This window comes from Passer montanus, unplaced genomic scaffold (assembly GCF_014805655.1).
Source record: "Passer montanus isolate IOZ18808 unplaced genomic scaffold, ASM1480565v1 scaffold49, whole genome shotgun sequence".
NCBI classification, from domain to species: Eukaryota; Metazoa; Chordata; class Aves; order Passeriformes; family Passeridae; genus Passer; species Passer montanus.
The window spans coordinates 6,310,052-6,380,157 of record NW_024369818.1 but is presented as its reverse complement, the minus strand read 5'-3'; the positions used below and the strand labels follow the sequence as shown (position 1 = coordinate 6,380,157).

The following is a 70,106-nucleotide window of genomic DNA, read 5'->3' as shown; positions in this document are numbered from 1 at the left end:
CACCTTTCTTTCAGGTTGTCAAGACAATTGGTTTGCGAGAGGTCTGGTTTTTTGGACTTCAGTATCAAGACACCAAGGGTTTCTCAACATGGCTAAAATTGAACAAAAAGGTATGTTTTTCCCAAAATTTTGCTTGTCCTTGTTCCCTTCTGAGAGTGCAGGGGCAAATTCAGTCTTCATACTTCTGCCAGGGATCTGTTCTTGCCTACCCATACAGCTCAAGTACTGCAAGATCAGTGAGCTGGTGTGGTGTCCAGGCATTCCCTCCCCTGGCTATGAGGAATTGAGGGATCTGGCCTGGTCCTGCATCTAGCTCTGTTTACCAGGCCAGATTTGTTACCCTTCCTGGTGAAATGCTGATGTTGTGCTCAAGTGAGCATCTTGGCTGGGGAGAAACCTGGAAAGTAACTTTGCTACCACTGGTCATAAGTACTGGCTTGTGTGAGTCCAGTGGGGAGAAGCGATGAGGTATTTAGCAGTAAGTAATTGAAAAGCCTTGCTTTTCTGCACACTTTCCTGCATTAGAAAGGATTTTTTTTTTATTTTTTTTTTAGTGCATGCTTGTCTTCCTGTTTGTAAACTGCTCCCTTTCACTTGTGTATAGGCTATAAAATCTGCTAACTCTGTTCCAGGTAACAGCACAGGATGTACGTAAAGAAAGCCCCCTGCTTTTCAAATTCCGTGCCAAGTTCTACCCAGAAGATGTGGCAGAAGAGCTGATCCAGGACATCACACAGCGCCTCTTCTTCCTCCAAGTGAAGGAGGCAATTCTGAACGATGACATTTACTGTCCCCCAGAAACAGCTGTCCTTCTGGCTTCTTATGCCGTCCAGTCCAAATACGGAGACTTCAACAAAGATGTGCACAAGTCTGGCTACCTTGCTAGTGATAAACTGCTCCCACAAAGGCAAGTGAAGCTGGGTAGTCTTAGCCATTCTCTTTCTTAAAGGGTTTGTGATTTTTAACTTTTCTTTTTTTTTTTTTAATGTAGGGGGTGTTTTGATTGCAATGCTCAGAATAAAATATAGCTTTGTGCTACTTTGAGCATTTAGATTAATATTCAATTAAGCTCTTTAACCTTAAACTTCCTATTGCTACTCTGAAACTCTAATCAGAAGTAGTGAGAGAATCTCCAAACAAAATACACTACAAGAAGAAGAAACTGAATAAAATTTGTCATTTATTGGAAGTCTGACTACTGACTATTGTCTCTATCTAGCCTTTTAATGAAGCTGTATTTCTTGGAATATATTTGTGGGGGAACTCTGATGCCAGTGGAGCATTTAATGAAGCATTATTATAGAGTGATGTGATTGTGTGTGTGCATGTATGTATTGCTCAGTTTGAAACATCTCATGTATACTCTTTCTAGGGTTTTGGAGCAGCACAAGCTTAACAAGGACCAGTGGGAGGAGAGGATCCAGGTGTGGCATGAGGAACATCGAGGAATGATTAGGTAACCAATGTAGTGTGAAACTGCTGTATTTAAAGTAGTGTTAGTGTGTAATGTATGAATGCATAAAAAAATAAAATCTGTGCCTTGCTTCAGGATAAGTTAGCATTCTTCAGGTTATTTTGCTCGGAGTAACTAGGTTTATTTGCCTCTGCTGGTCCATGTCCGCTGACTGTTCATGTCCAAAACGTGACTGAGTTTGCAGAGTTTGTAATTATCACTAGGGTGATGCTTAGAACCTTTGCCAGCTTGTTGCTGCTCTGTCCACATGGGAAGATAGCACCTTCTTGCTCTAACGACTTAAAGACTCAAAAGAGAATATCTGCTTTCTTTTTACACGTTGCAGAGAAGATGCTGTCTTGGAGTACCTGAAAATTGCACAGGATCTGGAAATGTACGGTGTGAACTACTTCAGCATTAAGAACAAGAAAGGCTCTGAGCTCTGGCTAGGTGTAGATGCTCTTGGACTCAACATTTATGAGCAGAATGATAGGTAATAAACCCCTCTCTCTTCATTATTGCCTTCAGCTCCTTACCAATATAGAGTTTTTCAAAATCAATCGTTCCTGGAATTCAAATCTTTAAATAAACTCCAGAATTTCTGTATCATTCTTGTGTTTTTGACATTGCCAAAATAATCCATAAAATGTGCTTTTTGGACCAACAAATACAAGAAATTGGCAAATCTTTTCAAGATAGTTTCACTTTATCCCTAGTCTTCCTGCTATAGATGCATTCTCCAGTTCTGATTTTCATTTAAAAAATCAAAAAAGGGGGATTGAAAAACTGCCTTTTATATTTCATTTGCATGACTAATTTTGTCTTCTGATTTCAACTTCCATAAGAGCACTGAAATATGAGGGTGGATTTGATATAATTTTGAGCTTTATATTCTAAGCCAAGAATTTGGAATGATTTTGGGCTCTCATTTCTTTTTGCTTCCCATTTTTGCAGGCTAACACCGAAAATTGGATTCCCCTGGAGTGAGATCAGAAATATCTCATTCAATGACAAGAAATTTGTTATTAAGCCTATTGACAAGAAAGCACCAGTAAGAAGCAAAATTCATATTAAGCTATTAAATTTTCAGCTTCTTAGCTGAACAATTTCTGTGGGTTTGGTTTTGGGGACTTTTTGGGGCTTTTTGGTTTTGGGACGTTTTTTGCACAGAATCTTTTCATCAATAGCATGAATGCTGATGTAAGCAGGGAGACCTGTTCAGGGCAGTCAAGTGATAGTTATGATTTTTTTTCTGGCTAAGAAGGTAAAAATTTAGTATAAGCTTAAGCTTTTAACATCAGTGGCAGGGAGTAGCTCTTTGCTTAGGGTTTCTGATTCTCCTAAGACTGTTCAGATTTTCTGATAATACAGTTAGGGATCTGAGGTACCTAAGGCATGGATGCTGCCTTTGCAACCTGTTGCCTTTAATAGTGTGTGGGATGATCTTTTGCAGGTTTTCACCTTATTTAAAGCAGAAGCTTTAGGTCATTTTGTAGGGTAGGCTGGAAATCTTTTCCTTGCAAATTTATATTGAATGTAATTGCTTTAATCTTTAAGGCCTAATAATTTCTGGTGCTAGCCAGTACCTTCTGTTCTTTTGGTCATTCTTTCAAGCAGCATTGTTCCATTGCTGCTTGAAAGCATTTCCCTGCTGCTGTTGCTCCTTTCAAACAGAACAAAGTTATTTATCCATGGATTGTAACATTTAACACCCTTGCTGTTATAAACCAAGACATTGCATTCATTGTGGCTGGCCAGGCTATTATACAGATTATTGAAGTGGGAAGGAAGGTGGGGAAGCCAGGGACTCTGTGTGCCTGGTAAAGCAGCCCTGCTGGGGTTTGTAATGAAATGGTGATGCAAGATGCTCTGTGCTGGTGCTAGGGGTGTGTTACAGTGAAACCCAGAGCACTGGAGTGACACGTTGGGTGCTCCTGCCCTGGGTGTGCTTGTCAGGTTGAAATCCATTCCAGAAATAAGTGTTTAACTGCCACCACCAATCAATTAAACATTATCAACAAAAGCTGGCTGGCAACTCTAAAAAGCTCGGGGTCTTAGGAGCATAGTGCATACACAAGGGGCTTCTTATGCTGAAAGAACAGGTCTAATGCTGCCTTTTTCTTGTCCCAAGGACTTTGTGTTCTATGCCCCTCGGTTACGGATCAACAAACGAATCCTGGCCCTCTGCATGGGCAACCACGAGCTCTACATGCGCCGACGTAAACCAGACACCATTGAGGTGCAGCAGATGAAGGCACAGGCTCGGGAAGAGAAACACCAGAAACAGATGGAGAGGTTGGTAGGGCTCTGAGTAACTGGGTGGGACTAGTCACTGCATGAGTGGCATCATGTGCTAGATAAATGGCTGCAACACCTTAATCTGCTTGAGCCAAAAATAAAGCAGGTTGCTTTCTGCTTCAGTGTGTTTATTGGGTTGATAGTAATGGTACTCATCACAAATGTGACTTCCCATTACTTTCTTGAACTTAAGAACTTGTCATTGAGATTAATGCCAGCAGAGCTTATATTTTTGCACTTCTATAAAGGAGTACATCTGGAGTAAAGCTCATTATCTGAGTGCTGTAGGGCACATCTTGTGTGTGCTCTTTTTGTGTGTTTACTAGGAAGTGCTCCAAGTTGGTTTGAAATTACATTGTGACTTCCTTCCATCAGAGCCCTGCTGGAGAATGAGAAGAAGAAGAGGGAGTTGGCAGAGAAGGAGAAGGAGAAGATTGAGCGTGAGAAGGAGGAGCTGATGGAGAGACTCAAGCAAATTGAGGAGCAAACCAAGAAAGCTCAGCAAGGTAATAGGAAATCTTTCAGTGTTTCCTTTGATGATGAATAATCTGAGTGAGAAGGGTTCAAATAGTAAAGCTATGAGCATCTCTAAGTAATTTGTCTCTCCAGTGTTGTGTGCTGGTGTTAGAGCCCTGGTTTAGCCTCCTGAAGCTGAATGTAAGCCCTCTTCATGCAGTTGCTGAAAAAAGATATGCATTAGAGAAATAGGTAACAGCCAAGATGTGTCTCTTAGCAGTAAAAGAACTTTGCCATTGTTCCTGTGCTGGCTGGAAGCTTTATCCCAGCATATCTATAGAGGAAGGAGTCAAAAAGTGTAGCAGGGGTCACACCAGCCATTGCTGTGGTGATTTATTATCTAATTCTCAGCTAGAGTTCGTGTGGTGTTGCCCAAGCAAAATACTGAATACTTCTCTGCCCTTAGGCATGTAATTTTGAGATGGGTGCTTCCCCACAAATCCATTGGGGGTGGGCCTGACTTTTACAGCTTCAGGTAAAATGTAAAGGAGAGGACAGGGAACAGTTGCTTGCATCCCTCCTTTACCTGTCTCTCTAAAGAGAGAGGTATCCAGACAGACTTTCCTCTTCTACTGCCATTCTTTACTTGATCTGACTTGAAATGTGCTCCCCTATTTTCAGAATTGGAAGAACAGACCCGCAGAGCTCTGGAGCTGGAACAGGAGAGAAAACGAGCTCAGGAGGAAGCAGAGAAACTGGCTAAGGAACGTAGAGAAGCAGAAGAGGCTAAGGAGGCCCTATTGAGAGCATCCCATGATCAACAAAAGACCCAGGAACAGTTGGTAAGTGGGTGAACTGAAAATCAAGTAGGGAAAATGGTGAAAGGGGAAGCATCTAAGTTTTTGAAGCAAACCAGGCCATTAATATAGTGAGGAAACACTATATACATAGGTTCTTTAATTTTTATCCTTAAGTAGATGAAAATATACATAAATACAAGTGTATTTGTACAGTAGATTTGTATTGCTTTTTGCCTTTTTTTGTATGTGTTAATTATTAAGTGTTGCTTTCCCTGGTTTGGATTCAAAGAATTAAGTTTTTTAGCTCTGTTTTGGGGAGAAGGAAAAAGAACCAACTCAACAACCAAACAGAACCCCAACCCACAATGAAACACAAAACTTTTTTTGGCTTCCTTTCCTCTTTCATCATGGAGGTATTGGTGGAGCTGAAGTTAACAGGAAGGCTTTCTTCTCACTGAAAAGATGTGTTTTTACTCAGGACTTGAACTAAATGCTTGGTTTAGCAAGTACCTTGGGTTTTGTTTCCACTCAAAGCCTTTCTTCTGCAGGCTGCTGAGATGGCAGAACTCACAGCTCGGATCACACAGCTGGAGCTGGCCAGGCAGAAGAAGGAGAGCGAGGCACAGGAGTGGCAGTATAAGGTAAAGCAGAAGCTGAGCAAATGGCATACTTTTTGTGGAATTGCTCTTTGATCTGGGATGTCATCCAAACTACTGTACTGGATTCCATGCTAGACTCAATGCTTGCAAGCTTGAGGCTGTTGTAAATACACAGCTTTGGTTTTCTCCATGGAACTGGTGACTTATTCTAACTCCATGTAGCAATTTTTGAGTAATTAAACCTGTAGCCCATTTTCCATTAACAGTAACCACTCTTCAAATCTCTGAAGTGTTATCCAGCAGAAAATTTTGCAAATGATTGTGGCTGAGTAGCTTTGGAATACACTCCTTCAGAGATGAATGTTTCCTGTAACGAGCACCAAGTGGTGCTTCTGTGAGAAGCCTCAGGCACTCAGGATTGTACTGACTGACTCACTGTGGCATATCCTACTGCAGGCACAGAGGGTGCAGGAGGACCTAGAGAAGACCAAAGAGGAGCTGAAGACTGCCATGAGCACCCCTCATGTCACTGAGCCCATGCACGCTGAGAACGAGCACGATGACGAGCAGGATGAGAATGCAGCAGAAGCCAGCGCTGAGCTACGGTCAGAGGCCACCATCAAGGACCGCAGTGAGGAGGAGCGCACCACTGAGGCAGAGAAGAATGAGAGGGTCCAGAAACACTTGAAGGTAAGAAGCTGGCAGCAGAGTGTGTGTGTTTGTGGGTGCTGCTTCTACTTTTCTCAACATTTCTTGCAGCTGGAAGGTATTGCTGTTATGTAAAAAAGGACGGGAGAACACAGAGAAGGGAGATGATCATGATCTTGCCAGATAGCTGCTTAACAGTTGAGTAGAGAGGCAGATCTTGTCTCCTGGCACTTGAATTCCATTTTACTGGAAGCAGTGAAGTATTTTGAAGCAGTGCCAACCAGTAGTGTCTGTCAGATGCAGTGTGCTTTCTGTGAGTATTGCCAACCACCTGACAGCTGCTCACAGCCCTGGCTGCAAGGAATTGAAGAACTTTGTCTGATTCCTATCCAGCAGCTGTCTCTAACTGTCAAGTCTGGGTTGTATTGCAAAACTCTGCATTGCAAAACCCTGGAGAACCCACTGGGGCTCAGCACAGAGACAGCACTACTGCACCATGTTCCTATCCAGCAGCTGTCTCTAACTGTCAAGTCTGGGTTGTATTGCAAAACTCTGCATTGCAAAACCCTGGAGTAGCCCACTGGGGCTCAGCACAGAGGCAGCACTACTGCACCATCTTCTTGTGAGGAACTCCAGTGTTCTGGTGTTCAATTCCAAGCATTTAGTTGTGCTGCCTGACTTGCACCAGGCTTTGCTCATTCTGTGTTGTACTGTGGTGGTTACACAGAGAGGGCTAGAGGTGCCTTTATCTTTTGCAGCAAGTTCCTTTTCTGAGGGAAAGCTAGTAATTCCTCAAATTCTGCAAGATGCTCCTCATGCCTTCAGAGATCCCTCCATATGGCCATTCTTTTAAAATACAGACGTTGAGACAATCTTTCTCAACTGTGCTAGATGAAGATAAATAGGTGCCAGATTGCCTGATGTTTTATACCTTCAAATGTTAGGGAGAAACATTAACAACTTCTACATAATCATAGATCCAAAGATCTGTTTAGGCTGGAGGGGCCTCCATGAGATCATGTGATCCCACTTCCTTGCTGAAGCAAGGTCAGCTAGAGTAGGTTGCCCAGAAGAATACACTGGGGCTTGCCTGTTTCCTGTCTCTATAGATACCGGATCCTTAGGAGGATCAGCAGGAAATCTTGCCCAGCTTTGAGTCTCTGGCATGTACTAACCTGCTGCTGTTTCTCCTCCTCCAAAGGCTCTTTCCTCGGAGCTGGCAAACGCTCGGGATGAAACCAAGAAGACAGCCAACGACATGATCCATGCTGAGAACATGCGCCTGGGCCGAGACAAGTACAAGACCCTGCGCCAGATCCGGCAGGGGAACACCAAGCAGCGCATTGATGAGTTCGAGTCCATGTAAACCCTGCCCTGCACCTGCTGCCCTGCACTCTCTTCTCCCCTCTCCCCATCCTCTCCCGTCATCACTCATAATCGTGCTATGCTGGAACCACTACAGAAGAGTGACCATGGTCTTATTTATCAAGTTTTGGGCAAATGCTGGAGTTACGTGACAGAAGAAGGAATAGTAATAATGTCTGCCTGGGGTGGCTTGGGGAAGCAAATGTGTATTAGGGCAAATCTGAAGTTGTTTGGCTTGGGGTAAAGTCTTAGTGTGTTGGGTTTGCCCATTGAGGTGGCTGTGTTGCTGTCTTCTCCCGTTGTGTGGGGAGACCAGCAGATACTTGTACTGCATTAAATAGTCAAGAGCTGGCAGTCTGACACTCTGCCTTCCTACTAACCTGTGCAAGCTTCAGGATTAAGCTTAGTAGCCAGGGTCTGAATTTCTGACTTAACCCAGAGTCTGAATCATGTAGCTAAAAGGGGAGATTGGAGCTTAGGAAGAAGAATTGAAGGTAAAATATGGACTTTCTCTCTAAAAGACCAAAGCTTTTGTCCTACAAAAATAAGCAGACCAAACAGATTCTGTGGTGTTCCTGCTGGTGTTACATTTTGTTGTTTAATGATGGAGCTTTGAATTTCCTAATCATGAGGAGGCCTTTGGAATATTTCCACTGATACAGTGTGGTTTGAAGCCTCAAATTCCCTGCTTTCCAGAGGTTTTGTCTCTGGTCAATGGCTTTGTTCATTATCATTTGTCTGACTTCAATGTAACCAGCGAGGCAGAGATAGCTAAAGTACAATGCCTTCCTTTTTGGTTTTGCCAATGAAAACATAAAGTGGGAGGTAGAAATGTAAAAGACTAAAAATTATTGTAGCTGTATTTTCCCTTGCTGAACAGATACTTTTCTAGTTACGTGAACAAGATTTCAGGTTTTTCCATAAGAGGCCTTTTTAGCACATAGTTGTTGGTGCCTTATGACTGTGTATAGATCTACTGTAGCTCAGATTCCTTTAGTTTAAACTAGATGCAATCATAAAAAGTGATCAGCAGCTGGGGACCAAAAACTGCTCTCATATCTGGGTCATGTACAAGACTGCATCTGTCTTCCTGGCTTCAAGCAGCATTTGAGGGGAGAGGATCCTGAGATACTTGTCCAATTGCTTTCTTAATCCTCACTAGCACTCTGCCACATCCCTGGCTCAAGTGCTTTTCCTTCCCCAGAAGGATGCTTGGCCTTTTGTAGCTTTGAGAACAGAAGGCTTTCTCTTAGAAATGGGATACAAATGGTTGTGAGACTGGTCCTGAGAGCTGCTTGTGCCAGTTTTTGTAATAACCATCACCTCCTGTCATCCAAGCTGCCCATGCTGTAGCTACCCAGAGTCCTCCCTGCCATTTCTGTGGAGGAAATAGCCATGTATGCTCAGGGTTGAATTGGATGTTGCCTTGATCCCTCATAAAAGGAACTGTTAACCTTCAGGAGAGTCATCTTAAAAATGGGTTCCACCTAAACTCCTTCTTTGTTTTGCCCTCCTTGGATTAGCCTGTCCCTGTAGGAAGTCATTAGGTTAGCCTGGGATTTATTTTCTTGCCTAGCATAATTCAATTTTGTGACCTGCTCAGTTCTGTTGATTCTCCTTTTGTATGATGTTACTGGTAATGGTGATAGAAGAAAAACATCTGAAAACTGGAGCATTTTCAGCTCCCTGGTGTATGAAAAAGGGCAAAGGGAGACTGTGCCAAAAAAGAAATGTTCATGATAGTGTTAACAAACTGCAGTATTTCCCCAAGAATTCCTTGGGTGGCTGGAAACTTCACCAGTTCTGTGTTACTTTATTTTTTGAAAGCAATGCAAGTCTGTGTGGAGATTCATACAAATGCCAGCCAACCTCTGTTAGAAGCAACATGCCAACCTATGCTCTTAAACCTCCAGGTGTGTCATGTGGGAGCCCCCTTTTCTCCCCTGGACACAGAGTGCTTTTGGGGGGGCACATGGCAAGCTTTTTGCTGGCCAAGAAAAATATGCCTCAGTACCATGAAAGTCACAAATGAAAGATTGGAGTTCAATTTGTCAGAATGTATTTGCATATTTCTGTACTGAAGGTGATTGGCATTGGCTCTGTGCAAGTCTCGTTACTGGGGAACAGACAACCTTTAAACTTCTGTTTTGGTGCTTTAAAGCTGGTTCTCAGCACTTCTGCTCTGTCCACGGCAACTATTGATGCATTTGAGGGGAGAAAAATCCTATCTAATATTTTAATAATTTCCTAACAAGCTGATGTATGGTGCCTGGAATACGTGTTCAAATAATAAACCAGTAATTTTCTGCTTTGATGGGTCACACAACACTGCTGAGCTCTCATGTATTATGATGTTGGCATGACTTCTGTTTATATGGTTTTTTTAAACGTTCTAATTCCACATGGTCCAATAAAGGAATAGAACGGCTTGTGCCAGTGAGTCCACCTAACTCTTTGTAGTTGTTTCAGCCCTGCCTTCTTTTTAACCAGTATTATATTTCAGTGGTATCTAATGATATTTGATTTCAATATTTCTAGCTATGCACAATTAGAAAATATTAGTCAAGGGATGGAGGGTATGTTTATGGTCTTCCTTCCCTTGGAAATGTATACTGTATTATAAAGATGATATTTTGCAAGAAAACTAATGTAAGAAGCTTTCAGTATTATGGTGAGATTTGTAGACACATTTTTTATTTGTTAGAATACAGTGAGTTGTTCTTCCTCTTCATGTTCCAGTTTAATTGGATAACTACTCCTCTTGGGGGTGGGGGGAAGGGAAGTACTTTATCACATGTTGCCTGGCTTATTTTTTCTTGTTTTATTTTTTTGTTGCTGTAAATTATGTTGAAGGTTTTTGACCAGTCGTTTTTACTGGATTATAATAAAACATCAATTACTTAAGGTTGTGGAGTAATTAATGGGTCCATGTGCTTATCTGCAGAGAGAACCTTGATTAAGATATGTTTTTCTTGTTCAGAGGAGTTGTTAAATCCATACCTTGTTCTTCCTGAAGTGCCAATAAAGTTCAGAGAAATTCAGCAGATTGCGTCTGGCTGGTTACTTAAGGTTTGCTTTAAGTCCAGTGCTGTGTCCTGCAGCTGGGCAGATCTGCCTTGTGGTGCCCAGAGGTCAGCCTGGGAGTTTTCTCACAAATAAAGAGATCTTTCTTGCACTCTGAAAGGGAACAGCTTCAGTCACAGCCCTTTCCCCTCCCCAGCTGTCCAGCTGGAGCCAGAACTGGAATTGACACTTCTTTGTGGAGGCTCTGAGTACAAATGTTAACTTGCAAATGGACTGGCCAGAGGGAGGGGATGGAGCTGCTGTGGGTGAGCTCCTGCTGTGCCCAGCCCTGGCCTGAGTGCATCCAGGGGAGCCTGGGGAGGCTGCCTGGGCCTTGGTGCTGCTGCCTGCATGGACACCCTGCCAAGTCTGTGCTGCCATCAGCCTCTTCTGGGCATTTGGGCACAATTTGCTTCACAGCTGCCTTGCTGTGGCTGTCTCTGCCTGTTTCCCAGTGTCTCGGGATGGGTTCCAGCAATGGAGGAGTGGCTGTGCCACCCTTCTGCTAATGAACTGTGTGATTTTTATTTGCAGCTGCTTTCTTGGTGGTTGTGAAGAGGGGCCTCACAGAACCTCTGCCTAATCATTGCTGCACTGCAGAATAAAATGGAGATTTCATTGGAACATGTTAGTGCTCAGAAATCTGGTGCTGGGGAAGAGACCTGGACTTTTCTATAAGCAAAACATGAAATGTGGAGCAATAGAGGCTTCTGCAATCCCCACCAGGCATGGCTTGGATTCAGTTTCTACAGGTGAGTCTTTTTTTCTTTGGTTCCTTCCTGCCAGGATTCAAAAAGCCTGAGCACTGGAGGAATTGCATGCCTCCTTTAATGCTACAGCAGCCTTCAGTTCAAGGTTGCACTGGTCTGGAAAGTTGATCCTGTTCTTGCTGTTTCTAGTGCCCTTGCTTCTCCATGGACATTACCTTAGAGGCTTGAGGCTTAGTAATCCTCCATGTAGGTTTATCTATCTTCAGTTTGTCTTTGAAGAAATGGAAGTGTAAAGCATTAAAGGCTGAAGACTACTTCTGTACAGGACCATGTTAAAAAAAATCCACACCACTCTATTCTTCTAGTTTGTTGTAAGGCATTCTGTAGTTTAGGATCACAAATTTGCATTTAACCTCTAATTTTTGCAGACAGCTTCTGTTGGATTTGCTAGTCTGTCTGGGAAGTTTCAGATCCAGTTTAGGCTATATCTACATATGTTAGGGGCCCAGATGCTTTTGTCTGTGGGACAGGGGCAGACTAGAGCATAAAAGGCTCTCAGAAGGCTGGGGGACTAGAAACACTGTCTTTTGGCAGGTTCTGCAATGTTACTTTATTAAGCAGTGCAATTTTTTAAGAACTCTAAAGTCAAAATAACTCTGTAGAGTAAAATATTCATTGAGTTCAGTCTGTGTGGTAGACTCTTGTATTTGGCCTGAGATGCACTGACTCCAAGCAGGACAAAGTAACTGCAGAAAATAAGAGTGATTGCTTTCTCCTTCTCTTTGCTCTTTCTAAAGCAGGGATTGCAAGGTCATGGTCTCCAAATTCTGATTTGTTTTGATGCAGACAAGCCCTGTAGGGATTTCTCTAGGTAGATGAACAGCTTATTAATTTCTTGCTCAGGATAATATCTTTGGAGGGAAGCACAAGCATTTTTCCAGCATCCTAAGCTTGGTAATGTACAGGGTAAGGTATGATCATTGTAGGCACTCGTATGGCAGCTGCTGGAGCACCTAGAAAGACAGACTGCAATGAGAAAGCAGAGAGCACCCAAGGCATGGCTTGTTTGCCCTGTACCATCAGCATGACTGCTCTCTTCCCTGCCAGCTTGGCAGCTGTACATAACTCAATCTTGGCTGTAAAATTTAAATGTCTTATACCAAGGCATATAATCTCAGAGCATGTGACAACTGGCAGAGAACAGAATTCCTCTGTCACTGATGTCAACCCCTAACTGCTGCATACCATATGCAAATTGAGGCCACATGCGATGTTAATGTCTCCCTTGCAGAAAAATTACCTCTGTAAGAAAAATGCCCCATCCCTGGAAATGTTCAAGGCCAAGTTGGATGAGGCCCTGAGGAATCTGGTCTGATGGGTGGCATCTTTGCCCGTGGTCAGGGGATTGGAACAAGATGATCTTTATCCCTTCCAACCCAAAGCATTCTGTAAAAAAAGGTCTGGGCCTCAATGTATGAAATGCTAGGCTGAGGCTGGTTTTTGTCTTGCAGGTTTGCAGTTCTAAGTGCAGTTTGTAGGCAAGGGAGCAGGTCCCTGTGTCTGAACAATGCCTAAATGAGTATCTAGCTCCAGGTGATGGGACTGGAAACATTAGTAGCAATTCCAAGATGGAGATTTTCAGGACAGGTGTCAGGATGAGTGGTATAGTGAAAAGTGGAAGAAAGAATGAGGAGATATTAGAGAAAAAGTAGTGCTGAAACTGCAAAACGTAATACTGGATGCTTGTGGAAGGGACTGTATATTCAGGTTCTGGTCAGAATGTACTTGCTTAGAGCCAGTGTTAATACACATATTTCTGGTGAGCAGAGCTAATTTAAAAATTACAAGCCCCCATGTTTGCTATAGCCTGTGGCTGTGCATCATCCTTTAACTAAATGCAGGCTGGGGTTGGTCTGGAGTCAACAAGTTTGACTGAAGGGGGTGTGAAATAAGCTGCTCTTGAGCAGGGAGGTTATGGTGAAGGCTGTCTACACCCCACATGCAGCAGTATTGCGCTCCCATCCATCTTTGAAGCATCCTTGACTGGATGCTTGAAGGAGAAGCATGTGCAAGTGAAGGTCTTGGCTGGGGCACTGTGACTTCTTAGTGGCCTTCACCCAGCCAGGCAGCAGCTGCATTGTCAGACGTGGCTGCTGTCCAGAAGCCCTGTTGTGAACTCATTGTGCTTTCTGTTGCAGTGCCAACCCATCTCTGATTGCATCTCTGCCCTCCTGCTTCCAGTGGTGACAATATGGATCTTGCTCCTTTTGTTTGTGTCATTCTCAGGAGGTTACTGAACATATAGGGAATGTTAGAAGGGGCAAACAGCCTTGTTTGAGAGATGTAGAAATTGAGGCACATTTATATTCTCCCCAAGCCCCAGCCTCTGAGGCAGTATCTGTGACTTGAGCTCACTTGGTTGTGCACTTTGTCCCAGATCTGTGCTCAGTGCATCTCTTGTGAGGCAGCAGAAGCACTCTGTCTGGGCTTGTGGGCTTGCAAAAAGTCAAACCAGTACAAGTTGTTCTGTTTGCTTTTATTAGCAACTTGCTCTGGAACAGGAAAGGTGCTTAATGGATTTTTAAAATGACAATGGGAAAGGTGAATTTTAGTTTTGTTCAGTGCTTTTTAGTTCTGTGTCAGCAAGCAGCCCATGTCTACTTCCCTACAGGAGTATTTGTGAGGCAGTGGACTTGGTAGGAGGGGAGGGGTAAGCTGCTCTGGCTTTTCCAATTAATGAAGGCTGCCTTCTGGAAATGTTCATTATTCCTGGGTCTGTGTGCCTGCAGCTCTGACCACAGTCCCTGAGATTTCTCCCATGGGACCAGCACGAGCTTGCCTCTCTCTACACCTGAACAACACGGGCAGTGACTGAGCCAGGGCAGCTCTGCCTGCTGGCAGGAAACTCTGACCCTGGTCAGAGCAGCTGGGTTTGGTATCTCAAAAATCCAAGTATGCTTCTTGCTGTGGAGGGCTGCAAAGGTGTTGTGTAGCTTCTGGCTGGGTCAGGGCAGTGCTGATTTCAGTGTTCACTGCCTTGTGCAGAAGTTGGGGCTGAGGTGGAGTTGAGGCAGCTCACGGGTGTTTTGGGTATTTGCATGAGAGTGCCTAGACCAGGGGGGAGGGAGGAGCACATTGGTGTGTGCTACAGAAGATATTGGACAATGTATTTCAAGCTAGAAAACCACTTCCTTACCAGCATGTGCCAACACATGACTGGTGTGCCACTGCACTGACAGAGTGTGGCCTGCTGGCAAGAAACCAGGGAGGTGGGGGCAACGTTTCTGTGTGCACTGCTGGAGGCTGGTTCCTGCCAAACCATGCTTGAAACAGAGCTAAGGGTTCTCTTCTGCTCTGTCTGGCCTTATTATAAAATATGTGCTGACCTGTGAAACAAAATTTTGAGTTTGTTTTTTTTTTTTCCTTTCCAAAAGCAATGATATTTTTTCTTCATTGGTTTAGTTGGTTGTTTGGTTTGGGTTTTTTATTGCCTTTTTTTTTTTTTGTGGGAAGGGTGGTTATTTGCAAAGCTTTCTATTTTTGTGCCCTTGGCTAAATGAACAATGACTTACTCTAGAAAGGAGATAGGGCAGAAGAACATTCTCAACATTTCAAAGATCTTAAAACAGACTGTAAGGGCCTGATTCTTTCCTGCCCCAGCAGAATTGTTTTGCTTTCACCAGGGAGTAGTCATCCCCTTTGCTGCCCCTCAAAGTCTCCCTGATTCCCCCTCTGCACTGGCCTCTCTTCCATCAGGTGACATTGACCTGTCACTTGCTGTGCTCCGAGTTCCTGCCAGGGAGAGGAGTCAGTGCCAGGCAAACACACAAATGTCCTTGCTGTGGAAGCTGCTGTGCATATATATCTAATGTATCTCTCTCAGCTCAAGGTTTGCTGGCGAGATAAGATGCTTTGTGGTTTGTATGTGCTGTGGCCCCTCTCCTTGCGGCTCTCATGGCCAGCCTTGCTTTCTTTCCATGGAAATGGCTGAGAGACAGAACTGGGCTGTCTGCTGCATCTCTGTAGTGCCTGAAAAGCCAAGGCAGAACTGGCCAGAGTCTCTCAGCTGCAGAAACTGCACAGAGTAGTTTTAAGTTTGGGGGTGAAATGGAGATAAAGAATTTGGCTTTGAAGTCTGAAGCATTTGGGGCAGCTTGTAGGAGAGAAAAAACCACCTGGAAAAGTTGACCTGAGAATTTTTTTTTGTTTAAATTCTTTATGCATTGCCCATGAATTTATCTCCACTGGAGCTGTCTGAGAGGTATGTTTGAATGCTTGAACACTTGCCTTTGAACTGAAGAATACATTTCCCTCCTGGCCTATGGAAAATACTTGCATTCTTTAATGTCTTTGATATTTTTCTCAGAAAGCCTAAGCATCTCTTTCCAACCCTTCCAACCTGAAAGCTTTGGGTGGAAAATTTTCATTTTGGGGCAAAAAGCCAAAATTTTCTGGTCATCTTCAGAACTATGAATCCAGTGCTCTGTGTGTCTCTGTGTTGAGGCAGACATTTTCTATCTTATGCTGTGATTTTTCCCCTGTACAAATTGCTTAGAGAGTCCAGTATCAACATTTTTTTTTTGCTTATACTGGCTACCAATATGTTATTGCATTAAAAAAACTTGATTAAACAGACATCCTACTAAATAGTGAGCTGTAAATTTGGTGGGAGGAACCATTTATGCTCTAGAGGTGAGAGCTGTTCCCTAGGTCCACAGAAACCAGGAACTGAAACTGTTATTGCTGTTGTATTTTTGGCCCTCAAATTCATATTGAGAATATGAATAGAGGAGGGTAGACTAAAACAGTGACCGTATTTCTGGGAATAAGTTAAGAGTTCTCTTCTGCAAGGCTTCATAGCTTAGTAGTGTGGATTATCAGTTAGCATAAATGAATGATAGTTATCTGCTCCTTTATGGTACTTTTCAGCAGAGAGTTTAGCAAATGAGCAGCTAAGTGTGGCTGCTTCTCACCACCATCATGTGAAGTAAGTGAATATTCACATTTTAGAGACGGGAGCCTGGTGTATTAGGTAAGGCAATGACGTGGCTGGATGCCATCTTGTCAAGAGCAGAATTCATGTGTCTTGCTTTCACTCCATTGCTGTAGGAACTGTGTGCCCCTCTCCTTGAGGCAGCAGTCATCAACACTCCTGGCTCTCTGCTCTTCCAGCACTCAACTTGCAACTTCTTCTATGATTATACATCACAATTAATATTTCTCCTGAAATTTGATTTAGTTCTGGCTCCTAAAATGGAAGTCTGTAAAGAGAACAAAGTGAGCATTGCTCGGAAACTGGCATGTGGAGGTGATGTTTCACATGTTCCTGTGCTTCCACCAATTCCCATGCCCTGCTGGGCTGGACTGCAGCAAGATCCAAGCACAATCCCTTTGTCCATCCTTCCTTCCTGCTTCCCCTCCCTCCTCCCTCCCTCCACCCCCAGGGAGGCTGTCCTACTATGTTATTTTTTTTTCCTTCCCCCCATCCTCCCCAGCTGTATGTATAAGTCCCTAACCGAGCTGTCCTTGCATCAGAGGCCAGCTCAGGGGACAGGGAGCAGGGCCCAGCAGCAGGATGGCTCAGGGCCTCTTGGGGCTCATGCGGAGCCGACTGAGCACCAGCAGAACCCACCTCGTCCTCCTCTGTGGTGTGACTGGGCAGCACAGCCCAGCCAGCTGGTGGGCAGAGAGAGGCTTCAGCTCCACGCTCCAGGACGCCCCTGGGGAGCCCAGGTGGGTCAAACGCTGCCTTGCTGCATCCAAAGGGATGGGCAGGCACCTCTGCCTTGCCCCGTGGCAGGAAGAGGAGAGAGGCCAGCAAAGCCATGGCCTGTGGGAGGTGGGGGACAGGACCACCACCCTGGGGAGCAGGTGCTGATGGGGAGGAAGGTGGGGGCAGCCTGAGAGGTGCTGCTTCCCATCCCTGGAGCCTGGGGACCTGTCAGAGGTGTTAGCCCTGCCTCCACAGCTGGTGGCTGGCAACCAGGTGGTGAAGGCGACAGAGAGGCACAAGAGTCCTTTGGTCCATTTCCCCAGCAGGAACTACTGCAGACTCCCTGCCAGCCTTTCCTCTCTCTGCTTCAGAGACAGTTCAGGAAGAGAAGGTAAAATAAATGTAATTTGTGGATTTGCTAGACTAGTATGATCTGGGTCAGACTGTAATCTGCTAGGCATTGAGAGAGGGATCCCACCATCACAGAAAATACAATAAACTATTTTGCTATCTGACCTTAGAGAAAAGTCATAGTGATAACCCTGCTTGGTGGGATTTATGAAGACTCATTATCAATGGGATTTCTTTCTAATTGGTTTGTTGCTTATGAAATTATCTCTGGCAGTACTTGTAGGCATCTTGCTGGTTTGTATGGCCTTGGAGAGTATCTTTTAGGGAAAACATTGACAGGGGGAAGATCTGCTTTCTTGAAACCTCCCTCACCACTTTCCTGTGTCACAAAGGGTTTGAGATTTCATTTTTTAAAAGGAAATAATCAGTTGCCATACACTGAATTTGCAGTGTTGAGTTTATCACATCCTGGTAAGATCTTTCCAAACCTCTGACCATTATCCAGCTGAAAAATCAATTCAGTTGAAGCACTAAGTGGCATTCTATCACTTTACCATTTCTATTGTGTAACAAATTATTTCACCCATAAAGATAAACCAAACATTGCCTAGAAACATGGCTATTTGCCATAAAAATGGAATAACTCTGATCCATCAAAAATGAGGATTGTTTTGTTTTGACATTTGAGGGCTAGTCTTTAAATTGCGTATTTAGAAATATCTGCAGGTGTCTTTATGAAGGAATCTGGTGTATGTTGTCAACCTGATGAAAGAGAAGCTTCTGCCACTGGAGAATGCCCTGGGCTTTGGGATGATGGGCCCTTGGGTAGAGCCACACTCAGAGTTACAGGACAAAAGGCCCAACCACTTCCAGAGTGCTGCCTTTTTTCAGCACAGGAGCTGGGACCTTTGGGTAACTAGGACCTTCTATATCTAAGTGAGCATTTGGTATGTACACTAAGAAAAAAAAAAACAATGTTTGCTCATGTGCTTCCTCTAGCAAATATAACAGTCTCAGGATATACTTGTCTTGGTGAGAAATCCTGAACACTGCTGTCAGGGTAGGATCCTTCTCCAGATTGGTGTGAGAGCCTGGTCAGGAGGAGATGAACTGGATGCTGTTTCCTATTCATTTGTAGATGCCCTTTCTGCAAGTTATCATTAAGAGAAGCTGATGGTCATGTTCCTAACTCTTGGCCAGATTAAATCTTGCAGGCTGTCAAAATAACTAGCAGATTTTCCTGAGCGTGGATCACATCAGCTCAGAGGAAGTTACTCAGCCCAGTAGCTCTGTAAAAGCTGGGGCTGGGCATGTCTCACCACAAGAAGGTTCCCTGTGATGGAGTTAAGGAAAGGCGTGGGCACTTCATGGAAGAAAAAGCAGCAGAAAAGGAACAATCATCAAGTATCCCCTTGGGAAGGGAAGAGGAAGCAAAACATGAACGACAACAGCCCTTCTTGCTGGATTAGTATCTGATCCTCAGACTTTGCTTGTAATTGCATCCCTCTACCCGGGATTAAGAGCCCAGGCCTGGGACTTGCAAATGCTCTGCCTGCCTGCACATGCTCTCTCTGCCAGCCAGCCCCAGCAGGGGCAGCATGTGAAGAGCACCTGCACTTGTTTGTGCACAGATAGACATTTTGTGAGCTGTTTGATAAAGTGGGAAATATTTTGGGGTAATTCATATTTGCCTGCCACTGAGAACTGATAATTTGAATTTTTTCTTATGTGCATGGCATAATCCTTTGAGAAAATGTTTGTGGGCACATTTCCCTCTAAGTGCCATGTCTCTATCACTCAGCCAAAAGACCTCAATTGTGGATGTGCAGAAAAGGGTGAACTCCTCTGATTTTTGCAAATTTGTCTTACAGCTCTGAGGATCAAGTGACAGTGCATTTTATAAATCGGGATGGAGAGCGACTAACAACGACAGCCAAAGAAGGGCAGAGTTTGCTGGAAGTGGTAGTCAATCACAACTTGGCCATCGATGGATTTGGTAGGTGCAGCAGGATATGTGCTTGTGCTGTTAGGGCCAGTGGGTACTTTAGGAATAGTGCAACAGTACGTATGGCACTGTGTTCTGCCAAGACCACAAACAAGCTTCCCTTCCTCACCAGCTGCTTGCTGGGTGGCTCACCATGCTGAGATGGCAATGTAACCTCACACTGTCACACTGCCATTCCAGCAGCCTCTGTCAGTGCTTTTGGCTGCATGGAGCTGATGTAAAAATTTGGAAAGTGATGGTGATTCTCCCAGAGAAGAGGCAGGCTGGAAACTGCATCCATCTGTTGTGTTTCCTAGCAGCTCTTTTGACACGCTCCAGATCTGTTAAAGGGCCTTTTCTCACACTGTTGCTAAAGATGGTCTCTCTCACCCCCTTATTTTTCCTGATTTGCTGTCCTTCCCTTGCTTCTCCACCAGGTGCCTGTGAAGGGACATTAGCCTGCTCTACCTGTCACCTCATCTTTGACAAGGACACCTTCCAAAAGCTTGATGCCATCTCAGATGAAGAGCTAGACATGCTGGACTTGGCATATGGACTCACTGACACGTAAGCCTCCCTGCTGATCACAGCAGATCCTCAAGCCTCTGAGGCAGATTCTCACCTCTTTCCAAGGGGATGGAGCTTGTTCTGTGTCATAGCTGTGCCTTGAGAGCTGTTTCTCTTGAGGCACAGCAGATCCTTAAGAGGAGCTTTAGTGAAAACCCATCCTGACCCAGACATCCTGGTGTGGGTGGGGGATTTCTCCCTTAACTTTGGGAACAGAGGAGCCTCACTTCATGTTTTCTTCTCAGATCGCGCCTTGGCTGCCAGGTGTGCGTTAAGAAGTCGATGGATGGTGTGACAGTGAGGGTCCCCATGGATGTGTCGGACATGAGGAAGCAGCTGGAGGTTGGAAAGCAAAGCAAACAGTGACTGGAAACGTCTGCTGCACAGCTTACACCCTCATTTAGGCGTGGCAGGGTACTTAGCTCTTGGTTGACACTGTTGCTTTTTGTGGCTGGCTCGCAGTAGGCCATAAAGGTCTGATTCAGTACAAAAGGCGTGTTTGGCAAATCTTTTATTTGAACAAGGCAGCACGCTTAATAGGGTCTTTGGTATGTATTTTAAGTGCTTAAATGCTCTGCTGAACGCAACTGGATTAAAGTCTATGGCTTTATGTTTCCCTGGGTGGTTGTCAGTAAATATCTCTGCTGTAAGTGACTTGCTTTCTCCTTTGAAATTTAAGAATTCTGCTATTCTGAGTAACTGCTGAGAATTTTGCAAGGCCTGGCTCTTTAAAAGTGGAGCAGACTTTTCCAATTTGGGAAGCTTAAGAAGAGATTGCTCTTTGCAAGTCAGTGTACTGATGGGCTTGGTGATGTAGGTAACTTGAGTTTGGTCAGCAAGAGCGTTCTGAGGACATTTGTGTGCTGACAGTTCCTGTAAGCAGGAATCACTTCTATCATCTTGAGATGTTTTGCGTCCCTGAATTTCTCTGTGCTGTGAGCAGCCACTTTCTCAAAAATATTAAATTTTCTCATTGCTGTACTACCCCACACGTCAAATAAAATTCTAACAGTGAGCCTTTTAGACCTACAAGATGCACTGTTGTGGCAGCATGAGCCTGGCTGGAATAGGAGATGGATGGAAATTTGGTTGGCTGCATTAGGTGCAGCACTGCCAGCTGATCAAAGGAGGTGATTGTCCTGCTGTGCTCAGTGCTGGGGGGGCCTCACCTGGAACAGGACACTGAATATAAACAGACATTGTTCTGTTAGAGAGGATCCACGGCAGGACCATGAGGGTGATGAAAGGTCTGGGGGGAAGCCTTATGAGGAGTGGCTGAGGTAATTTGGTTTTTTCAGCCTGGAGGAGACCGAGGTCAGACCTCACTGTGGTCTTCAACATCCTCACGAGGGCAAGCAGAGGGGCAGGTACCAATCTCTTCAGTCTCATGACCAGTGACAGGACTCGAGAAAATGGCACAAAGCTGAGTCAGGGGAGGTTTAGGCTGGATCTCAGGAGAAGGAGTGGCTGGGCGCAGGAACAGACTCCCCAGGGCAGCAGCAGCCAGCCTGAGCTAAGAATCGTGTGGACAATACACCTCGGCACATTACGGCATTCTTGGCACGTCCTGCACAGGGCCTGGAGTCGGACTCGATGATCCTGAAGGGTCCCTTCCAGCTCAGGATATTCTGTGATTTTACGGTTCTGTGATTTTACGGTTCTGTGATTTTCGGAATGTCAGCTCGACCTCGGGGCCTAGGCCGCGGGGCTGCTGTGGCGGCGCTCTGCCGCCAGGGGGCGCGCGGGGCGGCGGCTGTGAGGAGGATGAGGAGGAAGATGATGATGATGAGGAGGAAGATGATGATGAGGAGGAGGAAGATGATGATGATGATGAAGAGGAGGAGGCCGAGCCCGCGGTGGCTGTGCCGCTGTGCCCGTCCCTCCTCCTTCCTCTCGCCCTGACCGGTGCCCGGGCCTGTCTCGGCTTGCCACAGTTGTTGTCTAATGGTCTCTGTGCCCCTCCATGCTTTCCTGCTGCGGACGCCAGCCCTGCCGCGGCCGGCGTGGCCTGCTGGCCCCGTGGGCACGGGTGATGAGTGACACTCTGTGAATCCTCTCAGTGGGCTTTGGCTTCCTCTCTGATCCTTCATGCAAAAATGGGTACAAATGTTTATCCATGTCAGAATTTATCCTTAGCAGAAGGGAACCTGCGGGAAGGATTTTTGGCATGGGACAGAACCATGTGCTGTAAGAGGTGATGGCAGCAGGGTGGGTTTCTGCAGGGTCCCAGCCCTGTTTGGGGACCATGGATGTGGGAATGTACTAAGGCTACAGGTTTGTGGTTGGCATGTGACAGGATAGCCCTTTGCTTTGTCATACATCACAAAAGTCTTCCAGGCTGTGACTGTTTCTCCCAAACCTCTTCTCCTCCAGCTTGTCGCAGGTTTACTGTAAAAAAAGCAAAGAGAACATTCTGTCACTTGCAAAGCCAAGGTGATCTGGAGCTTTGCAGTCCCAGTCCTCCGTCCCCACCTTGTTGTGAGCTTGAAGCTGGAGCCCAGGCTGCTGCTGGAAAAGGTCAGCTCTCTGCACACTTCCTGGCAGGATGGCAGCAGAGGGAGCAGCTTCTGCCTGGGAAGGGTTGAATGACTGCTGTGCTCCTCTTCAGAGTGTGGCTGACCTCTGAAGAAAGAGTTTCTAGGACAAGCTGTTAGCGTGGAAATGCAGGGACTCAGAGTAACCCGTGCTGCTCTGGTGGGGCTGTCTGTCCCTCAAAGGTGCCATGGGATAACGGAGAGGCCTCTGCACAAAGGAGCTGCTACAAAGGATGAGGGAGAGTATGTCTTGGAAGACTGGCTTTCCTGGCAGTTGAAACATCAGAAATAGAATTGGAAAGTTTAAAGTAAACTACAGCAGCCTCAGGAACATCTGTCATGTTTCTGTCAGCCTGCAGGATAAGGAAAGAAATCATATATCCTGAACAGAAATAAGGTGAGGCTGAACTGCATGAGTCATTTCTCTTCAAGGCAGATGAGCTGGATTTGTTTGGCCTTGGTCTAAATTGGGAGCAGGACCTGAAGGCTCCTCACTTCCTGGATGGTGACCATGGAACACAACTTCCCAAGAACCTGCATCTGGTGGGGCAGTGGGTAGGGGTTTCAGTATGTGACAGGCCAGCATGGTCTAAATGATCTGAAAAGGGGCAGAGAAAGAAGGGAAATCTGTTTGCATCTCAGGGCTATACATTAAGGGAAAGTGTGGCCTTTCTGGGGCAGAAAGCCAACCAAGTGTCTGTGTGTTTGTTATTTCTTGTTACGAGCAAGCTGGGTGCTTGTGGAACATTTTCAAGATTGGTCTCTGCGTTGCATTATTGTCTGGCTCATGGAAAAGGAGGGCTGCGAATTTCCAAGCCCAGAACTCTGGTTTGTGTTACCTTTTGCAGGATTTTGTTTTGTTTAAAATAAAGAAAACTGCTATAATACAGAGCTAGGTTAGAGCAGCTACCCAGGGAATTGTGCCCACATTAGGTAGCCTAACATGAGGCAAGGAAAATTGTATGTTTTTCCCAGCCTTACCCAGTGTTTCTCTAAAATAATCTCTTTCTAAGTTGCTTGTGCTCTTTTTAGGTGATCCAAATTATGAGCTCTTACTCTGCGTTTGGTTCAGGTCCCCTTTGTTTGACCTGAGCCCAGCCACTGAGCTTACATCTGTTAGTATGTTTAGGATACAGAATCATCTCTCTTCCAAGAACAGACAGGCTTTTCTTATAATATTTAGTGCTGTTTCACCTTCTTGAAAAGACAGGAGTGATGCCTAGACTGCTGTGCTGGCAGAAGACATTTTGCCAGTGTGGCCAGCCTGGCAGAGCTGGGCTGGGAGGTGAGTGTCTTTCACAGCAGCTCAGTGCAAATGCCACCACTCTGACATGGAGGAGAGGGGAGCAAGAGCAAGGGAACAAAAGGTGACAACACCACAATGACAACTTGTGTGTCTTTTATTAAAACAGTTACAACTGTAGCTCTGGAAAAAAAGACTGTGGATGCCTTATTGCTGTTCACGTGTGAGGAAAATTATGTTGGTGGCGGAGTTGTGTTATGATTATATACACCTTTCATTATACAAGGGCCACAAAGGTGATCTGGGACAGAGAGTGCCACATCTGAGAGGTAAACACCCTTCATCTAACAAAACAAACTGTATACACCTTGGAAAGTGGGCTCTGGGCTTCCCCCTGGTTCCCTTGCCCTAGCATTTGATGATGTGAATTTGGAGTGCTGGGCCAGGTTCCTGTCACTGACCCTCACAGGCACCTGGCAGATGAGTGGAGGGATCTGACACCAGATAATTTTACAGAGGTGGCTTTCCCCTCTATGCAAGAACTGAACCATGGCAGCTGTCATGCTGCTCTGGCTATTTGCAGACACTCAGCAGCTTGCAGGGATACTTCTTCCACAAGCACAACCTTTCAGTCATTAGGATTAATGTATTTCTCTTTTCCTTCACCCATTCACTTCACTGAGTAAAAGGATTGTCTCTCTAACAGATACCACCATAGAAAACTCTCATGTAACTTTCAAATGAACCATCCCAAACCTTTCAACCTTTGAGACCTTTCCCACTGTTTCCTTAAAACAACCTGTCACTCTAATATGGTGCTCTCAGCATCTTTTTAGAGCTCAGCTGGCAGTGTCACAACCCTCTAACAAGTCCCATTATGTCTGTGGCACTTCTGAGGATGGCTTTGAGGGATGCTTCAGGACTCCACTGGCTGCATCATTGGTGGTCCTTACAAGCAGCCTGCTTAGCACATTGGAATTCCCCAGAACTAATTCTGCTGGAGTGCACAGGGCCATATGCTCTGCTGAGGGGGAACTGGGTGTTTCTCTGAGCCAGCTTTGCTGATGAAGCCTGGACAGTTTCAGTTTATGGACTGAGAACTTTCTGGCAAGACGTGACTTTGCTTCAGCATCTACTCAACAACATTCCTGACAACTTCCACAACTCCTTGACCTCGTGCTAAAACCAAGCTCTGCTCAAGTCCCTCTCAGCATGACCAGGAGTTTAGTCAGTTGCCTCATCCACACTGCCTCTAGAAAAGGGCATCAGCATTGACAGAAGATTGTCAGCTTTCACTAGCACTGAAACTCCTGGCTACTGAGCTACTCCCAGAGGACACAGAAGAACATTCACAGCCCTGTCACAGTGACAGTACTAAAATCCTTTATGGCAACTGTGTCTCTGTCAAATGCTAACTTTGGGGAAGGTATGAGAAGAAAGAATCACTGTGTAATTAATTCCAGAAAAAAGCAATCTTGGGCTTAAAATGTTACACATGCTGTCTGTCAGTGAATGCTGGACTTTGGACTCTGGGCTCCAGCTGCTGATTTTGGAACCCAGCCTCAACCAATAATGGTTGAGGGCTGTGAGCTAGACCAGAGCAGACAGCAGATGAGCAGAGTGAAGCAGCAGTGATTTCTGGAATGAAGGTGAAGAATTTTCCTTTGGATGTATGGTTGTGATGAACTGTGAATAATGGTGGGTTTAGTGCAAGTGTAAAGATTTTTAACTAATTATTAAGAAGCATTAGCTGTCCCTGTTGTCCAGTCATCCACCCACACCAGCAGCTGACTGGAGAAAATAAAGCAATGTTTCTCTTTTCCTGCTATTAAAAAAATGGAGTCAGGCCCTGTACAGGTCAGCTAATTCAAGGACAGGGAGAGTCTGGTGGTATTCACTCCATTCCACACCCAGCCAATGAAGTCTCTTTCATCAGAAAAGGGCATAAAGAAAACACAAGAACAGCCCCCCACCTCCCACCAAAATGAGTATTACATACACATTAGTGTCACTTTACACTTGTTGCCCCAGGCAGCCTGCTAAATTCTTCACACCCTGATCATATATTACAGAATATTTTCTGTTGCACATACACATAAAAAATTATTCAGTTCCTCCACAACCATTGCCTTAGACAAAAGTCTCTTCTGCAAACACCGCTGTGTCACGCTCTTCTGCGGCCACCTCTGCCAGAGGCTGGCTCCTGAGCCACTCTGCCCTGCTGCGGAGGAGCTCCTTCTCCACTGCTTCCACCTGTGCTGTGGGACAGGGCTCGTCTTCATCGTGCTTGAAATAGTCCCTGATGGTGTTCCGGATGGAGTCGGGGAGGATGATGTGGATGGTGTGGCTGACTGTGTCCAAGCCCTGGCTCTGGGTTGGCGCCTGCGCCATTCCCACTGGTTGTCTCTCCAGCTCCTTGGGAGCAGAGGCACTTTTGGGGCTCTGTCTGAGCTTGGCCTGCAGGGATGGGACCGTCGGTTCGTGGTGGTAGCGCCTGGAGGACTGCAGGACAAGGGGGGTATTCTGCCCATAGAAAACTGTCTGGGGGATGTGGACTCTCACAGTCTGCAAGCCCTTGGACAGGCTCTGCCCACTGCTGCTGCTGGATGAGTCTCTGTTGCTGGTGTTTGTCACAGATCTCTGCTCTTCTCCCACTTGAGACCCCCAAGAGCTTTCTTTATTTGGGGCCACATAAAAAGTTATCTTGGTGCGCTTCAGGCTTTCCTGGCTCAGAGGGCAGTCATCAGTGCCTTTGATTTCTATGTTCTTCACTGTCTTCTCCCTGTGCTGCTGGTGGCTGACCTGTGGGGATGTCTCACTGGATGGGCTGGCAGCTGGGTACTCAGGGCTTTCTTCAAACTCTTTGGTGTAATCCTGGCTCCTGGGCCCTGGGCCAGGGCACCCTGAACAACTCAGCTGTCTCTCCTCCTCTTCCCAGTCAATGTCAGTGAATGGGCTTCCCATGGCAGCTCTGCTGACACATGGAAAACTTTTCTGCTCTCCAAAGCAATGACTGGCCTCTCCAGCCTTGGGTTCACCCTCATGAAAAGTGTCCAGATTGCACAGGTGTAAAGGAGACGTGAAGGATTTGTGCCACTCTTTTTGGGACCTCTTGGCAGCTGTGGGAGACACAGCATGAAGCCTGGTAGAAGTGCCAAACATGAATGGCAGGGATGAGACATCTGTGGGACTAATGACTGATGACTCTGAGCAGTAGGAGAAAGCACTGTCTAAGGAGCTAAGAGAGGAGGCAGACGGGGAGGTGGTGGTAGAGGACAGGCTGGAGAAGCTGGACCTGTTGGACAGGCTAGACTTCTGAAGGCTGAGCTGCTTCACCCTGGAGGTGGTCTGAGGTGATTGCCACAAGTTCTGCCTGGCCTTATTAACCCCAGGGCTTAGGCCTTCATCAATGAGCTTCTGGCTCTCCATCTGCAGCTGCCTGAGCCTGTGGATGTAGTCTGTGTGGCTGCTCATGATGGTGGCGTCGCAGCTGGACTGGCGGGCCACTGGCTCGTGGCTCTGTGCGGGCAGCTGGGAGCTGAGGCAGACGCTGGGCTCCGAGGAGCAGCGGTCCCGGGCTGGGCTCAGCGAGCGGATGGAGCCGATGGAGCAGAAGGAGCCATCCTCCTCCAGGAGCTCGTAGCTGTCTGCACTGGCGTTGGTCTGGGCTTTGCTCTGGTAGCAGGCTGTGATCTCGCTGAACAAGTCCCAGTCTTCCTGATCCTCATCAAGTAGCAAGCATCTGGGTTCTCCAAAAATGGCATCTGTTTCAGATTCCACGTGGTGCTTTGGCCCGTCTGGATCACAAGTGGAAAACTCCAGCTCATCAGAGGAATCATCATGCTGAGCCAAGCCTATGTCTGGGGCAGAGGATGCAAATTAATTTGTTGCCATATATATAGTACCTCACAACCAAAACAAAGAAATTATATTAAGCCCACGGAAAAACAAAGATAATCCATTATTCTCACAGGAAATAATAAAAAAATTCTGGCTTGATGACCAGTTTTCACCACTGGCCTTATTCATAGCATAGCTAACAGAGACAACTCCATCTCTTTCCATACAACCATGAGGTTTAGCCTTATAGAACTAACGTGGAAAATAAAAATACTGCTGGGACATGGCAGTGCTAAGGCTATGCTAAATTCTTGCAATGGCTGGAGTAGGTTTAACAGCAGCCATGGAGAAAGACAGCCATTGCTGGAGACACATTGGAGTTTCTGCACCTCAGCCCTCTGCTTTGCTATCTCTTCCTGCCTATGCTTGACAGGCAAAGAGAAAACCAAACCCAACTGATTTTCAATGCTGTTCCTTAAAAGAAACAGGAAGGTAAAGCAAACTCTTTTACCTACTAAAATATTTTAAATATTTCTGGAAGTTTTACTACCATCAACTCACCCAGAGATTCCGCTGAGTTGTTGGACTTCTTTATGTCAGGTCTTTGGAACAAGGAAGCAATATCACCCCCAAAAATCTCTCCTGAGTTTTCAATCAGAAACTGCACTAACAAGGCCACCTGGCAAAGACAGGAATTCACAGATTCAGTTTCATGAAAACAGAGCAAGTAAAATCATACCCAGATCATTTCATTTTTTTTTACAAAGATGAAATTTCCTCAAGAAGCTGTTAATAATGTGGCAGTGCATCTGTATGAACACCTGAGGCAAGAATATGAACTATGTGAACTGGTGCTGTGAGCCAGGTATAACACATTCTACAGTTTTCCTCTCTATTGCTTGCACCTCATAAGCCACAAGCAAGCATTCCTCCTTTCTGGTGCACTGTTGTGCTCATTGCTTATTTTGTTCCAGCTGAGGTGGCAGTGTCCAACTTCAGCTGCTCCAATTTTCTTGTGCTTGCTTGGCTGTATAGGAAGCTCATCTGGTGAAGCAATCACTGCTTCCCTTTTCACCCTGCACAGTCTGAGGGGCTAAACCCTCCCAGCATGGGCACAGCTGCACAGAGGAAAGGCCTGGGTGCCACTCAGCCAGCACTGTCGCTGGCCCTGTGCCTTCCTACAAAGGCAGTGCCCATAAAAAGCAGTGAAAGGGGAAAACAGAGGTTTTCCCAAACCCATGGAAGATTACCTTCTTTGTGGACCGGCTCGCCTCTTCAGGCCCAGTGGGACTCGGTAGCCACAGCATATTGGGCGCTATGCAAAGAGCCAGGTTAAAGGCATTCATCTGGTTCACTCCAGAATTCTGCTCAATATGATGCAGGACTCCAAAGAGGTGTCTGAGTAAGATGAGGTTGGCCTCTGGAAGCTGGTTGACAAGACTATTCAGGGAGTGGAAAAAAAGGAAAACACAGCTGTTCACAAACATCTACTCCTTGGATTCCAGAAGTTGCATCTCAAATCTTTCTCCCCCTCCTGCCCCTTTGTACCCAGCCTGAGACATCCACATTTGATAATAAGGTGAATCTGTATCCCTCCCCTCCACCAACTCATGTGAGAGCCACAACTCTGCACCCAAATTGCCCGCCTGCTCTGGTCTCAGAGCTGGGGGGACAAGGGACTTGGAGGAGGAACCCACAATGCCTTGGCTAAACAGGGAATGGCCAGAGGAGACAGGAGACAGCTCCAGGCCAGCAGCACACCAGACCATGCCACTGCTGTGTCATGTGCTGTGGGGAACACGGATAAAGAAGGCCCAGGATAAATGGTAAGGTTCAAAAACTGAGCTGAGCCATGGTTTAATAAACAGGAGATCCAACAGGAGGCTGATAAACTGCTCATGCTCAGGGCAGCAGTTTCAAGGCAGTAAAGCCATTTTCAAGGTCCACATCTCCCCCTTGACAGGGCTGTTTCTTCTAACTGTCAACATGATGATCAGCCTCATTTCGTACACATAAGAATAAAGTTACTGTCATTCAAGATTTAATTCTGCTACCATAGATGCACTCCTGGTGCTTGAATTATTATGCTTTTTCAGTTTACTTGTTCTGGTAATTTGAACTAATCATCAGAAGAGAATTTTTTAATTACTTTTTTTGGGGTCAGATATGTTAAGGATGTTCAAAAAAGACCATTGAAAAGAAAATTTTCTGATCAGTGACACCGGCAATTGGCAATAGCTCCTCCCCTGTGGCCTGTAATCTCCCAGAAAATGAAGGCTATTCTTAGGCCCATATGATCCCCTTTTTCCACCAAAAGAAGCTTTTACAAAGGCTTTTACAAACCTTTTGATAGCTTCAATCTTATGTGCCCGATTTTCTGTGTCCACAGCTGCCATCCACAGTCCGTGCATGTCTGAGGATAGAACACTGTCAGGTATATTTCGGAGAAAATCCTGAATTAAATATATATATGCAGAGCAGTCTGGTCAGTTTTGAATTCCTGGTTTCAGTTTCACAATATAGTCACTGTTCATTCATATTAAGCACAAGATAAAACAAGACACTACACAAACATGTTTATTCTCCCCTCCCATGCCCACCCAGCTGTCTTCCTCAGGCTCCTTTGTGGCAGCACTGCAGGATGAACAGGCAGCCCTTCTGTTTTACCCCTTCTCCAGAGCAGGACTGTCCCTTTTCCAGTCCAGCAGAGGACTCAGCCCTGGGGCTCTGCACTTATCTCTCTGAAACATTTCTCAGCTAGGAGGGCTGCTGGTTTTTCTCAGGGGACTATTTAACAACTCAATGTATGTCTTGTGTTGGGAAGTGCATGAATATCAGGCCAACAAGAAAAAAGGGGATGTTTTTTTAATGCTTTGGTGCCTAAATTACTCTGACCAGATTTAATTGCCAATACAAAACACAATCTTTTCCTTACTGAAACATAGGTCTTATCACAAGCTTCATCCCCCACCCACCACAACCCCTCTGCTTGGATTTAGCAGCTGCTTTCCCTCGTGCTTGCTGGCTGATCAGAGGGTGAAGGCTGGGGGTCCAGAGAGCACAGGTCAGCTCCTGTTTTGGGGGTTGCAGAGCAGCTGCCCCCAAGTCCTACCAAAGCTTCTCCAGCCTCTTCCTTGCATTCAGAAATGACAAAGAACATCTGTGCTGCTGCAACCAAAGGGTTTGATGCATATGCCAGTGCAGCATCTGTCATGTTATTTGGCTCTGTACAGACATCACAGCTGCCTTGCAGGTGGACATTACTGTATTTCCTGCTGGGGGTGGTTTGGTACAGGGAGGTGCCAAAGGGAGCCCCATCCTGAGGGGCTGCACATGTCTGCATGTGAAACCCAGGTCACTGTATCACCTCTGTGTATACAAACAGGTGAAAATGTTCCTTGCTGGAAAATGCTTTCTCTTCTCCTGAAATCCTCCCTACTCAAAAAGGCTTCCTTAAAGAAGGAAGGTACCATTAGCCCAGACAGTTGAGTTACTGGGCCACACATACCGTGATGACAGCTGCAGCCACAAACACTGACTCTCCATCCACCTGAACATCATCTCCAGAGTTCAGCTTCTCTTTCAGTTCCTTGCAAATCTTGGCATTGGCAGAACGTCTGAAAATGCCCCTGGTAGAGGGACCTTCATGGTACAAGAGGAGCAGCATATCCTAAGAGAAAAGCCAGTTGTACTTTAGAGGCTAACACTTTACCCTCTTGTTTGTGTATATTATACATCATCCATTGTAGCAGAAGACCAAGTCAGTAATGGGAAGAAAACAATACAAGAGATTTATCCTGATCTAACCAGGGACAAAAGCCTGACAGGCAAGCTGCAGATAAAGTTCATGTGGGCACACTTACCCTGTGACAAGTGTGAGCCCAAGGGACTCTTGTAGTGAGTGAGTTCTAGGCTACATAGCATGGCAGGATCCACTGACATTGCCCATTGTCAGCTGGTGATGACCTTGAGACACCCACTGAAAAGGACAGATGTCTGTGCATGAAGTGATGGGGATTACCCAGGACAGGGTTGTTCCCACCCTCCTTACTGAGCTGAGCCTGGATCACAAGTAAACTATGGTCCTCTTCCCCATTCAATCCTCACCAGTGCTGCAAGTGGCTTTAAATGCTGGGCTAAACACATCAAATTCACATCAAGACAAGCATTCCAGGCTGCTGCTTACCATGATTGGCTTGGGAAGGATTCCATCAGGACAGACAGAGGACAGGGACAGGCCGAAGAGCTTCCGTGGTGTGGTAGGTGACTGTGAAGGAGGGCTGCCCGTGGGCGTGCTGGTGCTGCGGCGCAGGGCCCAGTTAATCAAGGACTTCTTCCTTTTGGTGTGCTTCTGCAGGGACTCTGAAAGCCAACACAGACCTTCATTACACACCCGTCTGTCCTCCTGCTGGAGTGATCTACAGTGGAGGCAGAGTTCCCAGCAAAACAAGCACTTTCTATCCTCACCTGTTGATTAACTGCACTCTTAATGGGGATGGTTAGACAATATACAGCAGTGAAACCACTTATTCATCTCTCAACCATCAGCAAAACTCTCAATCACCATTCTTTAGTGATTGCTGTCTCTGCAGTGCAAGAATCACTTCACTCTTGTGACCAGTGACTGGCCTTGAGAAAATGGCATGAAGCTGAGTCAGGGGAGTTTTAGGTTGGATCTCAGGAAAAGGTTTTTCACCCAGAGGGTGGCTGAGCACTGGAACAGGCTCTCCAGGTCAGTGGTCACAGCATCAAGGCTGTCTGAGTTCAAGGAGCAAATGGACAATGCTCTCAGGTGGATGGTGGGGCTCTTGGGTACAGGGCCAGGAGTTGATGATACTGATGGTTCTCTTCCAACTCAGTATTTTCTATGATTCTATTACAATGACTTGTAGTTGAAGACTAATGAAGGACTGAAAGCTAAGTCTGAACATTTGCACAGAGAAATTTCACCTCTCTGCAATCTCTTGCTCTTTACATTACATTCAGGTATGAGAGCACCTCTGGGATACATGAACAATGCCAGAGGAGCTCAGCACTGCACTGGACAGCCAGAAAGGCTCTATCTGGCTGTACCACACTCCTGCAGCCCCTACCTCTCCTCAGCTGCATTGGAGCCTGGAGTCTGGGTTTCAGGACAAACAGGCACTGTTTTTCCTTTGGGAGCTGAGCAAGGAAGGAAGCCTCTGTCCCATCAGGCAGGAGAGTGTTATTGTTGGTTCTTTGTTGATGGTCAGCAGAGTCCCGGAGGCAGCTCAAGGCGATGCTGAAGGGATGCTCGTGCCCTGTTGAGCAGAGTTGTGTAAAGAGCAAGCAAAAATGCAGAGTTATGGTAAAAATTCTTACTGTTCTTGGAAAATTTCAGCTTTGGTGATCTCTGTGGTGAATGCTTAGAACTTAACAGACAGAATTCAGTGGTTAATTTTAAAATGTTTCTTCTGTGTTGAAATAATCCCCTACAGATCTGTAGCACTCAAGCACCATTGTGATTGTCCTCAAGGCCCCCATAGACACCTACCCTCCCTCAAGCCTGAAGAGTTTCTAAAACCTAAACACAAATTGTTAGAAAGAAAAGTTTTCAAATAAACAGCCTGTGAAGGCAATGATACAAGTGGCCTACAAGTGCTTGTGACATCAGTTTAGTATTGGATTAAGGTAGCAGTTCAGAAGATAACAACCCATATGCAACAAACTGGGTTTTCAATATTTGAGAACTGAAATGCAATGAAAACTAAGTAAGTACCAAAAGAGTAGGATAAACATGTTAGCTTCATAACTAGAGGCCTGTAAGTCACCAATAGATCAGTGAAAAATTCTGCTTCTTTCAGTTGCCAAAGTGCTTTCCTCTAGATCTAAAACACTCTTGCTGGATGACTGCAGCAATTGGTTTGGCTCTGACAGAGCCCAGAGGCAAAGGGCCTGGGAAGTGGAGATGCTCTGTCTGACAGAGGTCAGTGGACAGCTCTGTCACAGACAGTGAAGGTGGGCTGAGGCTGCCCTGACCTCCTGCTCTGCCTGTCAGGAGATGCCTGCAAAGCTGAGCAGGAGAGGAGGAGCAGCCTCCACACCTGTAACCCTGCAAGCTCATACCAGTAGCCAGGCTGAGTTAGGCTTTGAGGCATGTCCTACCCCTGAACCACATCTGCTGCAAACAAGGCACTTCTGGGGCCAGCCTAAAGATCTCCAATTTATTTGGAGCATCTGCTGAAAAGTGTGATGGGCTCCCACCCAGAAATGCACAGATTTGCTTGGAAAAGGCAGGTAAGTGGGAAGTTTTTCAAAGATATCACCATGCTTTGATTAAATGTGGATGATGAGATGATAAAAGCCAAGTGACATCTCACAGCAACTTGATGCCACATCTTACATCAAGAACAGTGTCCCTACTATTACTTTTTAAGTGAAGAGTGCAATGTTTGTGATGTTTCTCGGCCACATACAAGTTGATGCCACATCTTACATCAAGAACAGTGTCCCTACTATTACTTTTTAAGTGAGAAGTGCAATTGTTTGTGATGTTTCTCTGCCACATATGCTAATACAATTTATTACTTTTTCCTTTGGTGCCAGAATGAAGAACCAAAATGATGCTCAGTATGGGAGGGCTCTTACCAATGAGAGGGTAAGCAGGCTCATCTTTTCCTGAGACCACCCACAGGTGGTGTTCACTGGTCCTGCCCTGTTGGGTGAGGAACAAAGAGGAAAATGTTAGGGGCCAGAAGTGAGGGTCCATGATATTGCCCTCCACTCAGAAACAACAGACAGCAAATCTACCCTTATTCACACACACACTGTCCTGTGAAGCAGATCCTGCCAGCATCCTTAGCTGAGATCTGTCACCTGCCACTTACAGGGAGCTCAAGCTGTAGAAGGGTCTTCTTCATCACACTCTCTGCAGTTTCCACATTGGACACATTGACTTCAGCAGTCTAGAAAGGCAACGAGAGAAAATACAGGAAGCTAAGACAAAGGTGAGAAGTTTGGTTGCAGTTTCTTGTATTTTCAAAATCTGGGGAAAATGTCACATCTCTGTCTAATGACTGTCTTTACTAAATGTTCATGGTTGGATGAGCTGTGTGAATTTGAACTACACCAGAAAGGATGACGGGTATACAGCATGAAAGCTATTCTCCACTCCTTTTTCTATTATACCATCCAAAGATTTCATCCAGCAGAAAACACAGGAGGTGGGTGGTGCTTAGATGCTGTGTTTGATCCCATCAGTGTCTGGCTGATTATAATGCCACTGTCACTCAGAAGGGTGAACATGGAACTTTGCAATGCTCATCAACCACGAGTGTCAGGGGTCACTCTTTGAGGGAAGAACACCCAGGAGGCAAATGTGACCCACCAAGCTCGGCATGAAGCCAAGAAATGTATGCTAGACTGGGACACATTCCAGTTAATTAATTCAGGACAACACACCAGTGACTCTGTGATCAATATCCTCATTTCATAGCACTGGAAACAGAAATTGACTGTGGCACTCAGCCACAAACTGTCATGAATTTTGAAGTGAAGCAAAAGGAAAAGAGAAAAGAAGTCAGAGGTGGTGAATAATCTTAAGAATTAAGTGCTGTTTGGTAAGGGCCTGGCTACCTCCTAATTTCTAAAACCAAAACTCTCCAAGTGGGCTTCCAAGTGGGAAGGATGCAGATACCCAGATGCTGGAATATCAGCACAGCCCTGCATTCTCTTCCCTACTCCACAGACCCCTGTGTAGTCTTGATCTGACAAGCAGGTCCTTAGCTTTACTTACAGAAGAACAGTTGTCATCATCCAGCACAACGATCTGAAGGGTCAGATTCTTCAGATACTCATTTTGTTTTACCTTATTGATATGCCTGAAAGCCAAAGAAAAGGGGAAGGGATGTAATTTCCCAACCAAATTTGAGAAGGACCCTAAAATTTGGATGGGACATCCTCCTTGGCACTGTAATAAATACAGATTAATTATGACATACATGAACGTAATGTTCATAGTGAGGCCACGTGCTCTTTCTGACTTCTTTATCTACCTGGATCACAAAAACTAACAATCCCCCACATGCAGTACTTCAGTGCAGGTAGATGTGTCCTGCATAATACCTTCCAGTGTTTCCTCAGGATCACTACTGTTCTCCACAAATCTGAAGATTTCTTCCCCTCTTTCTCTCTATATAAACACTTTTGTCTGTGTGTTAGTGGAAGCAACATATAAAACATAAAAGAAAAAATTGTAGCCTCTAGATGGAACATAATAATTTTAGTTCAAATCAAAAAACATCTGAAGAATCAGTAACGTTTGTGACACTTCCACAGTGATTAGCAAAGTCAACCTCCAGCTCCAAAGGAAAAAGGATGCTCCATCAGTATAATCTTCTGATGGACCCCCTTTTTTCCCAACTGTTAGCACCAATTTTGCACTCTCCTGGGGGCATCTATATTCAGATTTCAAAGGTGGGTTTTTCAAACAGCACTTAGACACTTAACATGCTGAAAATCAGAGCACAATTTGAAGGGCAGGTTTCTCTAAGGCCTGTAGAGGAACCACCTGGAAGGAGGATGAAAGGAGGGTCACTTACTGCAGTAACGCTGACAGCCACCGTTCCTTCACATCAGCTGAGCTGAAGACAAAAAGGGAGGCAGATCATCAAACAAGTGCTGAATGGGTAACAGCCTTTGGAAACTCTACCCAATTTCATTTATATATGTGGCTGTAAGTCAAAGTTGCTTCCTGCAAAGCCCTGGAACAAAAGCACAGTCCTTTCCTTCTTCTGTTCTATTTTAACAAATAATAAAAATAATAATAACAAAAAAATCCCAGCAACAAACTGGACCAGGTTTCCTGTCAGACTGGTGAATGTTCAGATAAGGGACAAATCCCTTTCTGTGAAGTTGGAGTTAACTCATCCTGTGAACCCTCATTATTTTTGCAGTGACCTTTAATTGCTATTTTCTTTCTCCTAGTATTTCCTTCCCAATGTCTGCTGTTCCTAGAACTATTGCTGCCAGCACAGGTTACCTGGGTTTCAGGGTAAGGAAATGGAAAAGGAAATGGGCCCTTTAGCCTCAGACATTGTTTCACTTGACACAGGGAGACCTGAGTAGCTACTGGGATGCAGAGGGAGGTCTGATGTGTGATGAGGTACCTGAAGGTGACAACGTAGTTGGTGATAGGCCAGCCAATGACAAATGAATTCTCAGGACTCATCTTTTTCTCTGTCACTTCGCTGAGACAGGTGCCAGTCCACACTTCACTCAGATGCACTTGCTTTTTCAGCTTCAGGCTGGAGGAGGATCTGCAATGGAAATTATTAAACCCTTAGGCCAGAGAATAACATTTGGACCTCCAGAGTCTGACCACGCTCCTTTCAAGTCATGCAGATGCAGTTAGAGCTCTTAATTTATATGTGACAGAAGGAGTCAGACAAAGTCAGTTTTGTCCTTCTGCCTCTCGCCCTCATGGTGTATCTTCAAGCAACCTCATAAGGAGATGGGCAAAACTAATTAGACAACCTTTTTCTTCAGACAAATGGAGTGAAACATTAATACCAAGAAGAATTTGTGAAGGTGGAAGGGAGAAATGCCACATTTTAAATCCACATTTCCAAAGAAACATTTTTTGGAGGCTGCTGGGTGCTCTACAAATAGATCAGAGCCTCATAGAATCATAGAACCTCATGAGCTGGAAAGTACCCACATGATCATTGAGTCCAACACCTGGCTCTGCATAGCACAGCCCCAAAAATCCCACCATGTGCTTCAACAGCGCCTACTGGGGAAAAGGAATGAGTGGAAATTCCTCTTACTTGGACTTAGTAATGACCAGCACATCACTCAACAAGATCAGATGTCTTTCCTGGGTCTGCAGGCCCACGGTTAGCTGCACTCGCTCGTCCAGGATGAAGGTGGAGCCTGGGCTGCTGAACACCCCACTTGGCAGCCCATTGTCTGAATGGGAAGAGGAAAGAGTAGTTTCCCTGGAGGAGTAAGAAAAAGCACAAGACTTTGTCAGGAGCTTTCCTTTTCTGTTTTGGAGGAGCCTGAGAGCTCCATGCTTCTCCCAGCCCCTACTGCCCTCTCTTATGACCCACATTCACCTGCCTCTGCACAATTAACTGCACCAGCCTCAGACAGAAAACTGCCTAAAACCCACACCAAATCTTGTGAGATTAATCTGCTGAGATAGTAGTTTTTGAGTAATTTCTCACTCAGGTAAAAGATTTCCTGCACACGTGTGTGAGCTATGACTTGAACATGGAAAGCCCGTGGCTCATGGCGTGGCTCAGCTGGGCGTGGGGGGCACTGCCCTTTCTCTGCATATTTTCCATCCAGACTGAACAATTTGTCAGCACAAGAGTTGCAGCAAAAAGAAAATGAACTACATGTACTCATCTAATTCCAGACATCTGATTCTGGCCTGCCCGCCAGCCATCCAGCTTGTTTTTTCCACTGAGATTCATAGAGGTGCTCACCATTTCCAAAAATCCCTGAGGGTTTTTGCATGTTGACTTCAGTCAACAAGGCAGCATGGAGATTGAACCAGACCCTTTCCCTGTGCTGGAAGAGCTCTGCCAAGTGCAATCTCCTCACCTGCAGCTCAGCAGCCTCAGCACTGCTCTGGGCTCAGGTCAGCTGGCACACAGCAGCTCCCACAGCCATTTCTGTGCTGCATGAACATGGAAGAGTTCCTGCTCACAGTGTTTTCATGTGCCTGAGCCTGACTTAATTAGTGAACCTCTGAGACACGGCCTTAGTCTGACACAGAAAAAAACCCACAGAGATCCTCCTGTCTCTACACACAGACAAAAATGTGTATCTTGCTTGCAGGCAGGATACTTGCCTTCCCTGCAACCCTCAGCAATTCTGCTTTACCCTCTAGTCTGAGGACACTCTACACAAACAAATCAAAAATCACACGAGCTGTAATTGCAGTATTTTTGATGTTGTTGGTCTTAACTCAGTTTCCACTGGTCTCATAACTGAACTCACTTGATTTCAGGAGTGAGGTTAAAACCAGCCTGTAGCTGCTTTACTAAAACCCTCCTCCATCACAGGAACACCTGCACTTTGGCAAACAGAAATTCCCTCTTCCCTCCTCCACAGCCACCACCAAGTGAATCTTGATGTAAGCAGCTGTGGGGCTGTAAGTGAAAAGCTTAATCACCTTCAGATATGACATTAAAAACTCTCCATGTCCATCAGCTGAGCAGTGGGAGCCACAGCATCTCACAATCCCAAGCAATGGATTTCCTAAAGCTGGAGGATCACCCAGCTTTATAAACACAATGGCAGGATAGCAAAAAAATCTCACTGATGCTTTCATGGCCTGAGCAAAGATGGCACTGGACCAGCTCCCTCCATAGCAATTCATCACAAGAAACATTTAAAGCTTCCCTCCCTCCTGAGGATATTCTCCAGCCAAATAAAGTCAAGAATTTGTTTCTCCTCCTCACTTTTTTTTCCTTACTGCAATTTTTTCCCTGCCACAGGACCAAATTGCCCTCAACATGGTTAAATGAATTTGAAAACCCATTTGGTTTCAGTCTGTGCAGGCAGAAAGATGGAAACAGGAGTCAGAAAGGTATTTTTTCTACCTGGAATGGGACTTTGATTTTCCAAGAGCTTTAGAAATGGCAGATGAGGTAGATCGTCTTCTCTGGACGATGGGCTTCATCTTCTGCAAGACAAAAAGACATTCAAGTTAGCCTGGCCACCTTGGAAGCAGACCTGATCATTCTGCTCATTGCACTCTTCAAATTCTCTTTTTGTCTAGCTAATAATCATGAAACCTCAGCACTGAAAGCCATGATCTGTGCTGCCAGACACCTCCCTCCTTCCTGATCATTAAAACACCGGTCAACTCTCACATTTATGTTTTCACAGCCAAATCTTAAAGTCATTATATGAACAAACAGAGGGAAAAAAATCCCAAAGTATGAAGTTCAAGAAAAAACTTCCTAACACTCATACTACAGAATAGTTTGTTAAGGAAAGATAGAGAAATACAATTTAAAACAGGACCAGACAAAGATATGACGAGCATATAATATTCTAGGGAGTTGTAGTTTATCAGCTGGAGGAATGGATGAGGTTCCTTAGATTTTTCTCTATTTTCATTTTCCGTGACTCACAGTTCAGCAAACAGGTTGTTACCAGGCCCCTCTCCAGGCAGCCCAACCTTGAGACACTTGTGTCTTTTTTAACAGCCACAGCCACCAAGTTTTGTATAACACAGACCTGGAGTGACTGTAATGGTGAGACCTAAGAGTCAGAAATGATAACTATCCAAGTCAACATATACAGAGGTCACAGGTCTCCTTCTATTTGCTAAGTAAATTTTGTGCTGGAGAAAGATGAGAGATTTTAGCCTGGGAGAGAAATCCTTACATCAGTGACTCTTGATTAGTAAGCATGGGAAAATCTGTCCCGTGGCTCATTTCTAATTTCAGCATTTGCCTATGATAGAGCTTTAAGTGCCAGGGAGTTCAGAGCATGTTGAGACTTACTGATCTTTTGACTTCTGAATGTTACAAAATATGAACAATTCTAGGAATTAAAGAAACCACGATTGCTGGTTGATGAGGGAGGGCTCCTATGGGGAAAGGATGTTGCTTTTGTTTAACTGTATACTTTTCAAGGTCTGTGCTGAGCAGTGAAAACATTCACTGCATGTGAGCTCACTGGTCCCATCTCTGAGGATGCAAGGCTGTTACAGCTCAGCACCTCATGACTGCATTACCATTCCTGTGATGCCAGAGGAAGGTGTTATCCCCATATCAGTGATGGAAATGCAAAGGACAGAACCATTTCAGTCAATTTGTGTGACTGGTGTTCCCCACGTTGTGTCAGGTTTTTCAGAGCAAACTGGAAGGCTGGCTGGGGCTGGTCTGAAGTACTTGCTTCTGTTTACCCTCCCTGGAGCCACAGGAGCTCAGCACGGCTGCAAGTCTGTCTCCAGGGGTTTGTGTGAGAAAATAAAAGTTGTGGAAGTGATTTAACACTGTTCAGAAAGGAAATCCATGGCAGAGGCTGCAGTGGAGTCCAGCTGCCAGGGAAGGGACACCCTCCTCATCTCCCATTTAGTTTACCAGACACCTTTTGACTTCTGCAGCCAAGGACCTGGGAATCCTACAGGACAGAGCTTTCTACATCACAAACTCCTGACTCCATGCTTGATCAGGTCCAACAGAGGCTCCAGAGCACAGATGGCCTTGTGAAAAAGAACTCCATGCCTGATCAGGTCCAACAGAGGCTCCAGAGCACAGATGGCCTTGTGAGTTATGTATGATTACATAACTCAGAGTTGGAGTGGGCCTGCAAGTGTGACTTAATGAACCAATTTGCTAATATATGAACATTCTGCTTTGCAGTATCCTTAGTGATCCCTAAGTAGGTTCCCTGGGTACATGAACATATGTAGACAGAGGCAGATGGACAGAAATTTTTCCCTTGTACCCTGCTGTGACATTGCCAAGCAAAAATCTGTCTTTGGAAGTTTCACAAGGAAAACTGAATAAAAATAACATCAGCTCACAAATGCTTGCTTTAAAAAAAGGAAGTCCCTACCAAAACAGAACATCTGGCTTCTGGAAGTGCCTTAATAGGGTAAAACATTCCTACAAACATAATGCAGCAAAGCATTATCTGAAGGTGGGCAGCAAGGATGGGTGTAGGGACAAATGCCAGCAGCTGCCACTGCAGGGCACTGATGAAAACAGGGTGAGCTGAGGCACCTCTGTGCCAGGGCACTGCAGACTGCAGGAATGTCTTAAGAGGCATTGTAATAAACCCTTGACAGTATCTCCTGTGCCAAAGAATGCCACGGCACACAAAGCCTCGTAAGGCAATAATTTTGGCCCCTCCAAAAGACAAATGCCAGCAGCTGCCACTGCAGGGCACTGATGAAAACAGGGTGAGCTGAGGCACCTCTGTGCCAGGGCACTGCAGACTGCAGGAATGTCTTAAGAGGCATTGTAATAAACCCTTGACAGTATCTCCTGTGCCAAAGAATGCCACAGCACACAAAGCCTCTCTGTAGGTAAGGCAATCATTTTGGCCCCTCCAAAGCCACTCTCTTCTGGGGTACAAGTGGTGCTAAAGACAGACATGATGGAGTTTTAGTGCAGGAGGGCATTTATCCCAGGATAAACTTCAGGTACTGGTGGATTTCTTCTTCTGACCACTGTTCCTGAATGGTGACAGCAGTGCCTCCCAAGCAGCCCTGTCTGAGGACCTGTCCTACAGCACCACCTCCAGCAGGCACTGGGCTACCCCTGGGAGTCCAACAAGGACAGCACTGGGACTTTGCAGTGAAATGCTGTGACTACAGGACACAAGGTACTCTCCACACTTGATCTCTCTGAAAAACTGCCTGAGATCATCAGCTGTCCAGAGATCCGGCTGCCTGACCCCAAACAGACTCTAGGCAAACAAAAAAATTGCTTTCCAAGACCTCAGCCAAAGTCTCTTTGATCCTAGCCAGTCCCATTCCTTTGGCAGGACATCACTGGCATTATGGAATCCCCTTACTGTATGTAAGGCAATCATCTTGGCCACTCTAAAACAATCATCTGACTGAGGGAATTTGACACAGCTAATTGGCACAATTTCAGGGTTAACATACTTAATTTGCATATTTAATAGAGGAATAATAAATTGTTCAGCCTTTAGTTCCAGTAGGCATACAAAGTAAAAGAGTTGCTTGTGTACTCCCTCTCTGCATGGGAGAACCTAGCTGTGTATCTAATTTTAAACAATTTGATTGTGCTTGGACAAGCCCATGTAAGTGATATTTTCTTAAGAGACTGCTGGACCAGGACAGAGTCTCCTAACACTTGACTCACAGTGCCATGTAAATGCACTCTGAATCCAGCATATTTCTAAGCTCTACAGCTTTATGGTTTTCTTGCAAAAAAACCATAAAACTTCTCCCATCTCAGTACACAGCAGCAGCATTACAAGTCCTCTGTGAGGTGCTGGAGCCCCCTCACTCTCCAGCCCAAAGGCTGGGCTGGGGCAGAGCTGGCTGGGCTCCAGGGGTGGCTCCCACCTTGGGCAGCCCTTGCCCACGAGCATTGCCTCTGGAGGAAGAGGAGACCTGGCTGTGCTGCTGCAGGCTGCAGCCAGGGAGTGCTTTCTCCTGGAGGTCAGCTCTGCTCTCATTCACTGGGCACTGGAGTCACAGAAGCGCTGAAGGACGTGGCGTGATCTCTGTGCTGTTTTGGTGCCATGGAAACAGATACTCATTTACCCAACATACTCTGGAAGTGCTCGAGCACTTCCAACACTCTGGACCATGTTTGTGCATTACTCATCTCTGAGCTGCTGATTTTAGCTGTGTATTTCTTGGCACCAGGGAGGTTGTGAGTCTGATGCCCTTCATTCCAAATCCATGTATGGTCTCTGCTATCGGCTCAGCTGGCCAGCAGCAGTGGTTTGTTGTTTTTTGGTTGTTTTTTGTTTTTTGGTTTTTTTTTTTCCCCTGCTGACCTCTGCACTTGAATGTTATTCTCCAAATAGTTAAGGTGGGATGGAGCTGAAAAATAATGGCATCTGCTTAGCACAGGGTGGATTTTCCTTCTGACAACAGCTGGTCAAAGTTTGCAATGCCTGTGACACTGGAATGATGCTATTTTGTTTAGCTGCCATTCAGAAATTTTAAAAAAAGTTTAACAGGGCTATTTTTCTGCAAAACATAAATTGAAATATTTGTTTCAGACACATTGATACACTGTTTTGTTGAAACCACACTGTGCTTTCTTCAACCCCAGTGTTTCAGGGTGGGGTTGCAGCACCCAGCTCACACTTCCAAGGGAAATTCTCTGCTCCCAGTGCTCTTAGCTGCCAGGTTCTGTTACTCTTTATGTGAGCATTAAGCTGTCAGTGTCACTCTCCCCTCGTTAGGCAAACAGTCCACTTCCCAGCTGCAAAGATGATTAAAGGGTATCATATACTCTTCAAAGAAAATAAAAAACCCCACAATTTTTATAATCATGGATTCCGAGTCCATTTCATGCTGATATTCTTATCTGTCAGGGAGGCTTGCGTTGGTAAAGACACGGTCAGAGAGAGTAAAACATGGGCCACAATGTCATTGATTAATTGGAGCATCACAGATTGTTCAGAGCCCACAGCATCAACATTATTCTTATTCTTACATGGGTGTTGTGAAATGCTGTCTTCCTACAAATATTCTCCGCACAGTATCAGCATGTGGGGTCAGAGCAGATAGCAGATCACTGCTATTGATCACCTGAGCACAGCTGTCAATGGAACAGGGAAATTCAGTGCTCTACTGGACCAGGGCAGAAGTTACTCTATAAATGTAGCACATGGCCACTTAGTTCTCAGGCAACATTTAAAAAAACACTTAAGAATCCAGTTAAGAGTAGAGAAACAATTCATCACTTGGACTTGGATCCATCCATGTGAAAACAACTGCTGCTGTTCTGCTGTTCTCTCCAATAATGAGTTTACATTAGCAGAGGCATGCCTACAAAAGTATCTTAATGAGATAATGTGGGCACTGCTGTGTCCTGTGCTGTCCATGCTCCTGCCATGCACCCATGGCAGACTGCTGTTGCATTTCCAGTTAGAAAATGCCATTAGAGAAAGATAATGGAACAGAAGAAGTGCATAAAAGGAAACCAGGCAATAGGTTACGTGGACTGAAAAAACCTGAGCTTGCCATTGTATGTGGATTTACACTTAAATTGAGTTTAGGGAAAAGTGCACTCACATGGCTGCTGTCTCCTTGTCCCTGCTCCCAGACTTCATCTGCCACTCAGCAAACTGTACAGTTTGAATGTGACCCCTCAAGCTGGAACAGTTTCAGCAGGGGCTCCAGCAGCTGTTGTCTTGCAGCCATTTCCCCTTGCTCCAAATGGGAAATCCATCCCAGGGCACCCACTGGAGGCAGGCCAGCTGTGCCCCGAGTCTCACCAGGGTGCTGTGCCAGCCTGCCAGCCTGGTCTTGCCTGATACTGCCTTGAAAAGCTACACTCCTTCCTACATCATGCCATCAGCTCCTTGGAAGAGATGTCTTTTCTTCTCTGCCTTGGTTTCCTGTCCTGCTCAGAATGAGATTAAAACCCTTCCACTTCTTCTCCAAATGTCTCTTAAAGGTGAATGATTGGAGTTCCAGGAGCAAAACAAAAGATGGTCTTAGATGGTGATTAGAACCAGGTTTCTGCACTGGTTTCCCTTTCTTTTCACAATTCTCAGCCAGGGGAAGAAGATTGGATCATCTCATTTACAAGGACTGGCTGAGGGAGCTGGGCCTGTTCAGCCCTGAGAAGAGACAGCTTGGAGGTGACCTCGTCAAAGTCCATCACTGTCTGAAGGGGGGTGTCAGGGCTGGAGCCAGGCTCTGCTCAGTGCTGCTGAGCAGAAGGACAGGGGGCAATGGGCAGAAATTGGAGGACAGGAAGTTCCATCTGAACACGAGGAAGAACTTTACTGTGCACAGGTTCTGTGCACACTGGAACAGGCTGTCCAGGGAGAGTGTGGAGTCTCCCTCTCTGGAGATCTTCCAGAAGTGTCTGCTCACAATCCTGTGCATCGAGCTCTGGGACAGCTCTGCTTGGGCAGGGAGGATGGACCTGCTCCAGGTGACCCAATGTGGTCCCTTCCAGCCTTTGCTATTCTGTGGTTCTGTGAAGATGCCATGTGTCACAGAGATAGCAGTCCCATGACAGTGTCATGACCAGGCATTGCTAACCCGCTTCCTTCCAGCCCACTGCCAGCCACAACCCAGCAGGGAGAAGGCTCCAAAATGCAGCAGGCCCAGCAAAAAACATGCTCTGTATGAACCATGGTTAGATGTGAACTCAGAGCTAAGAAACTTGGGTGTAAATATTTATCTGAGCCATTTTACACAACTTCATCTTCCTGTCATGTTTCACTAACTGCTTCTCTCTCCCTTACTGCTAATACACAGCCCCAAACAAACCAAAACATTTCTTAAAATATGCAGAGCCTGGTGGCAGTAAATCAGTTTGCAAGGACGCACTTTGAATATTTCCTTTTCCTTCCAAGAAATTGAACCCTGCTGGTTTATTTTAAAGTCTCCCATATAAGCAGGACTGGGAGAAACAATTCTTGTCTGCCGAGGGCCAAGTGGGTTTTCCACTTGGAGGTGGAAAGAGAGGTGCCTGGGGATTAGCTTAATTCACATTAATCTGTTCCATGCCACATTTTTTCCCTACTCCCATGGATTACTTGTGCCTTCCTTGGAGTCTGGAGCAATGCCAGCAGTGAGGGAGGATGTCCTGCAGAGCATGGAGGGGACTGTCACCATGCAGGGCAGCTCCTGCCTGAAGCAGGTCTTTCTGAGCAGATGGTGTAATGGGGATATACTTAAATGGCACTGGGCTGGAACCCAAACAAGGACACTTGGAAGTTGTCATGGCTTGGGGCTGTGCTTCTGGCTACTGAGCACAGCCTTGCCTTGTCCTCCCCCAGCAATGCCCATGCCTGGAGAGCAGCACAAATGTTCAGTCTCATGACAGGGCACTGCTCAGGGTCCCAAAACAGAGCAAAACCTCAGCTGTCACTCAAAGACAGGCACCTGAGAAGGGGCCCAAAAGCTCTAAGCAGGAAGGCAAACCTCAGCTCTCACCCATCAGCTGTGCCTCTGTAAATCACACAGTGCCCACCTGCAGCTCTGTGCTCCCTCACTGAGGTCCCAGAACTGGACAGAGAGGTGAAAATTGAACAATATAAGAATAAAAAATATCCTGCTATTTCCAAGCCTCAACCCTGATATAGTGTTGGTGGACAGAATCTCTGAAAATTATGGGCAGGCTCTGCTGAGAACATCCACAGGAGGTCTTTCCTCTGCAAATTTTAAGGTTCAACAAGAGAAGGGTGTTTATGTAGTCTGGGACAACAAAAAAAGCACTGCATGAAAAATGCTTACTGCTGGTTAGGATGATTCTTAGTCATCACCTGCATCAGGAATAGGCCCTGAACATCCAAAGGATACACTCAAAGTATTTTTTGCATCAATATCAATTTGAAAAACCTTGAACAACACAAATGCAAGTCTCTTCTCTGTCACTAGCACAGCAGATGACTAATTGATGGAAATTGAAGAGATCAATAAATATTGATGTTGATCCAGAAATACTTCTGATTTTTAAGCATTTGGCTCAGCAAGACATGAACAGCTGCTAGAGGAAAGCAGTGAGAAATGTAAAACCTTGTTTTGCAAAATTTCTTCACCTTTTCTTGGAGGTCCAGACAATTTTGTCACAATTCTGATTGATATCCAGAGCCAAGTAAATTTGAAATATGTGTTGACAATGGATTAGACCAAACACTGGCACCTGCTGGGATTTTCCTGAAGTGCTTCTTCCCATGGTGAAAACCCATCACAACAGATTGCCCCTACCTGTTTTGATATAATTTTATATCAGGACTCTTTCCTCATTCCTTTCCTTCCTTTGAACCAATGCTGAAAGCCACCCCAGGAACATCTCACAAGGAATTCTTGCCTCTGTAACTCTGAAGAAAACCTCTGCACAGCTCCACACTCATATATGGTCTCTGGCCTTAAGCTGATGATGAGCATGACATCAGTGATTAGAAGGTGACTACAGATACTACTCACATGGGAAATCAGAGGGGGCACACGTTTTTAAAACCCTTTGGGCCATTTAATCTAGGTTAGTAATATGGGGTAGAAGTTTCTGTTGTGAAGTTGTATATACATAACATTGGAAGGGAACTTGCTGGGTTTCACAGTATAAAAATTCATCAATGAGGCCAAAGTAAATTAAGAATCACGTTCTTTCTTTAAAAATGCAAATAAACAGTTCACTGAATTGAGCTTTGGCAAAAGGAAAAACCTGCAGAGCAGCCAAACCAGAGGAACAGAAAAATGTAACACATTCCTTAGTGCCTTTAAAATATCTCCTTTTCCCCCTGCCTCTTGATTCAAAACCCCTCCTCCTGCCACATTAAAAATTAAAAACTCATAGACAGCTGGGTCTGCTCAGCTGCAGAATTACTTCAGCCTTTCCAGGCAGGGCTCCTGAGCATGAGTGTGGTGGTCCAGACCCTGCTAGGGCCCAGATTAACTCCCCGTGCTTGAAATGCAGACTACCCAGGTCTAGTGTGTGACAAAGGAAAATATAAACTGCCCAAGGAAGAGAAAGTGCAAACCACAAACAGTTTACGAGGCAGAAACGCTGCAGGTCTCCTGAGCAGACAGTGCAGCTCCACCTGACAATGGCTCAGATCCTCACCTGTCCCTCACACCCACTCAGGGCAAGGCCAAGGTGCCAAAACACCCTGGAGAGTGACCAGAGACCCACCAGCCTCAGACCTGCCCTGCACTTGGCTCAGGGATGGAAGGAGGCATCCTTGAGCTGTTTCCAAGCCAGCCTCCCCCAGCCCTGATGGAAACTTGCAGGAAGGACCAAGGAAGGTCCCAAGTTGCCCCCCAGGACTGATGTCCCTGCAGGCAGTGGGTGACCCTGGCCCCTCCAGCCTGAGAGCTCCAGTACCCAGTGAATGCTGCTTCACGTTGAGTGGCTTCTCATCTATTTACAATGATTAAATCATTTTATTTGCAGCTTGGCCAGAGAAAGGACTTTGAGAAGAGGCAGCTCCGTGCATCTGGATTTCATTAGAGCTGAACATTAATCCCTTTATGCCTTATAAGCATCCCGTTAGCATTCTGCAGACCCGGCGGTTGTTAAATGGCATTTGCAGAGCTGGCTGCCTGAAAAATGGGTTAATCAACAGCATCTCTGCTAGCACACACACCATGAAAGGCATTTTCCTCCTGCTGCTTGCTCATCTGCCTGTCAGCATCAGTGTGGGCACACTCATAGTAGCATTTACTGTCAAACTACTTCTCAAACCCCAGGATAGGTTTGTGCTGAATTGCAGAATTTAATTCCACAGAATTCTGCAGTTGATTGAAATGAAATGAAATGAAAAATAGACACCCTAGCCTCAAATGAGGATTCAATCATGAATTTCAGTGGAGCTCTGAGTCTCAAGTTACATGAGCTGGGCAAATAAAAGTAGATTTTGGCTTAAACAATTGCACTTTTTTGCCAGTTTTTGGAGTTGCAGGAAGGCATTAAGGGTTGAGCAGTGATAGAGGCCAGGAGAGAGACATTGATCAGCAGCTGAGAAAAGGCCAAGAAAGGGAAGGCAGGAGGGAGCAGCTGAGCCCATGTGAAAAAGAAGATGCAAAGGAGAGGTTTGAAAACACAGCCTGAAGAGCTGCCAGTGGACTGAGAAAAGGAGTGAGAGAAGCTGATCAGAGCTGATGAGGAGCTTGAAGATCAAATAACCTGGAGCCCATGGGAGAGTTTGCCAAGACTAGCAAAGAGATGTGCACATTCCTTTACTAAAAAGAATGCTATGAACCAATGCAAGTCAGGCTGTGTGGCCTTAAAGAACACGTCCCATTCTTTGATGGCATGAGAGGTGGAAAAATACAAGCAGTGGAATCACTACTATGCACACAAAGTTCCCTACACAAGGCTGTTATAATTATTCCACAGGAGCAAATGCTGCAAGCCACTGCAGAAACTCAGAGATGAGCCAAGGAAAAGAAACAACAAAGGCAGAAAATCACGTTCCCTTGAAGGCAGGAATAAAATGTCAGTGTTCTGCAGGGATGGGGGGGTGAGAGTGGGTATATCATCCCCTGGCAAGCAGAGTAAGGCTACAGCAGAGTAAGGACCCCTCATGGGCCATGCAGGGGCACAAGCAGGGGTGCTGGGGGCTGGCTCAGAGGTGTGGAGGTTCACCTGCCCCCAGGAGCACCTGGAGAGTGGCCATCGGGCTTTTTGGAGATGTTGCTCCCTGTGCCTCCATATCCAGTACAGCCTGAAGGGGCAGGCAGTGGAAAACTCCAAGAAACACTCAATTTAAAAACAATTATTCTGTTAATATATTATTCGCTGATTTAATTTCTCACAGTGTTTCTTTTTCACTTTCCTCTTAACATCTGCAGTGTGAAAACTGTATCAGCTGAAATTAGGCTAAATACAGGACATAGTGTGGGGTACAGATGACCTCAAACGCTTCCTGATCTGCCTGTTATGCCCCATTTCCCATTACTTGGGCTTAACTTGTTTATGCACAAACTAACACCTCCAGTCGTGAGTATTTTCATGGGTCTTTGGTAAACACTTTAGAATTTGATATAATCTTTCCAATACTGAGCTATTCAGAGCAAAAGACAATTATCCAGCAAAATTTACAGACGCGCTACATAGAATTTATATTTTTGCCATTACTTAGCTGTTAGTACCTACTAGTTTTACTAATTTTCAGGAGGAAAATTTTCCTCAGGTTGAGCAGTAGCCTCTTCACAAGCAATCCCTACACAAGGACATGTGCACATACACATCTGCAAACACACATAATACACACACAAAGCTCTCTGGGTTATAAATTTCCCAATAAATGTAGCAGACAACTTCAAAACCAAACCGAGCCTTTAAATAGGAATTATGAAAAATAACTTTTAAATCACAAAAACATCCTGTTTTGCTTCAGTTTCTCTCTCACATGCCACAAACTGGACTCCACCCCAGCTGTTTTCCAAGGGGCTGACTATGGGTGCCTGGATTTGGAAACTTTCTTGTCCTTATCTGTCCTGCCATTTGCTCTGTGGGAACATGAGGAGAGCAGCACTGTGCACAAGCAGAGAAGGGCTGATCCCTAGTGCACGGGCACTGTGCACCCACCCCTGTGCCAGTTCCCACAGCTCCAAGACATCTCAGGAGGAAATGCAGAGAAGTGGAAGATAGAAGGAATGGGGTTTATTGGTTTTTAGCTTTATTTTAAACCTGTGACTGTTTAAAATATGACTGTCACACTTCCAGCCCCTGGATGAAGTGGAGAAGGTGCTGTTAAGGAGAATTTCTGTTTGCTCTGTTAGAAGTCAACACCCCCAGTGCTGACACTGCCTTGAGGAGATGTCAGTCCCTCCCCAGCAACACACAGAGGGGTGGGGAGCTGCCAGGGCAGATTTCCTGACTTAGCTGAGAAAACCATCCCTGTAGCTCAGTGTGCACCACAGCATCACACTTCAGCAGGGCCCTGGGGGAGCTCTGCATGCCAGCTCCAGGCACACACTCTGGGTGTCCCCTGAGCCAGCTCCAGGCACACGCTCTGGGTGTCCCCTGAGCCAGCTCCAGGCACACACCGAGGGTGTCCCCTCAGCAGTGCTCCTGAGGCTGCTGAGGGTGCTGGTTTGGGACAGGTGAGGTGTCACATAGGTGTGACTGCACACAGGTGATGCAGGACACAGGTGAGCAGCAGCCTGAGGGGCTGAGTGCTGCTGTGGGCATTCTCAGAGGTGTTTGTATGAGATCAGGAGTGACTAGTGTATGGAGGAAGGTAAACAGAACAAGCACAGGATTCCGGGGGTGTTTTGGAGGGTTCTGGTGTGACAGAGGGGTGCTGAGCCTGGGGCAGGTAGGAAGATGGAGCATGGTGTGCTGAGGTAATGCTGTCCATGAGGGACTAGGAGAGAATCCACAAGGATCTCTGCATCAGCACTGCAAATCAGAATGTTATGCATGGCAAGCAGGAGGGGACCTGAGATCCCTCATCACTGGTCATGAAGAACAAGCATCCGCTACATCTTCAGGTTAATGAAGAGAAACCATATTCACGGTACATTCCTCATCTCTCCCACACCTGTGAAGCAAAACCAGTCTGACTACACAGGTGATTGAATCACATCCCCTGGTTATGACCTAAAAGAGTTCCAGCCCCTGGAGCTAGCTCCTCTGCAAAGACAGGGCCACTTCCCAAGTCTGAGGCCAGCCCAGCTGAATTATAATGAAGGAAGGTGGAGCACCAAGAAGCAGAAGCAATCACCTAGACCAGAGCCATGTCAAGTGATCTACATGTGGGTTCAACCAAAACCTGAAGTGCACCAGCTCTTAAAGACAGGTCAAAAGAGAGGAACTGTGTCCAGTGCTGCTGCTGCAAAGACCCTCACTGAGCACCCAGAGACTGCAGGGGACACACACACTATCATTATGTACCCATGCCTATCCAAAATCAGGCTATCCAACCATCCAAAGCATGGCATGATGCTTGAGAGGGAGGGCCGCTTCCCAAGTCTGAGGCCAGCCCAGCTGAATTATAATGAAGGAAGGTGGAGCACCAAGAAGCAGAAGCAATCACCTAGACCAGAGCCATGTCAAGTGATCTACATGTGGGTTCAACCAAAACCTGAAGTGCACCAGCACTTAAAGACAGGTCAAAAGACAGGAACTGTGTCCAGTGCTGTTGCTGCAAAGACCTTCACTGAGCACCCAGAGACTGCAGGGGACGCACACACTATCATTATGTACCCACCCATGCCTATCCAAAATCAGGCTATGCAACCATCCAAAGCGTGGCATGATGCTTGAGAGGAATTCCCTGAAGCCACTGACTCTTGGAAAATGTAAATCTTTTTAAACAGACAACCTCTAATATTTATTTTCCTCGTGGAAGGAACCGATGTTAGTTTTTAAGACCTCACTAGAGGGCGATAAATAGATGGGCTACAACCAAGCTATTGCCTGGGCAGGCACTGAGAACTTGGAGAAAACTGGTCAGCTGCAGGCTCGGAGGTAGCTTTAAAAGGTCTGTGCTTACCAAAACAGCCCCCTGAACACCTCTTTTGGGCTCACACACTAAATACTTTACTTCTCTTTAGCTGCTCACGGGAAAGCACCAGTCCAGGGGCCCAGGAAGTTTACCCAGGAGCTGGGTGTGAGCCAGGTCTCAGCTGTGTCATGACCAGGAACATTCCCATTTGTACATAACCCATCAAGTACCAGGGGCTTAACGAGCTGAAAGTCATGCTGTACAAAGTGATAACCAGGTCCTCGCAGGCATCAGCAGAAGGCTGAGGTGCAGTGCCTGGTCCTGCTTTGTGCATCTGGGGAACAAAATCTATGCAGAGCTTTGTGCTCCTGCAGAAGGAGGCATTCATGGCCCTGCTGCTGAGGCTGTGCAAGTGAGACCTTGGCTGGGATGCTGAGGCAAAGAGCACTCTGTTAAATGTTCTCATTCTCCACCACCTGTAGATAATGCGGGGTTGCCACATCACAGCAACACAGAGGTATCAATAGGCACGGGTCCACTCAGAAAAACAAATGTTAAGGAATGTTCTAAACATGGAAGACCATCAGAAGGTAAAGGGAAATCCAGCCACCTGTGTCTTAGGTAGGGCTCATAGGTAAAAACTGCAAGTGGCTCTGAAGAACTGGCAGCAAAACTGCAATGAACCATCACTCTGGATCACAAGGATTTCGTGGGCACATTCCAGCCCCTGCCAAGCATTACAAGTATTACAACTAGCTGCAAATTTTTATTTTTATATTTTTTTTAACAGAACTCGCTATTTATTCCAGTGGAAACTCCCTGCAAAGAAAATTGTTCCACTCAGCTACTGTTTGTGTTGGACGATTCACGAGAATTTCCAACCGGCTTTTTGGGGCATGCTTACATTTTCCCCTCTTATTTTCCATTATTTCAAGCTAACCTTATGCTAACACGACATTTTGTCAATTGTTCTGTTGAGTCGAAAAGGCACCAAGGGCGGCTCTGAGAAGCCCGGGCACCGCTGCCCATCAGCGGCTGCCGGGGAGGCGAGGGGACACAGCGATGGCAGGGCCCCGCTCCTGTCCCGAGGGCTCGCACCCCCGACAGCTCCCGCCTCGGCTGCGGGACGCAGCGGCGACTCCGCGATCGCTTCCCCGCACCGGGGCGCCGGAGCCGCGCGTGGCTCCCGTCCCGACCGCGGGCGCGACCCGCACCGCTCCCGCACCCGCTCCGCTCCCGCTCCCGCTCCGCTCCCGCACCCGCTCCACTCCCGCACCCGCACGGCGCCCGCACCGCTCCCGCTCCCGCACCGCTCCGCTCCCGCTCCGCTCCCGCACCCGCACGGCGCCCGCACCGCTCCCGCACCCGCTCCGCTCCCGCACCCGCACCGCTCCCGCACCGCTCCCGCACAGCGCCCCGGCGGCCGGAGCGCCGAGCCCGGGGCCCGCCGGAGCCCCTCGGGCACGGGAAGGGGTCCCGAGGCCGCCCCGGGGCTGCCTCTGCCCCAGCTGGCGGTGGGCGCTGCCCAGGAGCCCGGAGCTGGCACGGAGGAAGAGCGACCCAGAAAGTGACGCTGCGGGATCGATTTTCGGGGCAAAAGGGTGGGAGAGGCACGAAGTGACAGGAGCCGGGCCAGCCGGCACGTGTGGTCTGGAAGGGCGCTCCTCCTGCACCTGAGCACTCTGTTTCCCACTCTAGGACTCTCAAGGCTGCTCTCATGGGGATTTTTGCCATACCAGAGAGAGCAGAGTGGGGTGTAACAGCCCTCAGAGACCGGCCCGAGCTCCTGCCGCGCTCCTTTTCTGGTGCTGCCGAGCGTGGGGTCTGTCTGCGATGTCGGCTTCCAGTACCAGTTATCACAGAGAGGGCAGGAACAACAGCGACCCGAGTGCATTCCCTTTCTGCCCCCTCGTCCACCCCCCAAACCCTTTTGTGGGTTTTAGTTGTTGTTGTTGCGTAGGAAGTTTCCTTTAGAAAGTTTTCTATCCGCACTGCAGGGAAATTTTGTGTCTGTGAAGAAGTCTGTGTTGAGAAAGAAGCCTTTTGAGAGACCATTCCAAGGTAAACACATACCAGGGGCACACACTTTCACAGTTCCGTCACTTCGAGAAATATCTGAGCTATAAAACCCTCTCTGGAGATGTGCTGAAAGGGATCTATTACATGAGAAAAATGTACTCTAATCCACGTTAAGCTATTTTGATCTCTTTCACGTCACAGGTTCAGTCCCACAAACAACTACTTAAAGTGTTAAATAAATGGAAGTCTTTAGAAAACGAGAGTGCAGCACATCTCAGTCACACAGACTGTCTTGGAAGGTCAAAAGATTTTTAAAAACTATGAAGAAATATGAGGAATACTGTATTTGCCATCTGGTACTCTGTGGTCTGATCTTTGTTTTCTCTCTGCATACAAGATTTGACAAGTTGTGAAATTTCAGGAATCACATTCCCTCTGTCTCTAAACAACCCTTACAAGTACTTTTGAATGTAAGATATATAAAAGACATTTTTGGAAAATGAAAGAGTAGCCCACTCCCCCCCATAAATCTGATTTGCCTTTAAAAAGACAAAATAAAGCAGCCAGTCCCCTCCTTCCCTTCCTCCTTCCCTTCCTCCCTCCCGCCTACCCCCCTGCCCCCCTCGCCTCCTCACACACATTCATGGAGTATTCCAAACTATGCAGTCCCTCCCCATCAGCTCTCCTTCTCCTGGGAAATACCTCAGGAGGCATTTCCTGTAAGCAAAAAGGTACCACTGGGACAGACTAATTTAAGGCTGCAGTCAAGACTAGTCCTTGTTAGTGCTTTTCATCCATATTTTTCCATGTCTAGCGTCTACAGTCTCAATATGGTTCTGCTTACTTTTGTAGCAACAATAAAATAATTTAAATGGCACAGCCTTTTCCAAAGGATTCCCATGGATAAAATTTCTTGATCTTTTCTTTCCAAAGTACCTCTTTCCTAGTCTATGAGCAGAAAAGATTTCCTCTGCAGTTGTAAGTTCCTCTGAATTCTGAGGTTAACAATACTCATTATACTAGATAAAATATTTTAGAGCCTCTAAGATAAAATATTTTAGAGCCTCTAACCTTATTACATTTTATTACCACTGGTAGCTGGGTGGACTTCAGCTGTGTTCCTTTAATTCCTCTGCATGGGAAAGGGGATTCAGGATATCTTCGTGCCATAGGTCGGAACAATGTGTCAGGAACAATGGGAACATTTCTCCTAAAGTTTTTAGCAAACTTAAACAGAGAATCATCTTCCCTCCTTTTTGCCTCCTGCCCAAGAAACATCCATGAATGACCAGCTTCTGAAGAACAGTGAGTCTTCATAAAAAAAGGATCATAAATAGCCCACTGTGTTTTCAAGTTATTTTTTTATGGTATCACAGCAGCCATGTAGGGAATCAGATATGGAGAAAGGAAATAGTTGTATTGGGCTGGGGTACAAATGCTCAGGCACTCTTTCCAAGGAGCAGAATTAGTGCTGTGGAATTTAGAAAGGTCATCTCTGCTTGTGTTGGCTTTGCCTGCTTGTGTTTGACTTTGTTGCTCCACTCCATCATCTGTGTATCTTTCTGAATCACTGCAATGCTGGGTTTGTTTGTTTTTGTTTTGTTTTTTTGTTTTTTTGTTTTTTTTTTTCTTTTTGAAATCTGAATACACATCAAGCATGTTTTAAAGCTACAACTGCTCCAACCCAGCTAAATTGGCTGCAAGCCTGGATATTATAGGGAGGAATTTAGTCTTGGAAATCTGACAGCATCAATGGTCTTTAGGTCCCTGGTGTCTTTCAAAGGGGCCCTGAATGTCACTGCTCCACTGAAACAGCCTTTTCTAGCAGGTAAGCCCATTAGCAAACAGATCAAAACCAATTTGTTACAACTGTAGCTCTTAGGGTTAAAAAAATCTTATTAAACATGAACTCAGCACCCTCCAAAAATAAAACCCTAACAGTTGGAATTTGTTTTCAAAATGGCATTAAAAATAAATTCCTTGACAAATGTTATTCAAAATCACTGGCTTTGGAGTGACACAAACTGTGCATTATCCCATGGGAGGCATCATAGAGGGACCCAATCCCACACCTCTGGCTCCATCCACATTAGAAAATGCAGAATAAGCCAAGGGATTCCGTTCCAAAGCAATTGTTTCCTTTGCTGGTTATGGATTTGTTTCAGACCATAGTGCGAGCAGGGAAGGGCTTGGAAAACTCTGCTTGTTTATGGGACAGGGCTGGAAACTCTGCTGCTGGATCTCCGTGAGGCCGCTGGGGGAGCAGCAGTGATGAGGCCTCTGTCTGACAGAGCTGCTCAGACAGACCAGGGCTGGGCAGGAGGAAAACATTTATCCACCAATAGGAATATCTTGGGGTTTTTTTTGGTTTTTTTTTGGACTTATTACTTGATAGTGAAGAGAAACTATTTGAAAAAGTCTACCAACACACAGGACCAACAAATAATTCCACCATGCTTCTGGGTTTGTTTTCCATACTCCAGTGCTGCAAACACAGATTGTGACTCAGGGTTTGCCATGCTGCTGACACTGCTACCTGGGCATGTAATGCTCGGATGTCCAGTGGCCCTAATTAGATGAACAAATGTGGGAACTAGCTAAGACACTTCAGCAAGTCTGGCCTTGCACTGTCAGTGAGCTGAAACCAGGGAGGACCCTCCTTTTCTAACCCTAACACTTCAAGCCCTAAGTCATGGGCTGCGTCTGACAGCAGGAGACTGGGTTAGCTGGGGCATGGGTCAGATCTGTAAAAAACATCTGTGTTCCTCTGCCATGACTTGGATGGTAATCTTTGATGAGTGAAGGCCAGCCCATGACATCCTCCCCACACAATGTCATTTAACACAGTTGCCCAGGCTTCATCTTACTCAAGCCATAGGTTGAGCTGGCCCCTTCTACAGAAGCAATACATTCTATAGTCATCGTGACCTCCTCTCCCTGATTTACATGGTGTTTCCTTTAGCAAGGCTTGCTGGCATCCTGTTTGCCTGGTTCCTTTGTGTGTTGCAGCTTCATTCTGGGCTGAAAATACTGTCAGGATTTCTACACAAGGATCGGGCATGTCTGAAGAGCATGAAGGCTACTGAAAGGAATATGCTTCTAAATGGCAGATACTCCTTTTTCTTTCCTCCTTCAGGGCAAACAGTCAGTTTTACAGCAGGATTTCTTGCCACAGTCCTCTGAACCCCCACATCAGGTATGCATTTCCCATGCCACTGTTGCCAGTCATTGTCCTTCCTTACCCTCAGCCTTAGGAGTCTCACCTCTCATGGCTGACTTGCTGCTTTGTGAAAGATTTTTTTCCCAATTAGCAATATGTTCCCTCACTGCCTGCCTAGTATTCGTTAGAGTGGGGTGACACATAGTTTTGCTGCTAGGTCAGGCAAAAAATGTATTTACAACAGAGGCAGGTTCTCCCAGAGGTAGAGCCTTCCTCTCCCCCCAGCTCAGGGCTGTGCTCCTGTTTGCAATACAAACACAGCGTGTCTTGCTCCAGGATTAGAAAACACCTCACTCCTGTTTTGGCCAAGGTTATTCGGCCAAGGTGTCGCTGCTTTTGTGATCTCATCTTTTCATTTCCATGCACACAAGACCAGCCAGTTCCAGTGGGGTTAAACCATCATTAACTTGCAAAAATCCACAATCCTCTGAAATAGGTGGGATAACCCCTTGGCTGCCCCCTGTTCTCCTATTTCAATGAAACTTTAATCACATGAGTAAACCCAGTGAGGCTGGGCCATGATTTAATCAATGTGATAATTAGGTTTTGTCTTGCTTGTGCTTCAGAGTCCTGCAGACTCAGAGGAGAAAGCCTCTGGATCAGCAAAGCTGTATTTTCCAAACAGTTTTGCAGAGATGTGGGAGGGACCGGAAAGGGAAAGAGCTGGAGAACAGGTCTTTAGATCTTTAATAGCAATGGCATGAGGAAGGCTCTCTTCCCGTGCCTGTTCTTGTCATTGTCTGCCTGGAAATATCTTGACACAAGCTGGTTTGAAAGGGCAGGAATGTCTATTTGCATTGGGACTGCTTAATCGTAGGTTGAATAGAAGATTAGAGAATTCCAGCTGAAAAGAGCACCTTCCCAGCTCCCTGCTCTCATTCACTGGGTCTTGTTGAGGCAGCTGAAAGGCAGGAGTTCCCTGGATGCTGAGAGACCTGTGACTTCCTTTTTTTCCTGAACAAAGACCAGGTTGCCTGAGAATTCTGCTTTTTGAAGCTGATGGTGAAGTCTTCTTCATGCAAAACAACCCAGCAGAAACACTGAAGCAGCAATGACTTGTCCCACACAGTGATGGAGAATAAGCCTTGCTAAGATCCATTACAAAACTCCAAGAGAGGCCCCAGAGCACACTCAGGGGAAACTTTCAAGCACTGGTAATAATTTCCCTCCAGGTTCCACCCTCCTGTCTCCTGCAGTGTAACATCATTGCAGCTGGAGATTTAGTGCTGTTGGATTAAGTCCAGGTTTCAGACCTGGTCCTGAACTCTGCTTTTCATCTCTCCTTGATGGAGGCCTGTTGAAAAAAGCACAGCCAGTGTTGGTGCAGAGGGGAGGATTGCACAGTGGGGGCTTGCGTTTGTTTCTTCTCACTTTCCTTGAACTTGAAAACACCTATTGGGATTCCATACCAGCAAAAGAGTCTCTCTTAAGAGGGGCCAAGCATGGGAAATATGAGGTCAAGCACTCAGTGGAAGCAAACTCAGGATGACAGCAAATGTTACAGTGTGACCTGGCCTTGGTGGTGTCCAGGATCTGTGTAACAGTACACTGAAAGAGGGTCACTTCAAGAGAAAATATTCTACATTTTGGCAGGCTCAGGGAGCCTTTTCTATGACCCTATGTGACAAAGCTTTTGAAGTATAAACAGGTGATTAAAGCTGTGTGTTTTTTGAAATAGTTCAAAAGGAGTTGCTGTGGCTGTTGGAGTACACTCTCTCTCCTCAGAGGCAGTTTGTTCAGCTCAGGAGATCCCATCAGATGCTGTCAGTGCCCAAGAGAGGCTGGAGTCAGAGGTGTGTGCTGCTTGGTCTGGATGTTCAGCAGCTGCTGAAAACCTGAGTGTGCTAAAAAGGGGCTTTTGTTGCTCTGTGTCCTCCAAGGGCTGGGGGCAGGTGAAAGTCCCAAGCCCTGTGTGCTAGCTGAGGGCCCCAAGTACCATCAGTGCACATTGCACTGGCTGTGAAGTCACTCACAATTTTATCCTGCAGTTCAATCATGTCACAGAGCTGCTCCTCATCAGTAATGGACATTAGAGCTCCTTCCCATGCCCACATCAGCTCGTGGTTGCTGGTTCTTTGTGACTGGCCATTTATGGGAAAATATGTGCTTTTGAGAGTATGAGTTTTTGCCATGGAAGCACTCTGCCTATGCAGACAGGGTTGTTCTTCTTGCCAGCTTCCAGCCTTAGTCCTGCGTACATGATTTAGCCTTTGGAGAAGGAGGTGATCAGTGCATCCCACGTGTGTTTGGAGAGGAATGCACAGCAGCTTGTGAAAATGATCTAGTGCCTGTGCTGAGCACCAAGAATGTCAGAAGGCAGAGCTCCGAGGGCTCTGCAGGGGCAACCCACAGCTCTCTGCAGTCACTGCTGGGAGCAGCTCTGAGCAACAACCATCAAACAGCCATGGCTGTGAGGAGCACAGTGTTCATCCTGGAAAACTGGACCCCCAGGAGCACCTTCCTTCCTGTTTCAAATGGATCAGTTATGAGGAGCACAGCAAAGTTCACATGGCTCACCTAAAAATGATTTTAACCTGAAATAAGAGAAATAAGACCTGGGAATAGTCCCCCAGTCTGGGATCCAGGATCAGGAACTCCCCAGGAGACATCTGTACTGCATGGCACAGGTTACAACGGATGGGCTGAGTTCTCTGCCTGTGAGCTGTGGGCTGGGGCATCTGAGCTGTGAGAGAAACTGAGCAGTGAGAGAAACTGAGCTGTGAGAGAAACTGAGCAGTGAGATAAACAGCACCAGCAGTGTGACTGTGGCTGCAGACCCTGTATTTCCCAGGAGAAGCACCTATCAGTTAACATGGATCACATCATTGTGTGTTTGTAACTGCATGGCTGCAGCATGTGTGTTTGGATGGGTGTGTTTACAGATGTTTTTGGCCCACTTAAAGTGTCGTTGGCAAGAGGCAGTTCTGTTACTCTGAACCAAGCCAAACACACCTCTGAGGTCATTACTGCCATGAGATCACCACCTAGGCACAGTGCTCAGGACCTCTGAAGGCTCCTTTTGTCTTTTTTTAAACATTTTTTTGTCATATTTGAAGCTGATCTAGGGCAACTGCTATCCACCAAAGGAACAAACTGAAACCCTTTACAAGCCAGAGCTGGAACAGCAGGGTGTGGAGATGGTGTGCAGGGGCTAAGACAAAGTGTGTGTGGCTGTGGTCTGATTCTCCAGAAGGACTCCAGACTCATGAAGTCAGTGTACATATCAGATTACCATGATCCTCTGGAATTTTGAGCAGAGCCTCCCATTAGGTCACTATTTCTATGTTTTCACTTTCTGAAGGATATTTATGAACAAGCTTGATTTTTTTTCCCCTCTACTTTGTCTTCAAACCTGTTAATTTTATTTATCAACCTCTTTGGGCCATGCTTTTCAGGAACCTGGCTTAGAGAGGGGTCTCATTTCAAACGTCACTTGCTAGCTCCTCAGGGTGTTGGGGGTCATCTGCATCTTGGTCTAAGCCATGTGGGTCAGGCAGTCTCCAAACCAAGCCAATTTTTTTTTTATTTTATTTTTTTTTTAGCAGAAGGAGCAAAAACTTGAACTGCAAAATGTTGAAATTGTAGGGAGGAGAATATTTGGAAGGCTACTGCAATGAAGGATGAAGCTTTTGTTTCCTCCGTGGTAACACTGATATGTGTGAATACTTCTCGTAAGAAAATTGTTCAGTGACTCAAAAATCAGAAGAAACATTTCTGGAGAGGTTGTTCTCTAATGACCCCCAGACCCAGCACTACAGCAGCTTGGAAGCCTCTCTGTGTGCTCAAGGGAGCTTTGAAAAGATGCTGTTTGTTTGCTTGAAGGGATGGACAGCTCTTGCTGGACCTTGGCACCCTACCCAGACCCTTATACCACAGTTTTTCTTCCTCAGACAAGGACATTGGATATAGAGGGTTAACAGGTAAAAGAAGGGTGTAGTTGATGGGGTTGAAAAGGTGGTCAGAGCATCTGGGATGGAGTGCTCTGTTTGGCAGCACAGAGCAGGCGCTGCATCCTTCTCCATGCCACCCACAGACATTCTGCCTCTCATCTCATCTTTGCAATCCTCTCACACACAGCCATACACAACCTCTTTTGTCTCCTTCCCACTCCCTTGACACCACCCACACATCCACTCTCTCTCAAATACTTTCTTCGGCTCTGGTTTTCCTGCAGATGCCTCCCCTCTGGACCCTGTCTTGCACAACATCCCCTCCTGGCTGGCACTAGCACCCTCCCTCTCCAGACCATATGCAGAGCAGAGGCATTTCCTTTTATTGTCCATGCAAACCCACCCCTGCAGCCCCACCCAGCTCCCGTCTATTCCCTGCAATAACACATTTGGAGTGGAAGTAATCCTGCTCAGAGCAGCCACACAGAACACAGGAGAGCTGTCTTCATCCCAAATTGCTTCTGTTTGTAGACTACTAGTTCCTGCCTGTGGTCCCAGAGGAAGAGGCTAACTTGGTGGTGGCAAGATGCCCTTGCTGCTCAAGGCTGTGAGAATGTTGGCAAAGCACCTCTGTGCTCTGCTCTGCGAGAACAAACCTGGCACAGGCAGCTTCAGAGAGGAGTTCTCCAGCAGATCCTGGGTCATCCACCTGGTCTGCAAAAATGTGTGAGCAGGATGGGGATCAGAATGACATGGCAATGTCTTTATGGCTGGTAAAGCACTTGATTTCATTGCTGAGGTTGATGGCAAAAGGGCTGGAGAGGACCAGTGATGAGCATCTGAGACCAGCAGTCTGTAGTACACAAGTCAGAACAGCTTCAGTGCAGTCAGAGAAACACCACCAGCTTGTGCATGCCAAGGAACTGACCCCAAAAGGTAAATCTTAGTAGAAGTGGGTGACAAAAAAAAAATCCATCAGAAATGGAGCACAAGCAGGACTCTGCCATATAATCCATTTCTCCCTTAGAAAAGCAAATTTGGAGGCACAGAACATTTCGGTATTGTGGTAAGCTGCAGCCTACAGGACCACACTGGACTAGAGGAGATTCCCAGCAGTGTTTCTGAGCTCTTTCCTCAGGACTTCCCCATAAGAAGCTCCTGTGCCAGTGATAAGCTGGGAACACTTTTGGCCCTCTACCACTGTCCGTTCATGAGAGGCCAAATACAAACTGGAGTCCACTATTCAATACAGAGCTCGTCAGCCCTTTCACAGCAAATCTAAGTTTTCCCTTACTCCTTCTCATCTCCAGAATTCCCAGGCCCTGCCACTGCACTGCCAGCTCCATACAGAGCCCAGAGGAATGTGTTACAAGACTCCTGCTCCTTGCTTTATCTTCAGTGTTGGTGTATTTTGCTAGCAGGAGGCACCTTGCTGGTGGAGGATCAGTGATGCTGCACAGGGCCAGGGACCCAGTGAAATCAGTGCTGCCAGGAGCTGCTAGTGAAGCACAGCCTGAGCCCAAAGTCATCAGACTCTGGCATGGAAAGGACAAATGATGCCCTGGCAATCACTGGGAGCTGGCTGGGTGATACATGCTGAAATACATGTGCCATTTTTCTGGGATGAAGCTGGGACAAGTTCTACAAGCACGATGCATACCCTGTCAGCACTGCTGCTGCTGCCGGTGGTGGTGGTGAAATCAGCTGATGCCAGTTTAAAGAGAATCTGAAAGTAAAATAAGGGCAAAAAGACAGACAGCAGAAGCCAAACTATGGTGGACAGTGCCAGGGCTGGGAATGTAACAGCCCCCTCCTGACTCCTCAGCCAGGGCAGCAGATCCTCACTCAAGCTTGCTACAGACATGCAGAAGCAAATAACCACAGCAGGGAAGCCACAGAACCTGAAGACTCCATGTCTGTATCTCTAACCTCTTCCTCTCCTCATTTGGTGGAGACGTTTGGCAAGGGATATTGTTACAGCCCTTCCTGAGCTGGGGACAGCAGCAGGAGTGAAGGGCACTGAATCCACCAGCCCTAACCCTTGATACACCATGGCTGTCTGAGGACCATGGGCATGTGCCAAACCTGATTGCTCTGGAGATGGATTTAATAGAGAAACCTTGCACTGGGATCGCTTCTGGGACGTTAACATCTCTGTCAGCTGCCTAGAGCAGGAGTAGTTGTAGGCTTTGAGAGGTGCTCAGTGCTGCTTTCTGGAAATGTCTGACAGCCCCAGTCCAGTGAGAACTACTGACTCTCATTGCCACGGAAGTCATTGCCAGAACTTTGTTCAAAGTTTAACTAATTAGGAGCTTAATTACTTTTGTGTTATATGCAAAAGGAAACCCTAGCAAGGACTTTTGCCACACAGACAGATGAGAGGCCAACATTTTTCCAACCAAAACTAATGTATCTGATGAAAATGTGGTGAAAATTTGCAAGTACTCAGATGTAAAACCTCCCAGTGCCTAGACCTCACTTCATCTTATGGCTTGCCAGACTTGGTTCACAATACTTTCCTTCCCACTCCATGTTTTGAGGGGTTAATAATGCTTATTAAAGAGAGGACTCTTGTGTTCCATTGTTTTATATAATTTCTACTACTAAAAATGTATGGTCTTATGACAAAAGATCATAAGAACACTTTCTAAGGGTGAAGACATGCAAGTCCTCTGGCTTTGTAGTCTGACTAGGCATAATTCCATTAAAATTCATTAAAAACACTATGTCCAGGTGAATTAGAGCCTTCTGGTTTGTGTTGTGATGGAATTATGTGTTTTTCATACTCAAAATAAGAAAAGCTATCTCTTTATGGCCCCTCCCATCTCATATAAAGATATATTTAAGTTTAATTGTTTCTTGGGTGAAAATTTCAAAGTGCCACGTACCACACTGCTGCAATTATCAGTTTGGCCCCCTATCAAAGATGCTGCGATGTGCATCCTCATTAGAGAGGGGAACATTATCATGAGGATGAACTCATGTCAATCTTTTCTTTTGGTGTGCTGGATTCCAGACTTCTCTTCCACATCTGACATGTGGGTTTTATTGTTCAACTGGCTTTCTTCTTGCACAAACATCCTGGCTGAAGCACATGGAAAGGGAGGAGGGCAGACATTCCTCTCTGTATATGCTTGAGCTTTTCTGTCTTCTTGCTATGTGGTCAGGAACACAGGGAGGCCCCTGCATATTTAAAAGCTCTTTGTTTTCCAGTTTCCAAGGCCAGATGACACATTCTGGTGTCTTGTGGCTCTTTTACCTCTAGGCTCTGAATTTGTAATAAACAGAGCTGAGATGCCCTCACCAAGGCACTGCGCAGCTAAGGAACTTCTTATTGGTAACCACTGTGGAAACAGAGCAAGTTGCACCAGGCAAAAAGGCAGAGAGACCCTGGCAAGGCACTTTTCTTGCGCTAATCTTGGCAGAGGGCGCTGTTCTCATCACCTGTGCAGAGATCTGGTGCCGTGCACCTCGGCCACTGTCACAGCAAGGTGATGGATTTGCTGGCCACACCCAAGTTCACTGCACTGCATCTGAGTGCACAGGTGCCTTCCACGGGGCTGTGGACTTGGTCCTTTGTGCCTCTGTTAGCAAAACACATTGCCAGATGATCCCACCTGGTTTTGGCATCACCTTTATTATTAATCAGTTATTATTAACTGGATTGTTATAACACCTCAGTGTTATATTTCACATAAGCACAAGTCTCAAGGTGGTCCCTCATAATCTCATGCAAGGAGAGGAGTAGAAGAGGCAATAGAAGAGTCAGGAGTAGAAGAGTCAGAGTTCACTCAGCTCATGGACATGCCTTTTCTCATTCTGTTTGGGAAAAATGCTGCAAACCATGTATGATTGAGAGGGTGAGCTGGTAGTGTACATGTGGACTAGGTTTCTGCTGAAGTGCAGGAAGTAGAAGAAGTTATCCACTTGTCAGCACAAGGTCTAGATGACAATGAGATCCATGATCTCCAGGGCACAAAAATTCTTATTTACCTTTCAGTCAAAGCTCGCAATATGTTTTATGTCAGAGAAGGCATGAACTAGGTTACGTGATTTTCTGAAATGAAAACAGCAGGGAGCTGAAATGCTGAGGAGTGGGAGCAAAAGGAGCCAGGCTGCACTGCTGGGGTAGCACTGCTCCCCTGGGCTGTGGGGAGGGCAGCCTGGGCTGAGCTTGGCAGTGGGTGCAGCACACGTGTGCCCCTGCCTGCCCACGGTGACTCCGATGGCCAGTGCTCCCTGAAAGAGCTCATTTAACATCTAGGTGGGAGAGCACAAAGGAGGCATGGAAGTGAACGCAGTGAAGCCAGGCTTTCAGCATTCCACCCTTTAAAGGATGAAAACATCAGGGAAGGTGTCACAAGTCAATTTGCTTTGGCAGAGAAAGGGGGAAAGAAACCCTGTGGGCTGGCTGGGGGCCAGAGGATTTGTGCTGGCCACAGGCAGGGAGATGCTGTGCCCAGGAACAGAGCAAGGTCTGTGTGTGGGGCTGCTGACCCAGCTCTGAGCACTGGCGAGGGCTGAAGGTTCTGTGGGGTGAGGGCAAGGACGCACCAGCTGCAGGTATCATCTGAGGTCCTGGCCTGTGTCCTGCTGTCCTGGAGGGAATTCCTTTCCTTGCTCCAGGATGTGTGTGCCAGACCCTGTGTGTGTATGTGTGTGTTTGTGCGTGTGTGTGTGTGTGTGTGTGTGTTGGAATGGGGGGTGGAGGAGAGAAAAAAAGCCACCATTCAAGCTAAAAAACCTCCTTGGCATTAACCTTCACCTTCCTGGCTTTTTCTGCCCAGCTGGACAAAGGAACTCTCTGAGGGATGAGGAAAGGAAGATCCCATTCCTCCACGCAGGGAAGCACACAAGCTTCTTTGCATGGAAGTTTTTAGGGACACCTCAGTTTGTCTCTGTCTCACTCTATTAATTTCCACATTCTGGACAGTCTCAAAAGAGCCTGAACACCAAACTTGCCGACCTGGAGGAGATAGTCAAGGTTTTAATCTAAACTGGAAGTGAAAGGCGCATCTGTTCAGGCTCTTTAATCAGTAAAGTATGATCATGGTGCTGAGAGTTCAGCCCATGTCAAACCCTCCCCACCTCACACCTCTAGCAATAATTCCACCTCTGCTCACTGACACATCTGTTTGCAGCTGATTTTATTTTGGTAGGATGATGGAGACCAAAACAGAAAACAGGACAGATCTTATTTTAAATAACATGGAAATCCTGCTCTCATCAAGCAAGTTGTATCTATCTCCTAACCTGTAGTTCTTGTTTTTGAGTCCTACATATGGAAATTGTTACTCTGAGTTATTACAAATAATTACTTCGTGACACTGGAATTCCTGGGCAGGGTATCACACCCATGTTAAGGCTCCCTCATGCTGGACTGTGCTGGCTGTACTGGGGCAGGACCAGGCTGCTGTCTGCAGCCTGTGATTGCTGCTCTGAGGAAATGGCTGTGTGCAGGAGAGTTAGTCACAGTGCTCTGAATTGGGTGGAGGAGCTTTGCAAAATTGTCTCGCCCTTAAAAGCATCAGCAGCACCAGATCAGTCAAAGTGTCATCAAAGTGTTTCCCTCAACTGCCTCCTGCCTTGGACAGCTGCTTATTGAGGTGGTAAAAATCCCTCGTAGGAAAATGACAAATGTTTAGAAACAGTCCCAGTCTCCTTCCAACAACTTAGTAATTTTCCTGTGACCTCACTCCTTCTGTAAAAGTGCATGTAAAAGTTCCAAGATTTTAATCTTACTCTCTAACACCATTGTCTTGTGCTTCCAAAGGTGGAGCAGCTTAGAGAGCTCTCTGGGAAGTCAGAAATCCTCAAAATATTTCTACTAAGATGCAGCAATGCCCATATACAAAAGTTTGCCATCATCCCTCCTTGAACAGTGAGGACCATCAGCCTCACTGATGGGAAATAAAAACCCATTGTTGTGTGAGCCCTGGGACACTGTGAGGCACAGGTTGTGTGCATGAGATGGGTCAGAGAATGAGGCTCGTGAGCCAGTCCCAGAGCTGGTGATGTGACAGTCCTGTGACACCCTCCCTCCCCACATGGCATTGGACAGAATGAGCAGCTCTTCTGCTGTCCATGCTCCCAGGGATTTTATGGGATCATTGTGAGACACTGTATAGTTAACAGACATAGTTAGGAATAAAACAATCTCAGAAATGGATTTTTGTGACCCTCGTGACAAATGAACAAAGAAAATAACATAATTCTTTCTGTTTTCTTACTTTTCTGCACAAAGGCCAAAACATTTCAGAAATCAAACAAAATTAAAACAAACCAAACAGTTAAAAATAAATAAATGAAACCTATTGTATGTTTCTTTTTATTTTCTTTTTTTTTTCCAAATTAACCTTGGGTAGCTTGCCCCTCATCCTTGTAGGACCAAGGCTTAACTCTGCACATTTTGTCAGAGCATTTCTCGGAACCGTTGGATTGCTGGCACTTCCTGACCTGTGCAACAAGGGCTGGGAGATGTTGTGTAACTTGTGCCTTTGACTTGCATGAAAGATCCCCTGCAGTCAGGCTCCCACCCACACCTGGAGGTGCAGGCACACCCTCCCGACATCATCAGCCAACAGGTCGGAAATTCACACCCCCAGGCTTTGAAAATGTTTTCAATTTTTTGTGGGTTTCCCCCATTCCTTCTTTGCACTAGTGCCACACACTTCCCAGGATAGGAATTTTTTGGAGAAAAAGTGATGACGGAGACAGGCAAGCAGAAACATCTGCCAGCCAAATGGTTACCCAGAACCAAAGCTCCAATTTTCACTCCATGAATGGCACTTTTTGTCTCTGCCAGAGGGTGAGTCTGGGTGAGTGCCCAGGAGCCAAACAAGAACTGAACAGAGAAAGCATCAGCACAGTCAGTAATACAGGAAAAGGCGGAATTTTTGTGGAATCTTCGCTCTTTCCTGCTGGTTTCCTGCTTGCTACATGTGAGCCACAGAGACATCTTTTGTACTGCAAAGTAAAGCACAGCAATGATTCTGGGATGACCAGACTGAGAAAAATAGCTCATGGATAACCCACTGCCATTAACCTGACTTCAACTTTTGTTGTGATGTGCAAGTCAACTAACAACTGCTCTGATTACAGGGACTTGGTCAAAGTTCTCATTCTCTTTGTTTCCTCATTCCTTTGGTAACAGCCTGGCAGCCCCCCAGCATCAGGGAGGATGGTGACACTGGAAGCCAGTGCTGTGACCAGACCTATCCATGTCACACACAGGCACCCAAGCAGCTCCACACCTGCATGGGTTTTCCCTCTCATGGTCATAAGAGTTTCTATTTATTGATGTATGCTAACCTATGTGTGTATTAATTCAGGAAAACCTTTATCTGGAGATCTCTCAAACTTTTTTTTTTTTGGTGCAAGGACTAGTAAAAACCTTTCATATGAGTTTCCTGCTGTCGAGGACAGAAATAAAGCTGGACATTCACTAAGAAGTTTTTTCATTTTGTTTTAGACTTGGTTTGGCAGTGAGGTGGTGTGATTTATGGTGAACACCACATCCAGCACAAGGCTGCTGCAAGCTATGTGAGTGTGTGTTTTTATAAAGAGATTATATTTATCTCAAAACCAGAAGGCTGGTGGGGAAAACTTTCCCAGGGTCCTTACAGTATCTTGCACAGAAAGGAGGGAAAAAACCCAACATAAAACTTTACAAAAAATATCATACTGCAGTTTTGGAATTGCTTTTGCTACCAAAGCTTGACCTACCCAAGAAGAAAACTCAGAATAAATGAGTCTGCTTTTGAAAGAAATGCTTGCTTTCTTTTGACAGAAAACAGCCCATGCCCCATCCCAAGGCATCTGGCTTAAGAGCAAGTGCCAGAGAGATGGGAGCCTCAGAGATAATACACTAACCAACCCTCTGTTATCATGGCTCAAGCATGATTAATTCATGTGGAACTTGTTGTAATAATATTAGTCTGGTGACCTCATTTGTTATACATGTTGCTGCCATTAGAACTCCAATACATCACCCTAAAGATACAGAGCTCAGCCATCTGTGCTGTACCTGCTGGTGAGGTTCTCTGGATCTCCTCCTCTGCAATGGCTGCCCAGTTCTTTACCCCTGGTAGCTGAAGCTTTCAAAAGAAAACTGCTGGCAGTGATTTGGATGGTTTAGATTTCAGGACCAGTCCAATGCCCCAGCGTGTTCAGACTTTGTTTTGGTGCTGCTCCACTCACTGAGAAGTCCTCACTTTGCTCAAATTGTCATTACTGAGTTTTGGTATTAATTTTTTTTGTCCTCTTTCCCATCACCCTCATCAAATCTCTCCTCTTTATCCATCTTATTAATTCTCTCACCTGACAGATACTGGGGGTCTGCTGACCTTCTGTCCACAGCATGGCTCTCATCTTAACCTGATTATTAGAAAAAGCTGGAAGGATTAAATCAGTTTAAAACTCTTTTTTGTTTGCCAAACGTATGTGGACCAATCACATCTGCTGTCAGATGTTGCTGGGCTTGGATCTTCTGCTCAGGGTTTAGGTTTAGCAATCAATTTCCAGTGCAGCAGTCACTAAAATTCCCTCCGTGCTGTTCAGCTCGCATACAATCAAAGTTTGTCAGGTACTTAGAATCAGATTCATGCACTTTTCTTGAGTTTGAGCCTTGCTCTGAGAAGCTCCCCACTTGTCTGTGCACTCCCCAAGCCAGCAGGTCCAGAAGATCCCTGTGGGAATGGGTGCCCAGCACTGGAGATGACCCAGCTGGGTGGTGGCAGGCACAGGGCTGCTTGATAACCCATGAGATCCAAATGCCCACCCTGCAATCC

The 70,106-nt window shown here is 46.1% G+C and overlaps 3 protein-coding genes across 4 annotated transcripts in view; 2 read left to right on the top strand and 1 right to left on the bottom strand.

The window, feature by feature from the left end:
* Positions 1–10,660, top strand: part of MSN (moesin) — an 18,852-nt gene extending 8,192 nt beyond the window's left edge. Inside the window, exons 2-12 of one of the 2 annotated variants that reach the window (XM_039722581.1) lie at positions 15–110; positions 633–907; positions 1,373–1,456; positions 1,800–1,946; positions 2,408–2,504; positions 3,585–3,748; positions 4,127–4,257; positions 4,889–5,049; positions 5,556–5,648; positions 6,063–6,296; positions 7,456–10,660. In XM_039722581.1, coding sequence (XP_039578515.1) covers positions 15–110; positions 633–907; positions 1,373–1,456; positions 1,800–1,946; positions 2,408–2,504; positions 3,585–3,748; positions 4,127–4,257; positions 4,889–5,049; positions 5,556–5,648; positions 6,063–6,296; positions 7,456–7,620 — 1,647 coding nt within the window. In that variant the 3' untranslated portion in view covers positions 7,621–10,660. The remainder of the gene's footprint in view (positions 1–14; positions 111–632; positions 908–1,372; positions 1,457–1,799; positions 1,947–2,407; positions 2,505–3,584; positions 3,749–4,126; positions 4,258–4,888; positions 5,050–5,555; positions 5,649–6,062; positions 6,297–7,455) is intronic. The other variant, XM_039722582.1, reaches the window with a different exon arrangement.
* A 6,250-nt stretch (positions 10,661–16,910) lies between these two features.
* LOC120508721 (adrenodoxin-like) lies at positions 16,911–21,036 on the top strand. The gene is made up of 4 exons (XM_039722601.1): positions 16,911–17,125; positions 19,328–19,452; positions 19,878–20,007; positions 20,253–21,036. The coding sequence occupies exons 1-4, from the start codon at positions 16,968–16,970 to the stop codon at positions 20,371–20,373; spliced, it is 534 nt and encodes a 177-aa protein (XP_039578535.1). The 5' UTR covers positions 16,911–16,967; the 3' UTR covers positions 20,374–21,036.
* Positions 21,037–23,923: 2,887 nt separating this feature from the next.
* On the bottom strand, positions 23,924–39,280 carry LOC120508720 (rho GTPase-activating protein 20-like). Its single transcript, XM_039722600.1, has 14 exons — positions 39,201–39,280; positions 37,413–37,583; positions 36,753–36,902; positions 36,186–36,227; positions 35,381–35,465; positions 34,473–34,550; positions 34,234–34,300; positions 32,718–32,906; positions 31,811–31,986; positions 31,133–31,294; positions 29,968–30,077; positions 28,875–29,064; positions 28,186–28,303; positions 23,924–27,644 (listed from the first exon to the last, which is right to left on the bottom strand). Exons 1-14 carry the CDS (start codon positions 39,278–39,280, stop codon positions 25,915–25,917), a joined length of 3,348 nt encoding a protein of 1,115 aa, XP_039578534.1. The 3' UTR covers positions 23,924–25,914.
* Positions 39,281–70,106: the final 30,826 nt, after the last annotated feature.

Bases quoted from the DNA above. Each gene is read 5' to 3' on its own strand.
- LOC120508721 (XM_039722601.1), top strand. From the start codon at position 16,968: ATGGCTCAGGGCCTCTTGGGGCTCATGCGGAGCCGACTGAGCACCAGC. The intron at 17,126-19,327 runs GTGGGTCAAACG...TTTGTCTTACAG, and splicing joins GACGCCCCTGGGGAGCCCAG to CTCTGAGGATCAAGTGACAG. The intron at 20,008-20,252 runs GTAAGCCTCCCT...TTTTCTTCTCAG, and splicing joins GCATATGGACTCACTGACAC to ATCGCGCCTTGGCTGCCAGG.
- LOC120508720 (XM_039722600.1), bottom strand. From the start codon at position 39,280: ATGAAGCCCATCGTCCAGAGAAGACGATCTACCTCATCTGCCATTTCT. The intron at 35,466-36,185 runs GTAAGTGACCCT...TTTGGCTTTCAG, and splicing joins TGGCTGTCAGCGTTACTGCA to GCATATCAATAAGGTAAAAC. The intron at 34,551-35,380 runs GTAAGTAAAGCT...TTGCCTTTCTAG, and splicing joins ATGATGACAACTGTTCTTCT to ACTGCTGAAGTCAATGTGTC.